Source organism: Dipodomys spectabilis, unplaced genomic scaffold (genome assembly GCF_019054845.1).
Source record: "Dipodomys spectabilis isolate Male_0828 unplaced genomic scaffold, ASM1905484v1 ptg000009l, whole genome shotgun sequence".
Classification (NCBI taxonomy): Eukaryota; Metazoa; Chordata; class Mammalia; order Rodentia; family Heteromyidae; genus Dipodomys; species Dipodomys spectabilis.
Genome location: NW_024870686.1, coordinates 8900977 through 8973065, shown reverse-complemented (window position 1 = coordinate 8973065; position 72089 = coordinate 8900977). Strand labels below are relative to the sequence as shown.

The 72089-nt window shown below is 38.4% G+C and overlaps 2 protein-coding genes across 2 annotated transcripts; both read left to right on the top strand.

Annotated features, from left to right (window-relative positions):
* Positions 1–3587: 3587 nt before the first annotated feature.
* LOC122126066 (eukaryotic translation initiation factor 1A, X-chromosomal) lies at positions 3588–4202 on the top strand. Its single transcript, XM_042700615.1, has one exon. The coding sequence runs from the start codon at positions 3588–3590 to the stop codon at positions 4020–4022; it is 435 nt and encodes a 144-aa protein (XP_042556549.1). The 3' UTR covers positions 4023–4202.
* A 30711-nt stretch (positions 4203–34913) lies between these two features.
* Lonrf1 (LON peptidase N-terminal domain and ring finger 1) lies at positions 34914–68972 on the top strand. The gene is made up of 12 exons (XM_042700593.1): positions 34914–35685; positions 46656–46774; positions 48868–48990; positions 51221–51370; positions 51964–52201; positions 52304–52400; positions 54598–54712; positions 58819–58940; positions 61127–61285; positions 61391–61553; positions 65836–65988; positions 67432–68972. The coding sequence occupies exons 1-12, from the start codon at positions 34959–34961 to the stop codon at positions 67588–67590; spliced, it is 2325 nt and encodes a 774-aa protein (XP_042556527.1). The 5' UTR covers positions 34914–34958; the 3' UTR covers positions 67591–68972.
* The last annotated feature ends 3117 nt before the right edge of the window (positions 68973–72089 follow it).

The window sequence follows — 72089 nt, the reverse complement described above, 5'->3', positions numbered from 1 at the left end:
CCCCAGTTCCCTCTATCAGTTCCAACTGCCCACTGCTTAGTTTTTGCATAAATCGCTAGCTGATCCATCTTTAGTTTGCTGGGTATCAGGGACTTTTTCCTTTGTATATCACCTATGTTTCTTTGGAGGACTAGCAGTTTTTAAGAGCTCTCTTGTTGGCTCCTATCTCTGGGTACCATTCCCCCTCCCCCAAATAGCTGATTCTTAACTTGATTGCTTATTCTAAAATCTGGCCTCATCCTGACCCTGAGGATCTAATTGACTCTTTAATCGTTTATTTTTCCACTCTGGCTCATTTCACTGCCATCTAAACTCTGGTTCAAGAAGATTAAATCTGACAACTGAAAAGAAAGCTTAAAAACTCATTAATTGGCTTTCTCTTTGCAACTGTGTGGCCTTTTGTCTGCCTCTTCTAAAATTAATATTGCTTCTCATGAATTTAATGTGCTATATATATACATGTGTTTATGTTTGATGTTCATAAATCTTACAGCACTTACTATTTTTACATGACACTGGGAGATAAATCTTGAGATCTTTCTAATAACTGGTAAATTATTAGCTGACAACTGAGCTCTGCGTAGAATTCTGATTCTTTAATTTGCTAATAGCCTATCATAAGAACATAGGATTTGAACTTGAGCATAACAGGATTAATTCATCTGGGAACTCTGCTATGAATAGTTCCCGCAAACAGCATCCAGCAAGAACACGAAACTGTCCTTAATCAGCTTTAAAAATAACAATATCCCAGAGTGCTAGCAGCAACTTGTGCCCCTATTACTCATACATTTGTCCAGGTTTTTTATGAGTCTATTTGTGTTTCCTAAGAGAACCACTTCAACTGTGCTCTATTTGTGAAAAAAAAACACACACACACACACAGAGAGAAATAGGTACAGAGAGTGATAGAACAAGAGGAAATTATATTCTTTCTGCTAACAAAATGAAATAAAGGTATGTTTTGAGGTGGAAAAGCAGATGTAAATCTAATTTTGAAACATCTGTTATTTGCTTGGTATCTTTTGTGTGGCATGATGCAAAGGAAACAGACTTCAAACTCAGACATATCTACGTATAAGTTGCAGCTCTGTATTGTCTTCAAGCCCACTCTAAACTTCAGCTTCTTCATGTATAAAAAAATCATTCTAAAGGCTTATTGTTAGAATTGAAAGTAATAGGAGATCATGTGGTACTTAGTAGATGATAAGTCTATGGAGGAAGTAACAATAGTAATGATAGTTTAGTCTATACCATTTGGAAATATTCTTTTAATTATAAAAAAGACATATGAGTTGTGGGTTGGTGGCTTATTATTAATCCTAGCTATTCAGGAGGATGATACCTGAGAATTACAGTTTGAAGCCATCCCGGGAAGAAAAGTCTGTGAAACTTATCTCCAGTTAACCAGCAAAAGGCCAGACATGGAGGTTTGGCTCAAGTGGTAGAGTACTAGCTTTGAGTGGAAATGCTGAGAGTATGAGACTCTGAGTTCAAGCCCTGGTACTGGCATGTGCACACACACACACACACACACACACACACACACACCAAACTTGTCAGGAAGGAGGGAACTAAAGTAACACATGTTTCGTTTAGTCTTGGTAATATATAAGCAGCTCTATGCCAAGGCTCATAGTCTCCACCTGAGGTATCTAATGGTATAGCCATGTTGTCACTTATATTTAAAATAGCAAATTAAAAATTCAATTCCTCACTTGCATTTAACCACAGAGTCAATGCTCAAAAGCCACATGTGGTCAAGGGCTACATTGAATATAGCATATAGAGAATATTTTCATCATTGCTAAATTTGTGTTGAAAAATGTTTGGACTAGTCCCAGAGCCTCTGTGGGCTTTGCTGATACTGTCACAAAGCACCTACCTAAGGTTAGGAGATCCTCAACAGGGCTTGGAGATAAACATTTCCTATGCCTGATCCCTTCCCCTACCATGTCAATCAGTCTCTCTGCTCTTGTACCCTTATTTCACAAAGCAGTAAGGTATAGATCCATTTTTATGTCTTACTTCATGATATCTGTTCATTAAGTGCAGTTCTGATCTTCACCCATCTGATGCAGATGCAATGAGGCACATCTATAACCCCAGGTATTTTGAAGATGGAGAAAGATTATTGTTGGAAACCAGCCTGGGTAGAAGAGAGGGTCACAGTACATGCCTGTAACCCAGCTATGTTGGGAGACATAGGTAGAAGGATCATAGTCCAAAGTTAACAGCAAACAAGAAATGCAAGACCTTACCTGAAAAGTAACATAGATGCTAAAAGAGCTAGAGGCATGGCTCCAGTAGTACAGCAAACAAGGCCCTAAGTTCAACCTCAGTGCCTAAAAGAAAAAAATGATAAATAGGAAGGAAGGAAAGGAAAACTATTTTAACTGTTGGAAGAATAATATAAAACTTTCTGCAGGAATAATTGAGGTTTCAAATAAAAATGTCCGAAAGTCTCTTGCTATAGAATTTCAGGAGGAAAATCCCTGGTACCAGATTTCTGTAGTGTAGATTTTCTGTACTGTGTCATTTCAAAATGTGTATGTTAACCTAACCTCTTAGGTAACAGAATTAAAAAGTGCCCCTGTGAGGGCACACAGAAGGCCCATCATGAGGGTCAGGCTCTCACCAGATACCCAAGTCTGCCAGAGCCTTGATCTGGGACTTCTCAGTCTCTGAAAGTGTGAATAATAATTTCTATTGCTTGTAAACCACTCAGGCAGAGCAGTAAGGCACTTGCCCATAGGCATGAGGCCCTGAGTCTACTAGGTAGTTGAGTATTTCCCAGTTCCTTGTGACTCTGTTCTGGTTGTACCCAACTGGGTAGATTAGAACATGAACTATCTCTTAGAAGGATCATATTTTTAGAGATCAACAGATATGGCAATAGTGTATTAGCCTGGAAGTTTTAATTTTTTCAGAACATACTGTATGTCACATAAAACTAGTGTATCCCACACCATAGTGTGACCTATATAACAAAACTTCAAGTTCTGCTGTGAGGTTGACCATTTAGTCGTGTTTGATTCAAATGTGTCAAGGTGTTAACTGACTGGGAGCAGTACAGAGGTCAGAACTGCTTGCTCGGATCCTGTCAGGAAATTATTTTGCCTCACTGAAGTTGCTAAGCTTTCCATGTTCCTATTGCTGTAAGAGAGAAGATCTAATTTTGAGTGTGAGAGAGAAATGCAAGGTCGGTCACATAATAAAGAAAGGAGACATTTCCATTGTGTTGCAGACATTTAACTGGAATCCTTTGAGAGATGCAGACTCTTTAAATATAGCAGGCAAAGGCTGTAGCTAAAACAAGCACTTGGAGCGTGCATAACAAAAGAGATTTTTTTTTCTACATTCAAGGTGTTAAATGACAACCTTGTATAAAGTAGCCTAAGTCTAGAATCACACAGATAACACATTTAAAAAGAAATCAACATCCCGCGCACGTTGCTTGGCCTTCGGAGCCTTGTTCGTCCAGCGCGGCCCTTCGTATCGCCTCGCTTGTCGGTCGGAGGAGTCACTACCCCCACTGCAGCCTCCCTCCAAGAAATCCCAGACACCACCACCCCGCAGTCACCACCATGCCAAAGAATAAAGGTAAAGGAGGTAAAAATAGACGTAGAGGTAAGAATGAAAATGAATCTGAGAAAAGAGAGCTGGTCTTCAAGGAAGATGGACAAGAATACGCTCAGGTGATCAAAATGTTGGGAAATGGACGATTAGAAGCAATGTGTTTTGATGGTGTAAAGAGGTTATGTCATATTAGAGGGAAATTGAGAAAAAAGGTTTGGATAAATACCTCAGACATCATATTGGTTGGTCTCCGTGACTATCAGGATAACAAAGCCGATGTAATTTTAAAATACAATGCAGATGAAGCAAGAAGTCTGAAGGCATATGGCGAGCTACCGGAACATGCTAAAATCAATGAAACTGATACCTTTGGACCTGGGGATGATGATGAAATTCAGTTTGATGACATTGGGGACGATGATGAAGATATTGATGATATCTAGTTTGACTCAGCATCTTACATTCCAGTTTTTCTGATTTGTCCTGCAGTTTGAAATCCGGCAGTAACTCTTAAAGAAGATTCAAAACTTAATAGCATGATTGTAATTTGTTAAGGCAGATAGCCTTGTTACTAAGGTTCTTTAAAAACTGTTAACATTATGTTAAGACCACACTTAATTTAAAAGTTAAAAAAAAAAGCATTACTGCTTTTACTACTTTGATTACATCCAGTAAGTAAATTGATGTCTTGAATAAAAAAAAAAAAAAAAAAGAAATCAACATGATTTGGTGGTTTATCTAATGTGAAAATTCTTATCAGACTCAAATGAAAATTCTATAGTTGGGAGGAAAAGGTTATAATCCTATTGTATATTAAAGATGGAAAGCAATTAAATTAGTAAAATGTTATAATTAAATGTATAGGATCTATATATAATTAATATAATAGGATGTATATATACAATTAAATATATAGGATCTATAATGTGAATTTTTTGTTTTTCCAAATTACTTATTTCCTTAGAATCTTGTTAAAATTCATCTCTTATACAAAGATAGATGAAAATATTTTATTTCCGCCATTCTATCCATCAAGACATATATGGATTGGCTAGATCCCACTGATACTTGGATTTGGGATTGTAAACTAAATTGCAATATGAGAAAGACATTGTACTGTTACTGGTGGCTGGAGCGGCCTAGGTTGCCTGGAATCTGGATCAAAAAATTGATCCAAGCTGGGTGCTAGTGGCTCATAGTTATAGTGGCTAAGTTCAAAACCAGCTGGAGCAGAAAAATCTGGAAGACTCATCTCCAACTAACCAATAAAAAGATTGGAAGTGGAGGTGTGGCTCAAGTGGTAGACCACCAGCTGTGAGGGAAAAATCCCAAAGAAAGTAAAAGGGCCAGTGTTCAAGCCTCAGTACTGGTACAAAAATATAAAAATGGATCCAAGAGACAAAGAAGGAGTCACAACTCAGTAAAGCTCATTGAAAGCACAGTATAGTAGAAAGTACAGTAAGGAAGATGGCAGTAGTTAAGATTCCAGTTGATAAGTTTGGTTCATTTTTTATTCTCTAGGGATGGTTTTCTGGACATATACTATGAAGATTAATTAATTAGGGATTGATTGATCTATCTGGGTATGTAATTCAAGCTATACTGTATATGTGCTGAATGCTTATCCCGAGGTTTTTAATTAAATGCATGAGATGAATTGCATATTAATATATTGCATATTAATTGCATATATTAATTAACATCGATAGGCTGTTAAATGAGGAAAATACCTGTAAGACTAGCTGAGAACACAGGGAATGTTGCCCATCCCATGAAGACTGATAAGAACCAGATTTCTCCTTTTCACTTTTTACTTTTTAGCGTAATGTGATTGATCAAAAACTTCTGTGACAACCATAAAATATAAGAGGTGTTTCTGGGCAGTTCAGAAGTGGTTCAGTTCACATCTGTCTTGTTTGTCCTAGTTTCCAATCACATCTTCCCTGTTTGTCTCAGTATCTGATACTGGGACATGTTTTATTTACTCTGATTTGCTTTAACAAGACCTTCACTTCAGCTAACAGAACACATCAGTTATTGGATGGACACAGATTGGAACAAGAATTTCCACAAGTTACTGGTAGAGAGAAAAATGGATGGACTTACCCAGAAAGATTCTCACCCACATAAAAACATCTTAGTTTCCCATAAAGGAGGTAGATACTATCATAAAGCAAGCCTGTTTTATGGAAAGCCACATCGTCAGGCAGTGAACTCTCAATAAGCCATGTCTGCAAAAAATTCCTTCATTGTGATCCATTATTGAGGAGCCTTGTTTTTATATTTTTGCTTCACCTCAACATCATAGTAAGCATCAGCACTGATTTCTTGCTACTGCTGCAGCTGCTTCCTCCTCCTCCTCCTCCTCCTCCTCCTCCTCCTCCTCCTCCTCCTCCTCTTCCTCCTCCCTCCCTCCCTCCCTCCCTCCCTCCCTGCCCTCCTCCTCCTCCTCCTCCTCCTCCTCCTCCTCCTCCTCCTCCTCCTCCTCCTCCTCCTCCTCCTCCTCCTCCTCCTCCTCCTCTTCTTTGTTGGTCATGGGGCTTGAACTCAGGGCCTGAGAGCTATCCCTGAGTGGTTTTACCACTCTTGAACCATGGCTCCACTTGTGGTTTTTAAGTAGTTAATTGGAGATAAGAGTCTTACAGCCTTCCTGCCCAGGCCAGCTTCTAACCGCAATCCTCATCTTCCTAGTTACTCTTCATAGTTAATTGCCATTCCTCCAACCCCTTGTCAAATCACATTTTCAAAATTTATTCTCTTTGTCCTATTCAGTCTATGTGTTCAAGTCCAATTTGCTTCATAGGATCTTTCTTCCCTTGTGATTGCTCCTGTGTTGTGTAAAATTCATATTAAATAAATGTTTTTTTCTCCTGTTAATCTGTCTTATATCAATTTAGTTCTCAGGACCAGCTGAAAAACCTGTAGGTAGAAATAAAATGTTGCCTTCCCTATAGTTCTCAGCATAAAATATCTGTGAATTTACAAGTTTGACATGCCATATATATTTTTAAGTACATATAAAAGATATATCACTATTTGGATTTTTTAAAAAGTTCAAACAGGAACTACTTACATTCATCTCATATAAATATACACTGGGAAAAGTTCAAATAAAATAAAGAACATGACTACCTGCCGTGATCTCTGATATCTAATCTGTTTGAGTTCCTCTTTGTTCTTTTTAAAATTTTTTTCTATTATTATAAAGATGCTGTGCATAGGGGTTACAGTTACACGAGTAAGGCAATGTCGAGCATTGTTACTCCCTCCCAAGTTCTCCTACTCCTCTTTGTTCTTGAACAGAGAGTGGTTTATCTTTCAGCTGCCTCAGTTTCTTCTAAAAATGAGAAAAATCAAAATTACCAAGCCAGTTAGTGGCTAATAGCCTTCCATGCTGGAGTGATGTCTTATAAAGGCTTGGTGAATAATAGCTTGTCTGAAAATCTTATTCAGTAAGTTGACGTGTTTCTAGGAAATATTTTTAACATTGCATTAGTTATTCCAATCATTTAGCTCTCTTTTCCCTTCCCCACCCAGATCAAACACAATTAAACAAACACAATGTGAGCTTTCATTGTGTTGGCAAGGATAATTATAAATGTGTGTGTGTATGTTTATTTAAGTAATTTTAAACTAACCTAAGTGAGCTGAGTAAAGTAAGTGTGTGCTATGATTCCCAGGAATATTAAGAAGCTAAATATTGGAATTAGCTCTGGCAGTGAGTTAAGAAAGAACTGGCTCACATCTCTTGCATAAGATTTATCTAAGAGAGTATATTGGTGCTTACACATTTACAGTTATCTATAACATCGGGGGAAAAGCAAAGTACCCTGTTGATATTTGCTTAGGCCTTCTCAATTGCCACAGGAACTTTTCTAATGCTTGATAAGAAATGTACTCATTATCTTGCCCATGTAATTGTAACCCCTCTGTACAGTATTTTCACAATAAAAAAAATCTAACAAAAATAGTAGCCTTCTGATTCTAAAATGAATAAAGAAAGGAAAGGGGGAAAACCTGATTTTTTCCCCAGTATTTACCATCAGAACACATTTAGAAGTAAAGCAAAAGAATGATATGATGAGATTTGTAGTAAATAAATTAGGAGTTAAGTATTTACATTTTTCTTATATAAACAATAGCTAGACTTAGCAGTTTTCTGATAAAACTTGACTTTCCAAGTCCGTATTCAACTCATAGGTATTATAGATTTGTCCTACACCTTATAAAATAGTTCCTCTAACTTTAAAGCAGAATCATTATTCTAATCATTTTACATTGTTAAAGTGGTTTCAATTGAATATGATTTTCAGATATATTGACAAAAACATAAATGAAAGTCAGATATTACATAGACAGCCTTTTCTCTTACATAAGATTATAGCATGCTTTGTTCTCATTATAATGTGAATGTGTGTATTACAGAGGTTTTGGTTTTGTTTTTTTTTTTTTTTTGGTTGGTCGTGGGGCTTGAACTGGGGAGAAGGGCGGGGAGCTCTATCACTTGAGCTACATCACCACTTCTGGTTTTCTGGTGGTTAATTGGAGATAAGAGTCTCACGGACTTTCCTGCTTGGGCTGGCTTTGAACCATGATCCTCAGATTTCAGCCTCCTGAGTACCTAGGATTACAGGTGTGAGCCATCAGCGCCCGGCCTGTATTAATAGTTTTATGAATATGTTTTTTCATGAACTATAATTTTAGGGTCCTACAAGCAGCATGTGTACATATACAAATATTCTCACTTGCTAGAGGATTTAAGAAAATAATTTCTCTGACTTTATTTTCTCTATTAGAAAATGAACAGTAGCATCTCCCTTTTAGGGTGTTATGAGAATGCAGGCCTATTTATTCATTTTTATTCCTCTATCTTTAGATAGAGTCTTGCTTTATAGCTCAGACTGACATGGGGCTAATAATCTTCCTGTCTCTGCCTTCAGTGTGCTGGAATTATTCACTGCCAAGCCCAGCCCAAGGATTTAGATCTAAATAACCAATTTTGTTAAGTGTTTACTATATAACTAGTATGATCTCAGCACCTTAATCTGGAAAATAAACCCTATTTATTTAATCATTATAGCCACTCTACTAGGTGGATACTACTATTATTCCTTCTTTCTGAATGAGAACACTTCAGAATAAATCATTTATCCTATAAGTTATACAAGAAGATATGACATGAAGTTGCTGGGAATTTAACTCCAAAATCTTAATGAATATGTGATAATAAATACATAACCCTAGCAAACCATGTGCCCATATGAAGCTGGGCTAGAAGTCATTACATCTACCTCTCCTCTTTCTAGAAAGAAAATTATGCAGTAAGGTAACATATGCTCCATGAATTCTAGATACCTACTGATCCAGAATGTAGCTATAGATACCATTAACCACTTGCTTTGCAATTTTAGCAGCTTGAGGTAGTGGGAATTAAAAGCAGACTTAGTGATCTATTAAAAACTAGAATAATTAAGATAAACCTGAAACTTCTAGATCAAGAAAGCACAAGCTTTATGGTAGTTTTTCGGGGAAAAGAAAGTCTGTAAATGTATTTGACTGATATTAAACAAGCCATGGAGTCCTGGCTGTTTTAAGGTAAGGATTGGTCAGAGCCATAAAGCTGTACTAGAAACATTCTGTAAAGGCATTCACAACACATATAAACTTCCAGCCGCAGTACCAGGCATTGATCAAATATCTGGTGATTTGTAACATTCTGATTTGCATGTAAACTGTTGAAAACCTAAGGTTGGAATGAGGAATAGACCTTTCCTTCAGATCTTAGATGAGGGAGAGATTTAGAGAAAGCTGTACTAAGTTCAGGATAATTCCTAAAGTCAAAACCCAGAAGGTGCTCTACATACCTCAGATATGAAATATGATTGAAGGTTATCAAGGCAGCCAGTCCAGCTACATCCTGTTACCAAAGTGTAGTATGCAGCAGCAATGGACAAAGTCACTTATACATAGCGCCAACATAGAAATTTGCTTAAGTATGGTGAATCACATACAATCAAAGCTATTACAGCTCAGATAAATTAATAAATTAATTAGTGTTATCATTAAGTAATTGTACAAAGTAGTTGCCATTTAACAAAGAAGTCAATGAATACAATGTATTTTTATAAATGTCACTCCTTTCAACATTCTTACCCACCTTGCCCTCACTCTTCTTAATTTGGTAGGATATACATTGGATTCTTGTCAGCATGTCCCTCTTCTCTTTATTCATCTATTCCTTTCCCTTTGACCCCAGCCCACTCCTTTCAAGTGCTCACTTCTTCATGTTTTATTGTGCTGAATTTTGATTTTGGCTTTCTAAGGAATTACACGACTTGAGTTCTCCCTTAAATCTACGAATATTTCAGTTAATATATTTGCATACACTTGCATACCACCCTAACGTGTTTGTAAGCTAAATCTAGCTTCTATATATAAGGGGAAACATGGATCCTTTGTTTTTCTGGGCATGACTTACTTCACTTAGCATAATTTTTCCAAGTCTTTCATTTCTTTACAAATGGTACATTATCATTCTTTATAATAGATGAGTGAAATTCCATTGGGGTATATATACCACATTTTCTTGATTCATTTGTTCATATAAGGGGCATAATTTTATTATCTTTAAGTAGTTGTACAAAGGGATTACCATTCAACCTATCAGTATATTAGTATAATGTGTCTTGATGGATTTCACCCCTTTCATTATTTCTCCCCATTCTCAACTCAAACCCTCCCCTCAATTTTCCTAGTTTCATAGGATAAGCATTGAATCATATGACTGCATTCTCTGCAGCTCTTCTTGAAGATGAAAAAAAGATGCTACTCTGCCACCATTAGTTTTTTAGATCTAAATATCTTGAAGCAGTATCAAAGCAGAGATTTACTACTTAGGGTAGAGTATTTTTACATTTATTTTAGTATTTACCTTCAAAATTCCAAACATATCCACTGATAATTAATACTCCTTAATAAGTAGCCACAGTAACTAAGAATTTTACCAAATGGAACACAGCAACACTATTTCAACATGAGAATCCTCTTTTAGAGTGAGACTAACATCTCATTACATACTACTATGATTACCCTGAGCCCCAAACTTGGTTCTTGTCAAGATTTCTGTGCATGTCTATCAGGAAATAAATCATGTCCATAAATAATTAAAATGACAGTATTATGTATATATGAATTATATATATATATATATATATATATATATATATATATACTGAACTTTTTCACTGAGAAACCTCATTAAATGTTCTGAAATTTTTTAAAGATCAGGATTAAATATTCTATGGGTAAAGCTTACTCGAAGAAATGAAAAAGTCATGTCTTCATATTTCATGTGATTAATGTTTAAATCTTGCTGTTTTTATGATGGCTTCAATCTATCATCATCTCATATTCTAATGTGTTCCAGGCCTTCAGGGTGAAGTCTGTTGCTAAAGAAATCAAATATAAGTCCATATTTCAAAAGTTTTCGTGATCTTTTATGTTTCACATTCTTCCCAGAGTTTTTCTGAGTTTGAGATCTTTATCATTTTAACCACATAATTTAGTCAACAAAGATCTTTAAGAAGTAGAAATGTCAACTTTGGATTACACCCTAAGCATTTTCAATCTTATCAGAAATGTCATTTTACCTTTATCTTCTTGTTTTTGCGTGCTTGTGTTATTTTATCATCCAACAGGTGTGCTATTTGCCTTTTTAAATTTTGTTTTATGAAATTCTTGACACATGTCCAACTTGTGAAACTTTGGGTAGGGTTAGGTAATTTAACTAACAAAACAACTGAGTTACACAAAGTAACATTATACTAAATAGACTGGAAGCACAAGAAGGCAGATCCATTTTCCAGTGGATTCTTTATATTCAGTAGGCCGCAAGGGCACAGCAGACAACCTGATAGATGGAATCATGGTCAGTATTTTATGGGTCAATGTAGCTGGGTTAACAAATACCTAGATAGCTGATAAAGTATTAGGTGTATACAGGAAGGTGTTTCTAGAAGGGACCAGCATTGGATCAGTAGGCTTGATGAAAGAACTAAGATAAACAGGACAGATAAAGTGAAAAAACCAGAACACATAAGACAGGTGGAAAATGAACCAGCCCGAACTCCTTTTAAGTGCCCTTTTCATGGTTATCACAGCAGTTCTGTGGTTATCTTCATCCTACAAATAGAGACAGGGGAGATAGATAACTGGTTCCCAAGGCAATATTTCCCAGCCTGCTTAACAGTGTATGGATATTACTTATATCTCACTTATCTGATTAAAAAAACAGGACAGCATTCAACACATGAGCAGTGTAACTTACATTACATAACCTAGACCTGCTAGTCAAGCACTAATTAACTTAGTCACTCCTAATAGATGTCCTCCCTAGAGAATAAGAGAGGAAACCAAATGGCTCTTGAGCTGTTTAGTTCAAACCTGCCACCCCATTGACAGCATACTTTGGCTCTGAACAGATTTTGCTGCTTTATTATACCCTCCTTGCCTCTCAGATCCATTTCTTGATGGCAACTCCAACTAGGCCCTAAACAGGCCCCTGGCCCACTGGTAACAGATTGAATAAATAAGTTCTACCTTGCCAGGCACAGTGCACACACCTATAATCCTAGATACTCAGGAGGCTGAGATCTGAGGATCACGGCTCAAAGCCAGCCCAGGCAGGAAAGTCCCTCACACTCTTATCTCCAATTAACCACCAGAAAACTGGATGTGGTGCTGTGGCTCAAGTGGTAGAGTGCTTGCCTTAAGTTGAAGAGCTCAGGGACAGCACCCAGGCTCAGAGTTCAAACCCCAGGACAGACAAGAAGAAGGAGAAAGAAGGAGAAGAGGAGGAGGAGGAGGAGAAGGAGGAGGAGGAGGCAGCTCTACCTTCAACAATGCAGATGATAGGAGTACAACAGAACAAAAGGGAGAAAGGAGTGAATTCTCTCTGTAAGCTGAAGCATCATTGTCTCCCACCCTTGGACATACTATCTCCTCCAGAGATAGTATTCTGGATTTCAGAATTTGCACCCTTCCTCTCAGGCCTACAGCTTAAGACTAGGAGTCACAACCGTTATCTCCCCTACTTCCCAGACCTTCAGACTGAGACTGAATCTCCACTCCACAAGCTCTCCCACTTCCTCTGGCTTGCAGATGCCCAACTGTGGGACTTCTCAGCTTACACAAGCACATGAGGCAATTCCCATAATAAATCTCCTCTTGTATATCTCTATGTAGTTTATGTAGTTTCTTTGCAGTATCCTGACATAAGAAGGGCATTATTATCAACTGGTATATTAAATATTTGTAAAGGCCACTTCTCATCTTGTTTCTAGATGAAAAGTAATGTAAATAGAAGTTCCTCAGTGAATCTTCTCCCTATAAGAGTTTGCACACCACTTTGGACACAAGCACCTTTGAAGGTATAAAGTTAGAGAATGTTAAAACTAGAGCTCCTCCAAGCCCATTGCTGTTACAATTATTGAAATGAAAAAGGCAAGATTTGTTCAGTTGTTCACATAATTTTTTTCTGTCTCCTCTATAAGACATTGCAATTTAATATTCTTTTTCAGTTACTCTTCTACACTAGCCAATAATTTTGTTGTATACAATTACAGAATTGGCTTGTCCTGGCTGAGAGTTTGTGCTTTGCCTATGATAGATCTTTTCTAGCATACAATAGCAATACATCTCAGTTTGTAAAACACATTACTGAAACAGACCTCAAGTCCTCAGAAAGGTTAGGATATGCACCTACCAAAACAAAGTAACTGCTTTTATATAACAAAGACTCACTAACTTACATTGCCTTTACAAATGATGTGATTTAGTCATGATTAAGATAATCTTCAAATACATTTTGCCAAATGAATAGAAACTTTAAAATTATTCTTTCATGTTTATGAAAAATATAATTTATTTTGAACAAGCACTTTTTTTTTCTTGAATTCAGGGCCTGGGCACTACCCTTGAGCATCTTTTACTCAAGGCTAGCACTCTACCACTTGAGCCACAGTACTACTTCTGGCTTTTTTTAATTTATGTAATACTAAGAAACTGAACCCAGGGCTTCATGCATGCTAGGCAAGCATTCTACCAATAAGCCACATTCCCTGCCACTTTTTGTTGTATGGCTTTAGCAACAGTGGCTATTTCTTTTTGGGGGGGGAGGGTCCGGTCGTGGGGCCTGAACTCTGGGCCTGGGCACTGTCCCTCAGCTCTTCAGCTCAAGGCTAGCGCTCTAGCGCTTGAGTTACTGCGCCACTTCCGGGTTTTTTCTTTTTGCTTATGTGGTGCTGAGGAATCGAACCCAGGGCCTCTGGCATGCAAGGCATGCGCTCTACCACTGAGCCACCTTCCCAGCCCCATCAGTGGCTATTTCTTCAGAAACAAGACTTGAGGAGATTTGTCAATGTAAGTATCAAGCAAAAGTTATGTTTGAACTTATGGGTCTTTTCCTTGACGCGTAGCATCATGAAGGCACATCAAGGCTGAGAAAATACCAGAATGACTTTCCATGTGCATAATACACAATATCAAGTCAGCCATTGCCTCTATTTTTTCTGGAAATAAGTGTGGATTCATAAAAATAGAGAATTAGAAAGAGATAGACAGTCCTTTAATATGTTAATACTAGCCACTCTAAGACCTTAAGTCCTTAAGTGTAGTTGGCTATTGAATTCTAGGTTTGACAGCATTGATTGGTGGGTTCTGTACTTCCTGTGCAAGAACGCCCATTACCAGAGAGATGCCGGGCCTGTTCCACATGCCTCTTCCATGAACTTTTTGTTCATGTTCACAACAAATCATCTGCAGCTCTCGGGAATTGAACTATTAGCTTCTGAAACCACCAGAAAATCCCCTCCGATCAGTGTGTTTTTGTGGTTGAAAGCAAAACAATAAGTGCACCAAGATCTTTTAATAAATGATGGATTCCTCTAGATTTCTTTTTTGATTAGGATTGAGTTTCTATACTTTAGTCAAACTTGGAGCAGTCCAGTATTGAGAAAGTTTTTAGGTATTGGTACTCCGTGCGCACGTGCGTGCGTGCGTGCGTGTGTGTGTGTGTGTGTGTGTGTGTGTGCTGGTTCTTGGGCTTGAACTAAGGGCCTGGACACAGCTCAAGGGTAGTGCTCTGCCACTTGAGCCACAGATCTACTTGCAGCTTTTTTGGTGCTTAATTGGAGATGAGAGTCTCATAAGCTTTCCTGCCCAAGCTGGCTTAGAACTCTAGTCCTCAGATCTCAGCCTCCTGAGTAGCTAGGATTACAGGTGTGGGCCACTGTCATCCAGCTATATGTTGGTATGTTTTAAACATATAAGGAAGTGGACTATTGTGGAGGACACTTTCATATAAATAAATATTATACCTCCTACCTCAGAGTCACTATCGTTACCCTTTTGCTATCTTTGCTTTTATGTGTTATATATACACATACACCACACATACACATGCTTTTTCAGTTTAGATTGATAGTTCCATAATTATTCTTTCGTAAGTGGTTCCTGAATGGTGCTTTTAATTTTTTATTCTATTATTTCCTCAACACATGCCAACTATCATTCTTCTAAAAAAAAAATCTTTCATTTAGTAACTTATGGTTACTCAAAAATACAGAGGAAGTGCTTTTATTTTCATTACGAAATTTCAAAGAGCTTGTCATATAACTTTGAATGGTAGCTCCATGTTTCCTCTTTCCCATTCTGTCTTTCTCCCACCTTTCTTTCCTCCATTTTCTTTCCCTCCCTTCTAATCTTTCTTTCCTTCTCTTTAACTTTCTCTTTTTCGAATGACTAGACCCAGGTAATAAACTATAATCATTATGTTTTCAGTTTCAAGTAGGCCTAAATTTGTGTAGTTTGGAGGCCCTTCAAACTGGTTGTTTTTGTTGTTGTTGTTGTGGTGGTGGTGGTGGTGGTGGTTCTTCTACTTTCTATTTTTAAATAATTTCAAACTTTCGACAAAGTTACAAGAATAATACAAAAGGCTTCCTTGTTTCCTTTGTTATTCTCTTTGTTATTTTTTATTTCCTTTTTGCTGAGATACTTGAATACATTGTGGTCATGATGTCTATTAATACTAAACACCTTAGCATGCATTTTTAAACACCAAAACACTCTCTCATAAAACCATGGAACACACAACAAATCTGAAGACAGTGACAATGCTGTTATCATTTCCAGTTGTTTCATTCATTTCATCACTCAGAAAGGAATTTCTAATTTAGTTCTTGGTGGCAAGATGGTAACAAGGAATGCTCCAATATAAAGGCTAAAAATGAAGTATGTGTTTCCTACCAAATGTTAGAACTCTAGCAACTTTCTCTAGGATTTTTTCCCATCAAATATTCTTGGGTTAAAGTCTTGATGAAAAAGATTACTGATAGAAATTAGCCAGTTCATTACTTTTGCTTTTGTCTGGCAAATGCATTGCTTTTCTATATATATCTTTAACCACCATAAGATAAACTTTAAAAAAAAGAGTTAAAAGAAAGCCCTTGAGCACACACAGGGCCTTGCTGCCTTTCAAACTGCTTTTACTATACTTACTGATCTTCAGAGTTAAAAACTTAATGAGAGCTTATATGGAAACTTTTCAACTATTGTACATGTGCTCCAGACCTTGGTCTGTGCAGAGCCTAGCTGTTTTCACAAGACTGGAAATGTTGGTATTAGAAATCTTCAAAAAAGCTTTTAGTTTTCCCAGTCCTACAAAAACATAAATATTAGGAATACTCCTCCCTATGTCTCCTAATGGCAGTTTTATTATTCTGTTTTGCAATTCTCACATACTATTTTTGTGACACTCATTTTTAATTTTTAATTTTATTTTTATAGTACTGGTGATCAAACAAACGTGAGGCTTTGAATGTTTTAGGCAAGAGCTTTGACACTGAGCTACCCACCAACAGTCCTAAAAGCAAAAGTTTGTAGAAGTCAAGATCTAATTTGAACTATTATACTGTTTAACTACTTACCAACATATTCTTGTGAAATCAGATTCTAACTAATAGACATTCCTTGACTGTATATGAAACATGGTGATTGGCTTCAATGAAAGCAATCATTTTACTTATGAGGAAAATAGTTACTGGCCACAGACCTAGAGCTATTCCACTTAAAGCCCCTCACATGATATTAAACAATTGCTATGAAATAAGCATTCACTTGGCATTTAATATTTAAAGATTTGTTATTTTATGTCTAAAAATGTTTTGCCTTCTAGTTTTGGTTGCTACAACTGGAATATACTAGAACTTTGGACTATTTCTCCTTTCTTTGTAGTGTTCCCTTCTTCATGCCCTTTCCCAAAGATCCTAAACATAATGACATCATCTCAGTTCTCAATGTATAATAAGACACTGCTTTGCCAACTTCTTTCTTTGCTCTCATGAAATGTGTCCTTTAGCAGCATGTGTCCAAGAGAGTCTAAGTCTTTCTCTCCATTGATAATTAGGACCCTAACCTCCAGTTCCAATAGAGATGGAGAGATCCATTTGCTTGATGTCTGTACTACTTTAATAGTCTTGCTTTTAGCCTTCTGGCTCACAGATCCTTATACATTTTATAGCCTTTTCCCTATCTCAACATAGTCAGCTAGTTATTTCTAGATATAGGTGGTATAAAGAATTCAAATTATTTTCCTTTATAAACACTTTAAATATGCCTTTTGAACACATGCAAAAACATAGTCATAATACTTTACACATTGAGTAAATATTTCCTCATATGTGTTAGCATTTATATTACTCAGCAATATAATTTTTTTGCATTCCAGGAATAAGAAAAATAGTTGGAGACTCTATTTAAAAAGCTTTGTTAGGGCTGGGAATCTGGCCTAGTGGTAGAGTGCTTGCCTAGAATGTATGAAGCCCTAGGTTTAATTCGTCAGTACCACATACAAAGAAAAAGCTGGAAGTGGTGCTGTGGCTCAAGAGCTCTAGCTTTGAGCTGAAGAGCTCAGGGATAGTGCCCAGGCCTGGAGTTCAAGCCCTACGACAGACAGAAAAAAAAAAAAAAAAAAAAAGCATTTTCCACGTTTTACCAAAGCTTTGTTAAACTAGTGTTGTGACTCCCACTTGTAATCCCAGAAAGCAGAGAGGTTCAAGTGTTCAATTATGGCTCAAGTGGAAGAGTTCTAGCTAGGAAGAAAGCAGCAGAAATTAGGAGGATCATGGTTCTGGTTCAAAGCCAGCTAGGGTGAAAGATCATAAAATGATCCTCATCTCAACCAGTAAAATAAATAGGAGATACTGAGTCCAGGCCAACCCAGGCAAAAATGCAAGACCCTATTGGGAATATAACTGAAAGCAAAAAAAGCTGAGGCATAGATCTTGTGGTAGATCCTAGCAAATGTAAGGAAGGCCCTAAGTTCTTTATACACTGTTTGCTTGTGTTTTTTTTTAAATCAACTGCAAAGGCTAATTAAGAAAACATTCTATGCAAACCCTAACAAATCAAATCATTGCTAAACGACAATTCAAATCTCAAAAAAATGTATTTATGTTGATAGTAGTCCCTTAGATCCCAAGCTTTTTTACAGTCCTTGCTAAGAGCTCAGAAGAGGGTGATGTATAAGCAGCATGACCCCGGAGACTACAGAGAAGATCCATCTTCTCCCATCTGCACAGCAAGGCCCTGGGCATGCTGCCCTGCACGTACTCTAGCTTTCACTTCTTCTCCACTTCCCGGATGAACTAATAATTATTTTTACTTATTTGTGAAAGTCTATCTCCAAAAAGAATTTGAGGCAGCTGGCAAAACTGATTAATGGCCATTGGAAAGACACAGTCCAGGGCCAAAGACAGGTTTTATCTGGAAGAAAGCTTTTCCATACTAAACAAAACAGTTGATCAATGCCAGGAGTGAGCTAAGAATTTGCGCAGCAGACTCACTAATGCTTATTATGTACTTTTTAAGTCCTACAAATATGAATACACTGAAAAAGCAACATAATACAGCAGGTAACATTAATCTAGACCATTTGAGATTGTAAAAATGTTGTTGACAGCTTCAAAGATAATGGATACCATTCTAACAAAATACACAAAGTTTGTCCTTGAATAAGAGCCACCTTCGCCCAAATAGAAATTTAGTTCAATTACAAAGAAAGTTTTCCTATAAAAGAAATGTGAGATTGACTGATAAGCTTCCCCTCCGTCCCCCCCCCCCCACCGCCCCCAGCCATCAGCTTAAAGAATTATTGTGCTAGGAAGATTTTCTTTTTTTTGTCGGTCGTGGGGCTTGAACTCAGGGCTTGGGCGCTATCCCTCAGCTCTTCAGCTCAAGGCTAGCACTCTACCACTTGAGCCACAGTGCCACTTCTGGTTTTCTAGTGGTTTACTGGAGATAAGAGTCTCACGGAGTTTCCTATCTGGCCTGGCTTTGAACCATGATCCTTAGATCTCAGCCTCCTGAGTAGCTAGGATTAAAGGTGTGAGCCTCTGGCACGGGGCAGGAAGATGCTTTTTAAACATGTTTATAAACAGGCAAGGAGATCCCAGAACAACACCTACATCTTTGAGATAAGAGTGTATTTCTTAACATGGAATCTTAAGAGGACCTTGAGCTATTTCAAAAATTTCAAAGCAAAGTATTTTAAACTATATCCAATTCTGTCCAGTCTAGTTCAGGCTCCACAATTTAGTTGCGCTCTCTCTCTCTCTTCCCACCTTCCTTCTTACCTTCCTTTTTCTCTTTCTTTTCTCTTTCCTCCTTCCTTTCTCCCTTTCTTTCTCTTTCTTTTCCTTTTTTTCCTCCCTCTCTCTCTCCTCTCCCCTTCCTCTCCTTCCCCTTCTTTTCCCTTCCCTTTCTTCAGACCCATAAACATGCAAAAATAATAATGATAAATTTTTTTAAAAGACAGAAAAGCGATAATCACCCAAAGTGAATTTTACGAGAAAGTGCACGCCCAAGGGTATATATAATTGAGGGCTAGATGCCTAGTCTAAGGGTCAATGATTTTTAAAGGATTTCTTAGAACCTCAACCAAGGTGCTGCACAGATAGACAAGGGTCAACATTTGACACCATGGGGAGGCCAGCAAGTAAACAATTACTCTTTAAGCTCAACCAGAATACTTCACTTTCATAAGTTTCTTAGGTTGGCATTTTGCATGTTTTGCTTAAAGAAAAATGTATAATCTAGTCTGTTCTGACATGTTCTTTCGATGTTTGCACTGATTGAATTTGGAAGTACAATTATTAATATTAGCACAGATAATAGAAAGCTATGCAATCACATCAGAAATGTCAGAACCAACTACTGTTGTGACAATGCAAGCATCATACCAGAGCTCCTGAGGATACTCGCTCTGCATTCATCCCTCTTCATGTTGCCGAGAGAGTCGCAGAGACAAAATGTGTGATGTAGTAGTTCTGGGTGGGGCCCGCTGCTGTACAAGGCAGTGGGACTTGACATAAATATAAACAAACGTGACTTAAAATTACTATGAAGAAAGACAAAAAGGCCGGGTTTTTTTTAACATTCAGAATTAATTTGCTTCACCTAGGGATTCCCTCCCGCTTACTATCTTTTTAGCCATATTAAACTTAAAATTCACGTTTCATCTAATCATCAGTAACGGCAAATCTGTTTTGAGTTTGTGGATCTCAGATTATGGACAATGGTTGTTCAGAGTCTAAAGGATGGCAAGCTAGATTGTTCAGATCTATATTCCTAGCATTTGGAAGGCAGAGGCAGAAAGATCTCAAGTTTGAGGCTAGCGTGAGCTATATAATGAATCTGAGATTAGTCTGTAATGAAGCGTAGGACCTTGTTTCTCAACAAAACAGTACAACAATAAAAAGAATCAAAAGGTCATGAAAACCCAATAACCCTGCAAAGGTTCTGTTTTGGACACTTCACTACATGACTACAAAAAGCTAAACAACATCTTATTGAAAGGGTACTTAGAGCTCCTGGACAGTACCTCAGCCTAACAAGTTGACAGCAGATGCAAAAGAGACATTGTTTCAAAACATAGTGTCTCTGTTCCTCTCTAGCCCCTTCTGTTAACCTTCTCAGGACCCTGGGGCAAGGATTTTCAGAGGAGGGTTGATTAGAAATTAACAACCGATCAGAATATATGGGATCTGACCAAAACTTAATTATAATAGGAGCAGCCAATCAGAGCACAGGGAATAAAAACTTCTAAACTCTAATAACAACAGATACTGGAGGGGATGTGGACAGAAGGGAACCCCACTGCATTGTTGATGGGAGTGTAAACTTGTTCAATCACTTTGGAAAGCAGTATGGAGGTTCCTCAAAATACTCCACACAGAGCTCTCCTATGACCCAGCAGTCCCACTTTTGGGCATTTACCCAAATGATCACAAACAAGGCCACACTAAAGCTACCAGCACAACTATGTTTATTGCAGCATTATTTACCATAGTTAAGATATGGAACCAACCCAGATGCCCCTCAGAAGATGAATGGATCAAAAAAATGTGGAATTCTATGCCTCCATCAGAAAGAATGACATTGCCCCATTTGTTAGGAAATGGAAAGACTTGGAAAAAATTATATTAAGTGAAGTAAGCCAGACCCAAAGAAACTTAGGTCCCATGGTTTCCCTTATTTGCAATAACTAGTATATGTCTGAGTCAAGCAGAAAAGGTCAAATAAGTTGATGTTAGGGAAATGAATCCTAAGATATGTATTCAAATGTTTTTTTTCTTTCAGGTGATTGTTTCTAACATATTTAGAAGATTATTTTTTGTTGCTTTGTATGTCCCTCCCCCATGGTATAACCTCTGCTTTCACTGTATTTGAGGTTGGTATAATTTGTGGAGGGGAAGGGAAAAAAAAAAACAAATCATTTAAATAGGGATACAGGTGGACCCATTGCAAGAATGAGATGTACAAGTCGTTATGTGGAAAAACGAACTTTACAACTTTGGTGGGGAGAGGGGAGTAGGATTGGGTGGGGGGGCAGGTGGAGGATGGGAAGGGGAAACAAAGGAGGAGGCTACAATGCTTGATAAGAAATGCACTCATTATCTTGCCCATGTAATTGTAACCCCTCTGTACAGTATTTTCACAATAAAAAAATTTTTTTAAAAACTCCTAAACTCAGAACTACCAACACAGATCTCTCTCTCTCTCTCTCTCTTTCTCTCTCTCTCTCTCTCTCTCTCTCTCTCTCTCTCTCTCTCTCTCTCTCCCATATATATACTCAGACAGAGCAGCAGCCAGCAGTAGAAGCTGGTAGTGGAGTTCTAACACTGGCAGGCATTGTCTGCATTTGCAATACTAAGCAGGTGTTGCAACATGAAACAGATGTTGTCTGCTAGAGGACTGCAAATCTATGGTTTCTATCAGCTCCTCAGCCAGAGGGGTATGATGAAGAGCTGTGTGGGGTCTGCCCACTTCAAATTGCAGAGCAGAAGAAACCCCAAATGACTTTAAAAGTCAGATTGATTTAAAAATGATTAACATCACTAAAATTACTTAAATCATTAAAATGATCTATCTATAATTAAAAATTATTCAGATATTATTTGAAAATTACTAAGCTAAAAATGCAACCGTCACAACAGGAAAGAATCTTTACCAACTATACATCTACCCAGGACCTACTAGTCAGTATGTATAAAGGGCTCAAGAAATTAAATCCCAGCCCCAAGTCAGTAACTTAATTAAAAAATAGGCAAAAGTGCTAAAGACTTCTCAGAAGAATAATCAAGAATGGCAAATAAACAGACAAGGAAACACTCAATATCCCTGGTCATAATGGAAAAGTAAATCAAAACAACATTGAGATTACATCTCAACCCATCACATTGTCTGAGGTCTCCCTTACCTGTATATTTTACCTTTAATATACTTCACTGCTTTGCTAAGTAGACCTTGTCCCTGGGATCAATTCTTTGATCTCAACTCCAGATAAGGACTGGATATTTTGGGTACTCTCAGCTTCTGTCACTATTCTTAACATGCGTACATGCATACATGCATACACACATGCATAAAAATGTTGGGTTCTTTTCAATCAAAGAATTTTTAGGGTTTACGAATCATTTACATAGCCTCTGTGCATTTATAATTTATTTTATAGTTATATCTGTAAGTTCTAATATCTATATATACATATAAATCGTTTGATCATTTTTATTTCTAGTTCCACTGATTGGGACTAGAGATTATGATCTGTATGATTTCTATTGCAAAGCACATTTTTATAAGGTTCAGTGTATTTCTTGTTTTTACTAATAATAAACAGAGACTTCCTCTACTTTTCAACTTGCCATACCATGTATGAGTGACCATGCTTCTCCTAGTGTAGGTTACAACTAAGTTCTTGCCTCAGATCTTTAGCTGCGATAAGTTGTTGTCCATTCAAATTTCTGATACACTCAAACAAAACAAAAACAATTTGTTTTCTACTTTCAATTGCTGATTCTCTGTAACTGTGAACAAATGAGTAAACAGAAGACATTTCCAGCAGTCTTCCTTCCCTATTCTTATATAGCTCCTGACACATGACAACAGCAGGAGACTGAGAAGTGATCATTAAGCCTGCTTCCTCTTCTTCCTTGACACACAGTCGCTCCCCATCCTTGCAGGATTGTAATGAGAGGAAAGTGAGGAGAAGTAATGTAGCACTCTGACCAACAAGAACTTCGATCTATGCTCTTTTACTACATCTGTTTACTAGGTGTTGATGCTCAGAACAATTTTGGAAGCCATCTATTTAAGAAGCCAGAGCCTCTGGTAGCCTGGATTCCAGAATGACAGAAAAGGAGGGCCAGCCTACATCTTTATTACCATCCTCGGATCTAATTTGAGCTATTTTGTGAAGGAGAAAAAAATTTCTATTTATTTAAATGTTGAGGTTTATTATTTCCACAGCAAACATACTTAAACCAATATATTAACACAAGAAGTTCCTTCTTCTACATCTTTCGCAGTCATTTTCGGAAGGTGTTTCGCTGCAGGTTGGCAAAGGGAGACACTGGAGATGGAATGAAACCTTTAGGTAGGATGGGAATATTTAGGCTACTCCCATAACTCTACACTAAAACAAGGGAGACAAAGTTCTGCGTTCGTGTTTTTACATTGTTTTCAGTTTTACCAGATGCACAGTCAAGACATACACTTTTATTGTAATCGAGATAATTTCTGCTTCAGGAAGTGGAGATGAGGTAATGAGGCAAAGATTGCCTTGGCACATTTTATCATTGTAACTTTACTTTGAAGTTGGCAATGGGATCTCTTTCCTCATATTGTGTTGTGTTTTCTACCAGTCCCAAGTTCTAGGAGAATGCAAGTATTTTCATTATTTAACAATAGAACAAACATCTCCCAGAGTATGTGGCCTAATGCGTTCCATGTCCCTGAACCTCCTCTTTGATCTCCAGGGGTCAGGCCTTGAAGAAATAAATGGGTCAAATAAAATGAAAAGAGGGACAATATTAGCCTTTAACTATAAACAGCAAAGCCAGGTACAGTGGATAGCACCTGTAATCCTAGCTACTCAGGAGGCTGAGATCTAGGGACTACAATTCAAAACCAGTCAGGGCAGGAAAGTTTATTGAATTGAAGTCTCTTATCTTCAATTAACTGGCAAAAATCCAGAAATGGAGCTGTGGCTCAAGTGGTAAAGCACTAGCCTTGAGCAAAAAGTATCAGGGACAGCATCCAGGCCCTCAGTTCAAGCCCCAGGACCAACACACACACCAAACACACACACACACACACACACACACACACACACACACAAACACACACCAATGCCCCCCCCAAAACAGCCAATAGTGGTCCCCAAAAAACAGCCAATAGTGGAAATTATCTTTTCAATGAATGAAATATTGTTTAGAATGTTTATGCTATCTAATATCTAATAATAGCAGTAACAATACATTACATATGAGTAATAATGGACACTTTACAAACAGCATTGTCACAAATTATCTCACTGGTTGAAAAACCAATGATGTATTAAGAAAAATACAAAGGAAGATGCAAAAAAAAGAAAAAAAGAAAAAAAATTAAAGTAAAGCAGGAAAAAAAGAGAAACTTAGATTAATGGGAAAAAACATTCTGTTTTACGTTAAATGGATTCTTGAAAAAATATGAAGTCTCTTGTCATTTTTAGTCAAGTCATATAATTAGATACATCTAGATATATATTAAATGTATGCATTTATCTAAATATATATTATATATATTTAAATTCTTTTTAGCCTTTAGGTGTTTCAAGTGCTTTTAGACAAGCATGCTTATTTTGCTACTGTTTTATTTTAGCATGTACTCCAGAACACAACCATTTAATGATATAAACAAGTAGTGGGAAGTGTTTTACTAAGAAACCACTCAAGAGCTGGCTTGCATTGGGCAGAATCATTTAGGTTTGCTTCCTGTGCAATAATTCCAAAGCTACAATACTGTATTATTAATTGGCTTGAATCTTGTCAGGCATAACTGTGTAGTATGTTCACGAAGTTCAGAGTATTCTGTTAGGACATATATTCACCCCACTCTCCAAAGTTTCAATGTAATAAAAAAGGATTAAAAGCAAATTAAAGGCCACAGAACAGACGTATATAGATGATTATGTATTTATATAATACATAAATAATATTATAAAGAATTGTGCAATGGTGAGGGAAACTAATCTGGTCTTACCAGGGGCAGGTTTAATGGAAGACAGTGACTTTAAAACCTAGATGTTTAATGTCAATATAAACATTTTCTCTGCAGTAACACAAACGGCATAAAAGTAACTCAAGCCTACATAATTTACAAGTGAATCTTTCAGGCCTAATTAAGTTCTGCAATTAAGTTCAGCCATAATAAATCATTATGTCCAAAGATTTCCAACCGATGGAATCCTTCAAGAAAACTTATGAAGATTAGTAGGTCTTTAGCCAGATCATTTTTTTTTGGACTTCAAAAGATTTCTAGACATGATTTTAAAGCCAAAGCTTAATGAATAAATGGGAATCAAAGACAGGCTTCAAACAAAGCAAAATTGCAGCAAAAGTAACATTACAGATCCACAGGATGTATGCTCATAAGATGAGTAGTTTGTTACTATAGATATCTGCAGGAGGAAGCTATTGTGAAGGGCTGAACTCTGCAGCCCTTTCCTATTCCCATCAGTTAGCATACCATCCTTTGGCTCCTGCTCTGCATGTGGATGTTATGTAACATAAACATGTTTATGTAAGGAGACTGGAGCTAGATGGTGACCAATGCCTTTAGAAGGTGCATTTTTAGACTTCTGTGCTAAATACTGTGTCAATAAATTTGTACAATCATTTATAAGGAACGGAAAGCAGCATGCAAACACATTACGGCTATGGACTTATTTCATGTTCTTTAACTGTAGTTACTTCCTATCACAAAGCTCTATCTGTATTACAATTAATCCTTATTGTATATACTTGTAGGACACCTGGTTGATTTTTGTCTGAAACAAAATTATCTATACTTGTATTAAAGGCCTCACTTACTTCTTCATTAGCATTGTACTTAAAAATTATTGTCCCAAGAAGCCTCTTCTTCTTCTTCTTCTTTTTTTTTTTTTGGTTGGTTGGTTGTGGGGCCTGGGTGCTGTCCCTCAGCTGTTTAGCTCAAGGCTAGCGCTCTACCACTTGAACCACAGCGCCACTTGCAGTTTTCTGGTTGTTTATTGGAGATAAGTCTCACTGACTTTCCTTCTTGGAGCTGGCTTTGAACGGTGATCCTCAGATCTCATCCTCCTGAGTAGTTAGGAACTCAGGTGTGAGCCACTGGCACCTAGCAAGAATTCTCTTTTTTCTAATTCCTTTTCCCCAGAAATGATCCCATATTTGGATTGTTATTAGAAACCTTGGTTCTAGATTTGAATCCAGATACTCCTTCTGCTGAGCTTTGTAACTTGGTATAAGTTATAGTTTCCTCATTTGTAAAATGTAGGTAACAGTACCTATCTCAAAAAGTGTTGAATTAGTAATCCATTGCAACTGGCTGCTAACAATGGCCTCTCATTTATAGTTTTACTATAAGGATAGTTATGATCAAAAGAAAATATCCAAAGCAGACTGCTGCACTGGGTGTTTTTTTGTTAGTAAGTTTTCTAGTATATGTACTTTCTCACTATTAACCGTCTTGACACTGATGAAAACAATGCTTTCTAAAAGTATATATTATTATATATTATATATTACCTATGATGCATCTATTCAAATAGTAAAAATGTCACAGAGTTGCTGAAGATATGCCAGGTAAAATTGTACTCTGTGGATGGGGCACTGGTAGCTCACACCTATCATCCTAGCTACTCAGGAGGCTGAGATCTGAGTATCATGGTTCAAAGCCAGCAGGGCAGGAATATATAAAAAAAAGACAAAACCATGTGAGAAGAAGACAGTATTAAGGATTCTCTATACTTAACTGACACGGGGGAATTTACCAGATTGCCATTTAGGAATTTCCCAGAGGAACTGGCTTATTTGCTATTGGTCACTAGGGCTAGTAATTCCATTTCAATTACTAGTTTATTTTTACTGATCTCTTGACTATAGTTATTATTGTTTCGCTCCTTGAACCCACGCTAGAGGGCTTCCTTTCACAGTGACCCAAGTGACTACAGCTTTCATTTGTAGCAGATGAGCACCCAGGAAAACATGTTTCTGTGTAGAGTCCCAGAGTCCCTATCTCATTGTTTATTCAACACATTATTTTTTCAGTATTGGTATTTGAACCCAGGATTTTCCAGTTGCAAAGCAGGTGCTCTATCATGTAAGCCATGCCCCAGCACTTCTTTGCTTTTGTTATTTTTCAAATAGGGTCTCACTTTCTAGGCTTAAGATGGACCAGAACTGTAGTCCTCTCTATCACATCTTCCTTTGGAGTAGGATTACAGGTGTGAGTCACCACCCCAGGCTTCCTTTCAAGTTGTTATGTTGTTTTTTTAAATTTTGTTAGTACTCGAAATAGGGGCTTGAACTCGGGATTGTCTCTTATATTATTCTACTCAAGGCTATATTTGAGTATATATATGAGCTTTACTTATACTGGGATCCATTTCTGGTTAACTGAAAATTGGAGTCTCATGGACTTTTCTGCCTGACCTGTCTTCTAATCGTGATCTCAGTCTGCTGAGTAGCTAAGCTTATAGGTGTAAACTACTGATGCCTGCTTCAAATTCTTTTCTTTCTTTCTTCTTTTAAAAAATTTTAATGCACTACTGTTGTGTGTTCTAGATACTGAATATACAATAGTGAGTAAAGTGAATAAAATCCCTTATATCTTTTGGGGAAGACAAATAATAAATAAGACCAATAAAATATATCATATTTCAGGGAGAGATGTGAAAGATTAAATAAATGCAAAAACAAAGGAAGCCAGTCACTGAAGAGGACATGACATTTGTGCCAAAGACAATAAAAAGGGAGGAGGGTAGCCTTGACTGTTACTAGAAGGTCGGTGCAGATAATTATTCTCTAACCTTAAGCCTAGCAAGAGAAGAATTCAGGCAAGATCAAAAGTAGTGAGAGTGATACGAAAATTCCTTAGAAAAGGAATACACTTCCAATAGACTGATGCAATTATCAATTTGAAGTGGCAATGATGATTATTTTCTTCTGAGACACAAGTTAATACTGAAGTGTAAGTGGCTTGGAACAATAAATCCCTTCCCAGGACCAGCTCACAGAGTAGAATTACTGTCCCAAGGGGAGTGGGAAGTTCACTGAATTACGTCTGACCTCTAGGCCATGGTTAACTTAGACTCTGCGGGTAAACTGAATATCTGTAATTTTAGGACCTACCACTTGACCCACTTTAGGCTGGAATGAAGCCCATTACTAATCTTTAGGTAGGTGGAGTACTCACAAAACCCACTATGATCTTAAACCACAAAAGCTGGTTGAAAAGTTTAATTAAGAATACATTCTCTCTAAGACTTTCTGATCTCAGCCTTCATTTTACATTCCCTTTGTATTTCACCCTCACCTATGGCTAGCTGCTTCCTATTGTAATATCTGAGTTGCTATTCCCTGGCATAACGTTCTTCCTATTGTCTGGCCTCAGTCTCTCCTGCTGTTGGAAATTTACACTCTCCCTTGAGCCCCCTTTTCCCTGGGGAAAGAATATCCATGGGAATTAAAATGTGAAATCAGAAAACAGAACAAAATTATTGATAAAGGGCAAAACCTCCCGGTAAAGAAAAACCCCAGACAAAGGCTGACCAGGGGTCAGCCTTTGCCCCTTCTGCATCCTTGCTAAAAAGCAAAAGAACATCTCTCCCTCATTCAAGTTTACCAAGCTGGCACCTTTGCAGAAGGCTACTGACCACCTTGAGGCTTATCACCAGCTGCATTGAGTTGCTATATTAGTCAGGAGCTTATAATAAAAATAATTTCTGTAACGAGTGTCAATAACATTGATAGCATTGGTCATGCTGACCTAGTCAGGATTATGTTTTGCTTATGCTCCTGTGACTCAAGGCTATGTTTTTGCTATTTTGCTTCTGTAACCTTGCTTGCTTGCCTCAGTAATAAGATCTTAAGCCCACCAATTGAAGACCACCACCGAGTGGTCCCATTGTGGGTGGCCTATTGCAAATTACTGTGTATGATATTTAGGAGGAGGCAACAATGCTTGATAAGAAATGTACTCATTACCTTGCTCATGTAACTGTAATCCCTCTGTACATATTGTCACAATTAAAAAAAGAACAAATGAATTTAAAAGCCATATAACCATAACCAAACCTGCCTTGCATGGCTCGTCTATGTAACTCTATGTAATCTACCCCTTTAAAACCCATCCTACCCTGAACTCAGGGCCATTCTCCTACCTTCCTGGTGGTAGGAAGCAGTCCCCACAAGGTGGTAATAAAGTTCCTAGCTCCTTTAACTGGGTGTCTTGGAGTCTCTTTTGGATCGGGGATGCAATACTATCATTGAGGATGTCTATGAAACAGCATCCAGGAAAGGGGGTCATAACAAACACAGACTTGAAGGACCCGTGTGTCTGGAGAGGAGTGAAGAATGGAGAGCTGAGAGTTTGGGATTGTAGTACTCAATTATTCTCAACAAGAGCCCAGGCAAGATGTAAAGCATATGCTTACGAAGAGAGTTAGGATTATATTCTCTAGAGAGTGTGAGTCTTCTCAAAAAGGAGATCTACCCTCAACCTTTGGAAGTCTGAGGCTTTATATTGGTTGTAAGGGGTAATTTTCTTTGAATTACTCCCTCTTCTTCATGTCTTCAGGCATGTCCTTTCCCTGTGATTTGTTTGTTGGGCTTGAACTCCAGGCCTCTTGCTCTTGCTTAGCTCATTTCTTCCTTCCTTCCCTCCTTTCTTCCTTCCTTCCTCCTCAAAGATGGAACTCTATCACTTGAGCCATGTCTCTACTTTTCTGCTAGTTAATTGGAGATCAGAGTCTCTTGGATTTGACTGCCCAGGCTGGCTTTGAACCTGGATCCTCAGATCTCAGTCTTCTGTGTAGCTAAGATCACAGATGAGTTTTTGGTCCATAAGAGCATTCCAATGTTTTCAAATCTTCACATTGGTGTCAAAATTCCCAAAAGTTTTTTTTTTCTTAAATAATAATGCTGGGGATTGGGGGGAGGGGGCCAGACAAATGGAGAGAGGATCGTCAGGCAAATATTGTCATAGTAGTAACTGCTATTAATAGTACCTCTATTCAGATTTCTAATGCTTTGTTTTTAAAATTAGTATGACATTTTTTTCTGAGTATGACTTCATACCTATTTCCACTTGCAAAATTATCTTTTGCTTAAATAATACAAAAATCAATTACCTTAATTTCAAGCCAAGACAAACAAGAAAGTTTGGACCAAGGTGATAATGGAGGAAGGCGCCATCATCTGGCAGGCCAGATGGAAACAATGAAGGGGAGACTGTATGAAGACTGTGACAAAGTAGCTCATAAACAACAAATCTATTTCTCACAGTTCTTGATGCTGTGAGTCTGTAGTCAAGGTGCCAGCATGTTCAGGCTCTGATAAGCACTGCCAACTTCTTGTGATAGCCTCATATGACAAAAGTACTAATCCCATTCATGGGCCTCTACTCTAATGACCCAAATGCGTCTCCAAAAAGTCCACCTCTTAATACTCTTGCACAGAAGATTAGTTTTCAACCTATGAATTTTGGTTGAGTTCACCGTTGAGGAGGAATGGGGAAAATCAATTGTCCTGGTATGTTATGAATGGAATCTGTCACGAAAAGTCACAGAGAATATTAGATGATATTTTGAATTTATGGATGGGTTCACTCAACAAGTAACTATTACCTTCTCAATGCCGAAGTACTAGGCACGCTAGTAAACAGGTTAGACAGAAATCCCAAATTTCAAAGATCTTACATTCTAGTGGGCAGCGACCAATGTATGTGCATGTGTATGTGTGTGCTTCAGATGGTAATAAGTGCTAAAGAAGGGGGCAAAGGAGAATAGGGAGTGCAGAAAAAATCCACATATTCTTAGACTTTGTTTACTGATGTAGGAGGTTTCTTTCTATTTTACAGCTTGACTCTGGGAAATGAATTCTTTTTGCCAATTTGACTATGAAGAGAATATGGATTGTATACTTAATATGGAATGAATGAAACATTCTGTCTGGTGTCCTTCGGAAGGCTCCTGAGCAATTTGAGTGTTCTTTACAGGGACAATAGATTATTTTAGCAATAAGTGGTGAGTTAGGTTTGGGCAGTAGCTATTGCAAACAACTGGATTTAGACATCTACTTGGGATTAATTCTATTTAACCTACTCAAGTTGTCCTCATTAGGGCTTTTCTCTTAGCACACTATTAGAGCAATCATATACTGTATTTTTAGTGTCTTATATAAACTTCCCTACAAATGCCCATGTTATATAATCAGCCTACCTCCCTTTCCCCCCCCCTACCCAGGGACTTTCCTCCAATTTCTAATTTTCATGGCAGTGATGAAGAGATATGTGTGAGGTAGGGGATTCCTAGCTAGTGTACATATATATGGACCAGGGATTGACTCCACCTCCTACAAACAGGGCTGAATGTGCACACAAAGTGTGTTTCTTGACACGGTCCTCTTCCATTCTTAGCCTCTACTGTCTACTGTTAACATTTAGACCAGGTGTGGCATTGCAGCTCCTGAGCCTTGGAAACTCTGCTGTCCTCTTACTGTGTTCAAACAAATTGTTATGGCTGATTTCAGTTCCCTGTTTTTACAGGTGGCAAAGGAGACCTAGGGAAAATAGCTGACTTCCCTAGGCACAGAGGTAGGAATATGATCAGCACCAGATTCTTCTCAGATCTGTTTACTCCTAGATTGATGAAATGAGAATGTGGTCTCCAAAACTCCTTCCATCTGTACATCAGGAACACAAGTGCTGATTAGATGACAATTTATGAATTACTGATTTCAATGCATGGAACACAGTGGTATCATCAACCTGATAGAATCAGGAAGAAAACACATTTTGCTTGGCTCTTCATTTATCTATCTATACCTAGTATATATCATCTATTTATCTATTATTTATTTGTGCTAGGGATTAAATACATGTACCTTACAATCATGCTCTAGGACTGAGCAATACCTCTAGTCTCTGCTTTGGTGCTTAAAGCTTAGATTTCATCTCTCTTTTAATGTTACAAATGTGAAAGAAGTGATAAATTCACCCAACAAAAACAAGAGGTTCAAATACACAACTTCAGCTGACTTATGTACAAGAAAAGCACTGTTATGTTATTCTGAAACAGGAGTTTACCTAACTATATCAGGAAAAGTCTCATGGTGAGGCCGTGGGCGGGAGGGATAAGCAGAGAATGATGGTGATAAGCATTTTCCAAATTAGGAAACAGATACGCTTTTCTTCTTACTCTCTTACATAACTGATCTATTTTAGAAGACAACACTAAGAAACTGAAATGAAATACAAATCTCATTATTTTACTACTTTGTTAGCAAAGAATGACACAAGCAAGTAATGCTGAAGGGGAGAAAAGAGAGAGTTCTTGAAACCATTCAATTTCTCCCAAGCCAGGGGCTGGCTGGCTTTGTTATAGGTCTCCTGTCTTTCTTCTCACAGCCTGCTAGATGAGTCAGAGACCAAAGTCTAAATTTCAGAAAATGAATGAAGATACTAATTTCTCTCTCCTTTGACTTTTAAAAGCAATTGTATCAAAGAACACATCCCTTTTTGGAGGCTCAGGATGACAGAAGAGTGACCTGTCACAGGGCCAGTGACTGCATTGCTTGGACTTCCTGATCCAGAGGGAAGCTGTGCAGCATACAAAGGCCACAGTGGCAGTACAGCCTCTTACATAAATAAGTTACATAAATGGGAACAAGTTATGTAAATGTATAAACCAGCAAACACGAATTATCACCATTCACAAATGCCAAGGAGAACAGGGCAAGATTCCTCCTACAGTCCCATCCCTCCCCCTCACATTATCATAATTGTGACATTTTATTTCATGTCACAATCAGATGTGGTTATTTGTCCTATTTATTAGGGAAAGCCAATCCAAAGGACAAATTATCCTTCCCATTATTTTCTAATACATTTGGGGGGAAATGCCGCAATCACCTGATTTAAACTATATTTGCAAATAAACTTTTGAATGTTCATCAACTATTATACCCCTGTATAATCATGAGCACACTTCTGAACTATTTTCTCCTGGACATTGTGTAAGCTGTACAGAACAAAATGCATTATAAAAGTGAATGTGCATGTGTAATGTGGATAATTGTTATAGTGGCTATGACTTTTCAAGTCTCAAGTGAGTATGTGGGTTTCTGATTAAAATCACTTCTGGTGGTTGAAATGTAGGCTAGATGAGGTTTCAGGTTTTGCTCATGAATCCATCCCAATGCTCTCCATTCCACTTCTTGGATCTGTCTGCAATTTGCTTCAGGGACTTGTGAAAGAACGAATCTATCTCTGCACCTTATGAGAACAGGAGCCTAAGTTTGTTCCCTCTCCCCCACAGCCCTCTATCTCTTCTGAAGTTATTTTTTTTTTTCATTTTGTAGTAGAAACACATGTAACTCAAAATGAGTATTGCCTTTTCTGTATGAACAGGGATATCAATTGGTAGCCAATTTCAGATGGAGCACGCAGGATGACATTCCACTTAATGACTTTGACAATATTTTATTACATTGCCACTGACATAGTATCATACTAGTATAAGGTTATAGGATCTTAAAACCTCTAAACAATCTTGGCTGTGTGATTTTGTACAAATAACTTTCCCTTGCTGGTTCCATTTGAAAAAGAACCAGCAGTTCTAAATCATTTCTTACATGAACAATCCAGTACCCTATAATCAAATCGACATTTTAAGTGAGAACTTTAACTCGCTAGAGTCAAATTTAAAGAAAAGATTTCATATATATATATATAAAGCAGACCATTCCCTCCCTCCCTCGCCCTCCCTCCCCCCACTGCCTTCAGCCAAACCACAAACCACAGACCCTTTTGGGGGTCCTGTAGTGTCCTGTCCTGTGAAAACCGTTCTGGTCTGGATGCCGGGCAGTGCTGGCAGTGGTGGGGAGGACCTGAGGAACTTGGGAGGCTCTTCTCTGGACAAGTTTTTGTCAGGCACCAGTAAAACCTCCCGTGCCCGCCGGGGGGGGGAGAGTCACCTGGGACACGTGGGCTTTTGTGCGTGTCTGCGGGCGGGGAGGGAGTCGTGGGGGTGTCTGTAAAGTTGGTCTACGGCGGATCCGAGGCACCGAGGCACCCGACAGGGCACGCCGGGTCCCTCTGCGGCTAGGTGCCCATCCAGAGCTCACCTGATCGCGGAGACACTGCACCCGGAGGATCCCACCCTCCGGAGCAGGGGACCCGGCCCCACCCAGGTGCACTGGCACGGCGGGGGGGCAATGAGGCCCTCAGCCCTACAAGGCCCGCCACACCCCAGGATCCCCGTCTGGTAGAGGTCTGAGGGGGTGTGAGGCCACGGAGGGAGGGCGGTGCCCAGCGAACGGGAGACCGGGCAGATGGGGTTCTGGGCTCCCAGGGCTTTGTTCAGTGACAAGCCTTGCCCTCCTTTCCAGAGAAGCCAATTAGATCCCCGCTGGGGGATCATCTGACCCCCGCGTCTCTTGCCAGGAGGGGCTCGGAAGGGGCGGGGCCCGGCGGTCCACTTCCCTGGAACTGGGCCGCGGGCGGCGTCGGAGGAGTCCCGGGGCGCGGTTGCGGGCTCAGGCCCCGCCCCTCGCCGCCGAGCCCCGCCCCTCGCCAGGCCCCGCCCCCGGGGCTTCCCGGGCGCGCGCCGCCCCGCCATGTCTGCGCGCCACGCCCCCCTGCTCGCCGGCCGCGTGCAGAGCCGCGCGCCCCGGAGGCTCCGGGACTGTGGCGGCGGCGGCGGCGACGGCAGGCGGCAGCGGAGCAGTGCTCCGCGGACCATGTCTTCTTCGGCCGTGGCGGCGAGGGGTTCCCCGGGAAGGAGTCAGCAGATGGCCCCCGGGCCACGGAGCCGGGGCCGGTTGTGGGAAGTGGGCGGCGGCGGCGGCGGCGACGACCGGCTGGAGCGCGCGGCCGCCGAGCCGGGGCGCTGGGAGCTGCTGCTCCGCCGCGGCGAGCTGCTGGCGCTGGAGGGCCACCTGAAGGGAGCGCTGGAGGCGTACGCGGCGGCGCTGCGCCGCGGGGCCCCGGCCAGGCCCGAGTGCCTCGGCGCCCTGGTGGACTGCCTGGTCTTCCACTACCGGCTCCGCCACGGGCTGGGCTGGAGCGCCGCCCCGGCCGCGGGCGCCGGCGGGCTGCTCAGCTGCCTGGGCTGCCGCGGCTTCCTCAGCGAGCCGGTGACCGTGCCCTGTGGCCACAGCTACTGCCGCCGCTGCCTGCGGAGAGAGCTGCGCGCCCGCTGCCGCCTGTGCCGGGACCGGCTGCCGCCCGCCGCCGCCCCGAGCGCTCCGGATGCCGCGAGCACCCCCGGCCCGCGGCCGCCGCCTCTGGCCGCCGCCGCCATCGCCGCGTCCGACTTCCGAACCAGCGTCGTCCTCAACCACCTGGCCGAGAAGTGGTTCCCGGGCCAGCGCGAGCGGGCGCGGGCGGCCGGCCGCCTCGGGGAGCTGCTGCACCAGGGACGTTACCGGGAGGCCCTGGCCGCCGCCTGCGAGGCGCTACGAGCAGGTGACGCGGGGCGCGGCGCGGGCCCGAACCACGACCCCACCCTCCGTGTCCCCGACGGCCCGGTCACCCGGCGCCGCTCGGCTTCCCCGGGGCCACGCGGGTGTCGGGGACCTCCGTGAGATCGGGTTCTTGGGATGCGGTGTGCGGGGTGGGGTGAGGGTGTGGGGGGGAGATGCGGGAAGGGGCGGCGCCGTGGGGTTCTGCGGTCACAATGGGGATCGCCCCGGGAGCGGGCTGTGACGCGGCGCGGGGAGGGGCGCACGGACTCGGGGTTCCCTCGGCCGCGGTTGACGGGCGCGTGCGCGCGCACCGGGCGCGCAGCGAGTGACCCGGTGCGAGGCCGGCGGGCGCGGGACGGGTGGGGAGCGGGTCAGTCCGCGCGCGTTCTGTAACTGACCTCCCCCCACCCCCCCCCTCTCCGATCCGGCCGGGTTCGCCGCGGAGGACCACAGCCCGGGCAGGGGAAGACTCCCCCCAACCCACTTGGGCGGACCGCGTCTACCTTCATCTCGCCCGAAAGTCACCCGGGCAATTGGAAGCCGCGGGAGGGCAGAATTGCATAAGCTGGGGTGGGGGGGCGTTGTGTAACGGGTGACGTCCGGTGGGCGTGGCGGGAGATCGGCGCGGGCACCCGGCACCGGAGGGAGGCCCCGTCGGCCACCCTGCTTCCCGGAGGTGTGGGAACTGGCCGGAGGGTGGGGGGCAGATGCTACCTGGCAGATGACTTCAGTATTGGTTCCTTTTCAGAAGTTTCAGCCTGCCAGTTTGGAACAATAACTTTATACAAGACTTGGGAGCTCACTTTTGAATGCGCCGTAGGTTTGTCGGGATGTAAAGGTATCTGGTCCAGAGTGTTTGCTACGCTGTTGTTGTGCCTAAGGATTCATGATCATCAAGTCTTACCAGCAGCATTTTTTTTCCTGCTTATGTGGTGCTGAGGAATTGAACCCAGGGCCTCATGCATGCAAGGCAAGCACTCTACCACTGAGCCACCTTCCCAGCCCGATCATCAAGTCTTAAGAGAAGCTTTTGTAGGTCTTTCGTCTGTTTCTTCCTCTTCGAGAAGAGGCAGCTTTGGCCTGCTATAACCCCAGGTTAACAATTTTCCTAAGTTGGATGGGATTGTCAAAGAAGAGTGATGTCAAACTTAGGCAAATAAAGAGTTGTGCTTTAAATCAGGGGACTTTTGCCACCACCACCCCCGCCCCCAGGACCTTATCTAGTGCAACTTTTTGAGGCTTTTTGGTTGCCCCACTTCATGGGGGCTGTGCTAAGGTCCAGACATGTAGTGGCCCTATTGGGGATGCTGCTAAGCATTCCACAGTGCACCGGACAAGTCAGTTGCTTATCAGAATTATCAGGCCCCAAATGTCCATAGCGTTATTGTTGATAACCCTTAACATTTTATTAATAAGCCTTGTGTTAAGGGTATTTAAAGTTGTGTTTTTGCTGTGAAATAGTTCTTGTGAGACTACTGCTGAAGAATGCCTAAACTGAATACTAAGTTTAGGTAATACGTTTGTCAGCTACTGAAATTCATAGTGTCATCTTGTGGGTCTTTCACTCACATTCATTTAATAATAAGTTCCAAGCAGAAATCTGGTATATTTTCAATTTAATACTTTTTGAGAAATAATGATAAAAATGAATTCGGAAGGAAAACTAGTTGGGACTAGAGCTGTGGCACAAATAACTCTAGCTCTCTAAAAGTGAAGAAGATGGACTTGTCTGTAGCAACCATCCTGTGACTGCCATGTCTCCTCCTAGTGAGGAAACTGGAGCTAGACAGCAGTGCCTTCTTCACAGTCACTTAGCTGTCACCTTTTACAGACAACTGTGTTTCCTTCTGTATGTTGATCCATTGTCTACTGTTCATCCTGCCTTCGTAGCTTATAACAAAATAAAACTTAATGACAGAATAAAAACTTACTCTATTTGGCAGTTACTTTTACTATGCAGTTACTCGATCTTAGATGATTCACAATAATTTGGGTCCTAGGCCATGGGAGAGCAGTGAGCAAGCACATTTGAGTAGTTAAGGCCTAACAATATTCAATGAAAATATTTTAAGATTGTAGGAGGGATTTTATTAACAAAGTCTGAGAGATTAACTCTATTCTGTTCTATTTGCATAGATTACACATGGAGATTCTGCCCACTAACCTACTTAATCCTGCTCTTGCAGAACTAGAAGTCAAGTCTTTTCACTTCGTTGCCTTATTTTTTTCCTGATTTGTAATTCTTTTAAAAATGAATTCCAGGGGCATGAGAAGGTGGCTCAGTGGTAGAGAGCTTGCCTTGCATGCATGAGGCCCTGGGTTCAATTCCTCAGCACCACATATGCAGAAAAAGCTGGAAATGGCACTGTGGCTCAAGTGGTAGAGCACTAGCTTTGAGCTGAAGAGCTGAGGGACAGCCCAGGCCCAGAGTTCAAGCCCCACAACCGATTCCCCCCCCCCCTCCAAATTCCAAACTTGGCACAGGTGGCTCATGCCTGTAATCCTAAATACTCAGGAGGCTGAGATCTGAGGATTGAGGTTCAAAGCCAGCTCAGGCAGGAAAGTCTATGAGACTCATCTCCAATAAACCACTCAGAAAACCAGAAGTGGCACTGTGGCTCAAGTGGTAGAGCACTTGCCTTGAGCTGAAGAGCTGAGGGAAAGCATTCAGGCCCAGAGTTCAAGCCCTGTGACTGACAAAAAAAAAAAAAATCCATACTTGGAGTAGGTCTCCAAGTATAGATAGCACTACTGAGGGTAACTATTTTTTACCTTTGCATTCTTCTTTTGAAGTAAAAATATCTTAGCACTGAACAGTGCTGGTAAAGGGCAGATTTTGTGTTTCATAATTTATGGGCATAACTAGGGATGGGGGTAATGCTAAATGATGGAGTATTTGCCTAGCATACATACACAAAGCCGTAGGTTCGATTGTCTGTGCTGCAGAAACAAACCAACCCTACAGTTATTGGCAAAAGAGTCATAAATTTATTTGTACAATTATTAGCTCGTTTGCAGTAGATATTTGAAGTGTGTTTATATAATTGTACAATTGTAGTTATTGAAGATGTCATTGATAATGAAAAGATCTCACTGTTAATTTCTTCCTACATTTCTTGTGGGGAAGAAAAAAACCAATATTATTAAATAGAAAAAAAAATCTAGTCTACAGTTAGCCCACATAGATCCAAACTTATCCCTGCTAATAGAAAAGGAAAGCTAGAAAACCTTTGCCAAAATGAGGAGTTTCCCATTGGATTACGTAAGTTTCTGTTGCATTAAAATATATTTAGATAACATTTAATCCATTGATCCTTTGGCATTAACTCTCATGTTTCATAAAGTTATGAAATACTTTTTGGTATCCAAGGATATTATGTAAAAGTTTTTTCTGCATTGAATCTTTATCCTGTAGTCTGTTGAAATAATCCCACTATGTAATACTGGCTTTTTGTTCTTAATGAAGTTTTACACTGCTTACCTTGCATATTCACCTTATTCTGCCAAAGAACACAACGGAACAGTATAATTTACAGTTAGAATTGTTTGGAAAAGAATGTCCTAGAGAGAATGTTTTTGTCTTCAACATTAGTAATCAACTGTTCCCCAGTGCTTTTGCATTCTTTGAGTCATTTCATCCCCTCAGAGAATCCTGCTGGGTACTGTTAAGTTGAAGGAAACTAAGGCAACTAGAGATACAGATGCCGAGTGCAGTGAAAGCTCTGGGAGCCTCGAGCAGAATCTGGGTATGAATCCCAGTATAGTCCTCCACTATTTTTGACCTTGGGCATGTTACCTAACTGCTGCTGTGGATTCCTTATCGGAAAAGTGAGCATAGTCTCTGCTTTTATGTTGCTTGTGAGAATTAAATGAGGCAGAAAAGTAAAATGATTCTAAAGGCGCCTCCTTCAGAATAAGTTCACAGAAAATACTAAAATATTTTAAAATGTGGTCTACCTGGAAAATGACTTAGCTGAAATTGCCTTCTAACCTTACGAGTTAAGTCCTCTATTTCTACTGATTTCTCTAACGGTTACATCTTCATTCTAGTTCACACACGTTAGTGGTAACATGTTGGCCTAGGTTAATAAAGTGTAAGTACTGCAGTTACAGTTACACAAAGACGAAGGTGTAACACAATCGTCCACATCTGTAATCCCAGCTACTGGCTGGCCACTTGCTGGGAGAATAAGAGGGTCTTAGTTTGAGGTCAGCCTAGCAAAGAGACCTCATCTCAATCAGTAATCAGATACGTGTGTCTGTGATCTCAGCTATGAGTGAGGCACTGGTTAGGAGGGTTAAATCAGACCAGGCTCCCCAAAATAAAGCAATAAAGGTCTGGGAGCTTGGGTCAGTTGGTAGAGTGCTTAGCAAGTGCAAGGCCCTGAATTCAAACCTCAGTAATTAAAAAAAAATTTTTTTAAAAGGACAATCATAAGAACCATAGGTAAATGGAATATTGAATACCTTTAAGGAGAATATGATGGGTTTTAATATCTTTAGCAACTGAACTAGGTTAAGATAACATTTGGATTTAATTAATAACCGATCTATGTCCGTACTGTGCAAAGGACTTCAAACATTGGCCATTGATGCATTGTAGCTGACAAAATGTTTTCACTTCTATCATCCTAATTGATCCTTACAAAAGTTTGTGTGGAACAGAAAGGCAAGAATCAGTATTCCTAATTCACAGATTGAGAAGTGGTTGACTTTCTAAATAATCGAGTTAAAGCTAAAAGAAAATAGGTACGTGGTTATCACTTCTGGGATAGATTTTTTAAAATATCACACATTCTTACTATATAGTTAACAAATACATGAATACCTATAAAACAGCCAGGGCAAGTTCTAGAACTACAGAAGTGAGCAAAATAAGATCTCTTGACAGTTTTTTTTTTATTATTTTCTTTTATAACAATTTGATACTTTAAAATCTCCAAAGCTTAATTAACTTTTAACTGAGTGTATGTAGCATATTACTGATTCATTTCCTTAACTTATAAGGCACTTAAATGATCCTTGCAGTACCTCAAGTTTACTAAAAAGACTAGCTTTAGTAGCACATGCTTACTGATGTATGGAAAACACTGGGCCATATAACTGGTCTTATGAAGTGCCGGGTTTTAAATAATTTCCAGCATTTTTTTTCCATCAGGTAATGCCAAATACACCAAAACTTAGAGTTTTAGTTATTTGTATATTAATCTTTTGTTTATTGAGAAATATTCAAGTAAACATTTAGATAATTAGATAAATTTGTCTATTTTTCAAAATTAGAGTTATGTTTTATTATAAAAGATGAATGATCTCAGAGAACTCTAAAATGTAAGACAAAAGCTTCTATTCAGTTTTTGGCTTTTTTTTTTTTTTTGCTTTTGCTTTCCCTCTGAATCCTTGTAGTGTGTGGTATGTCTTTCGGTTTCTACTAATCCTAAAAGATATTCCTCATCTAGGTTAAAATTTATGCAGGTAAATGATGGGGTAGTCCATGCTCTGCCTTGCACACTGCTATGTTGTTATAAACAACTGCTCTTACTGACTGGGCCTTTATGTGCCAGGATGTGTGTTCACTCTTGTTTCCATAGCTGTAAGATATATTTTATAGATGAAGAGACTGAGATGCAGAGTTAAATAAACTGCTCCAAGCAGGATGTGTGTGTTCTGAACCCAAATATTTTAACTCAGAGTTTCAAATCTTCATCACTATGCCAAACTATCATTCTTTTACATTATTAATGAATCATTAATAGTATCAATAACATGAAATAAACATCTTTCACCTTAACTGATGATCCAAGTTCTGTACTGAACTGAAGTGAGAGGAACCAAGCAATGATACTGTGGTTGGCTATGCAGAATTTTGCTATTTTGATTTATAAGTTACAAGCACACTCAGAAGAAAACCAGTAATCATAGGTATTTTATGTGTATGCACAATCTAAATCCTAATAGTCATGTCATCGATAGGGATGCATTCTTCAAAACATCAAAAGACTTTCATGATTGTGGTATAGCCTACAAGACATGGCTGTATTATAGTATGTTGGGATTAGCATCAGACATGGTTTCTCAATGACATCGTGCAATGCACTACTATCTAGATTTTTTCCATGACTGTATAATGTTGAAACAAATGCATGTTAAGACAGTTTTTTAATTTTTTTCTACTAAACAAAAATAGTTGAAGTGTACTATCAAGTTTTTATAAAAGGAAAAAAAGCAAAATATCTTGAAAACTATATAACTTCATTTTTTCAATTCTACAGAAAATAGAAAAACATAGGTAAAAAGATATATGGATAAATATTATTCTTTTTAACAGAAATTAGAATTGCAGAATAAGGTCTTTTTAAGTAGCTTATGCATACAGGAAAATATTCTGTAGCCTTTAAAAGTCATGTGAACTTAGGCACTGGTGGCTCATGCATGTAATCCTACCTACTCTGGAAGCTGATATCTGAGGATCAAGATTTGAAGCCAGCCAGGGCAGGAAGGTCCATTAGAAGTGAAGCTGTGGCTCAAGTGATAGTCTTGAGTGAAAATGCTCAAGGACTGAACCACACACACAAATCACATGAATTTAATTTTTAATTACTTGGAGAATAAAACAAGTTATAAGTAGTAGATATAGCTATATTTTATAAAATTTCACATAATGTAATCTATATATCCCTGAAAAAAAGGTACAGGTTGTATACTGCTAAATGGATTTTATGAAAGGCCATTGGTTTGGATAACTTCCTGAACTGTGTGCCCTGGCAACCAAACCAACTCAGAATAGAGTAACTTGTGCTAAGTACCAAATAATAACACTGGATTAAGTGGTTAGCTTTCCAAAAATGATTCTTTTCAATCTGACTCAGCATCCTAAAGAAATACCCTGTTTTAACCCTGACAGGAAAGTAACTGTGTAACAGTGTGCTTTTCATCCCCTATCTTTCCTCTGCCATTTTTTTAAATCTGTGAAGCCAAACTGCTTATTCTTCAGAACACTTAATGCCTTTTGTAGAATTACATGTTGCTTGCCAAGAATTGCAAATAAAAGCCAATTGAATCTTTAATTTTTTTTTTCACAGTAACAACACTGGGGTGTGTGTGTGTGTGTGTGTGTGTGTGTGTGTATGTGTGTTTGTAAAAAGAAGTGCATTTTTTTTGTTGTTGTTTTTTTCCAGAAACTATGTAGCCTAGGCTGGCTGACTTATGATTCTCTTTAGCCTCCTGTGGGGATTGTAGGTATGTGCCATTATACCTGGTTTCACTTTTATGAGTAAATATTTTAGAATTTTGTAGTCTTGACACAATTTCTTAAAGATGAGCTAAAGTATCAACTTTTAAGACTCATATTACTCAAGACATGGTCTTCTAATTGACTGGCCCAAAGATGGAAAACCATCACTAGAAATCTAGTTCCAGCCCATAAAATCTCCTGCATATCAAGACTACTTTCTTTTCTTGCCCAATGAGTTAGAGAATAGAACTGGCCTAAGAGAAGATGTAATGGAAGCATGAATGATGAGCTTATAGAGTTCAGCTTTTAATGTTTTCCATGCTTCAGAGAACATTTTTAGAGCCAGTATCTGCAGGCACAAGCATAAGAATAGAAGATTTAAAAAACTACTCTGAAATGCTCAGTGTCTACTGTGAAGAAATAGTCACAACTTAAGCAGGCATTGCCTTCTCTATACAAGCCTGTTCTGAGTACTGAGTATTCATGAATTTAGTTTCTTGAACAGCCTTGTGAGATAGACAAGTATGAGCACATTGTAGAGGTAAACATAAAAATGCTGAAGTTTGGGCTGGGAAGGTGGCTCAGTGGTAGAGCGCTTGCCTTGCATGCCTGAGGCCCTGGGTTCGATTCCTCAGCACCACATAAGCAAAAAGAAAAAAAAAGCCGGAAGTGGCGCTGTGGCTCAAATGGTAGAGTGCTAGCTTTGAGCTGAAGAGCTGAGGGACAGCGCCCAGGCCCAGAGTTCAGGCCCACGATCGGACCCCCCCCCCCAAAAAAAAAAAAAGCTGAAGTTTGAATTTTGAATCCACCTTGAATTTTGAATACACCACTTAACTAGTTAATCCTGGGCAAGTTGCTTGGACTGTCAGTGCTTAATTTCCTTATCCATGAAAATGTGAACAATGCTGGTTGTACATAGGAAAGCTGTAAATCATTTAGAACAGTATCTTGATATTTCTTAAATTTGCTAAGAACTCCTCCCCTCCCCCCCGTTTTATAAGTAAGGAAACACCTAGATGATTTATTGTCTTTCTCACCTTCAGTTAGTGGAGGACCTAGAAATTGAAACCAGGTAGTTTGATTTTTAAGGCTCAGGCAATCCACCCTTAAGATGTGTCAAGAGGGAGGCAAAGGAAAATATTTTGGGGAGATGGGTGAGCTGAATCTTGTGTGATAGAAGAGCCCCTGCACTGGGCAAGGAACCATGAGGGCTGTGAGCAAGGAAGGAGACATGGTATCAGTGTTACTGAGACTTGAAGTGGGAGGTTCATAATGATAAGGAAGTAAGACTACAGAGAGACAGACATGAAGGAACTTTCTGTTCTTCAGATATCTATCTGGTGGATGGTGACCACGTAAGTAGACTGGAGGCAGGAGAAAGCAAGCTATTGTAGTACACCAAAGAGATTCTGGGAGTTGGTTAGAAAGATGAAGTCAATTTGAAAAATACCATAGTAGGTGAAACACAAAGTTAATTATTTGGGAAGTCAGCTGTGTCGAATAGTGGAATACTTTTGTTTTTATGGGGGAGGGGAGGGATGGAAAACATGCTGAATTTATGAAAGTATAAGCAGGCAGTTAGAAATTTGAGGACTCTGAGAAATTAAGACAAGGATAAAAAGGAGAAAATGATGGAAAGGGTGACTGTACATAGGTGCACTGCATGCATGAATCAACATGCTCAGTTGAAACCTCTGTACGTTAAAGATAATTTTTAAAAAGACTGAAAATAAAGATTGGGCTTTCCATCCTGACAGGAAACTAGACCTATCATTGGTCCTGGTAGAAAGGAAACAAGACTACAGATAATGATTTGGAATGAGACTATAAAGTTGTTTTCCTCTATACAGTTGACACAACTATGCCATCTTTGTATTTGTCAGCAAATTCCAAGTGTGTGAGGTACCAGGCACTTGCTAGGCACTGTAGGTACCTATCATAGTGAACAGTGAACCTGTTGTGTTGGGGTGTGAAATGATTTGTTCACTCCATTGTCCTCAAGTTCAGATTGAGAACAGATAGTGAATGTTTGCTCATTCATACGTGAGCTAATGATGCTGCCAATGTGGATTGCTGGTTTTAGTTTACTTTCTTGAAAGTTCACAGGAAGGGCAACCACTATGATTACTCAAAACACCTCAATTGATGTATTAGCACTTTTTTAGAATAAGGATTCAAAGTAAATAAATTGGATAGGCCTAATCTCTTCAAAAAGTGATGAAGTGTGAACCTTTTTCCCCTAGTAGAATTGCTCAGAGTAATTATTCCATTTACATTTGAAATTTTCAACAAGCATACCTACAAAGAGTTGAGCAAGAAATCTGGTTCTCTGTTTCTTTCTTCTTAGAGAAACCTCTTTCCTTTCTTCAGTAATGCACAGACTTTTAGGATGCTCTTTGGGAGGGTTTCAGTAGTTTGAATGGTTCTGTGTAAAGAGGAGACACTTTGGTCAGAGTGGAAAAGAACATTTTTTTGATTGACACATAGTTATACATATTTTAGGGTAACACTGAAACTGTGATACATGTATACATTTGTAATGATTGAATCAGGATAATTAGCATCTATTTCATAGTTTATCAGATGTTTTTCAAAGATAACTCCCAGGTCGTCTTCAATACTGCTCTAAAGAACCTGTGTAAAGATTAAGTAGGAAAGGGGCCTGGGAAGGTGGCTCAGTGGTAGAGCGCTTGCCTTGAGCTGAAGAGCTGAGGGACAGCGCCCAGGCCCAGAGTTCAGGCCCCATGACCAGACCCCCCCACCCCCCCCAAAAAAAAAGATTTGCATCCTTGTGGTAACTGATGATTAAAGATCAGTAGACTAAGCATATTAAATTCCTCATGCCATTGAACAGTAATTTGGTTTCTCAAGTACAGGTGTAGAGGATGGCAAAATAAATAATAAAGCATTTTTTCCAAGACATTTAAGGGACAAACACTAAAAATTAGATCTCTTGAAGCTGATTCTCAGTTAGGTACCAGTGACCCATACTTGTAATCCTCACTACTCAAGAGACTGAGAGCTGAGGATCGCACTTTGAAGCCATCTAGGTCAGAAAGTCTGAGACCCTTCCAATTAACCACTAAAAAGCTGGAAGTGGCTCAAGTGGTAGAGTGCCAGCCTGGAGTGAAAAGCCAAGGGATAGTGTCCTGAGTTCAAGTCCCAGTACTGGTACCTCCTCCCTCCCAGAAAAGAAAGCTGATTCTGATCAACCCTTTTCCTGAAGGATCATGTCTCATAAGAGTGAATCCTCATCAGACCCTGTGACTGTGGGACTGTATTCACAGTAGGGCTCATTTTTGTAAAGGAAGATTTAGACATTAAGGTATAAAAAGCAGCTCTTCTAAACATGTAAGACATATAATCAAAAAAGTTATAGTCTACTCTTTCTGTAAAAAAATACTTTCTTAGAAGTAGTTACACATGTATTTTTCAGTATTTGCTGCTGTTTGGCAGTATACTGAGGGTTTTTTAAATCAAGACCTTGGCACTTACGAGGTAAGTATTCCATACTTGAGCCATGGGTCTAGCCATCGGTAGTCTCTAAAATATTCCTAGGCTTTGACAACACTTCAAAGCATGATATGACATGAAAATGAGCTGTGCCTATAGTTGGTTTATAAACTCTAGTTTGGTAGTTATTGACTGGAAGCACAAGTCATTTCTTAAAGTAATATAGTATTTTGTGGATTATATAATCTTTCTAAAATAACTGTATCCTTCTAAAATATTTATTTCAGAGCCCAATGACCTGACTCTAAAAATTTACAGAGCAGAATCCTATGCTGGCCTCCAGGAGTTTAAGGCAGCCATAGAAGACTTAAATGGGGTTCTCTTTCAACTTCCAAATTGGCCTGAGGTAAAATTACTATTGTACATTTGCATAAATTTTAAAGTGTCAACGAGGGGCACTTCTGTTATGCTTATTAATTTTAGCAAAATTGTTGTTGCCTACGAATAATAATAATCTAGAAATCTAGGTTCAAAATTTGGAGTAAATTATATTATCTGAAAAAGTATTCAATTATATAAAAACCTTTGTTTCATATCTAAAGAACATTCATGCAACAGGAAAAACAATGGTTTTTTTTGTTTTTTGGTTTTTTTTTGTCGGTCGTGGGGCTTGAACTCTGGGCTTGGGTGCTGTCCCTGTGCTTTTCAGCTCAAGGCGAGTGCTCTACCGCTTGAGTCACAGTGCCACTTCCGGTTTTTTAAAGATAAGAGTCTCATGGACTTTCCAGCCTGGGCTGGCTTTGAACTGTGATCCTCAGATCTCAGCCTCCTGAGTAGCTAGGATTACAGGTGTGAGCCACTGGTACCCGGCTTAGGAAAAACAATGTTACACCAATTTTTCCAAGGAAGTACAGCTAGCATGTGAGTCTTTTAATTCTTGCATGGGGAGCAACAATTGCTTTCTCCTTTTTTTCGTTTCTCCCTCATTTAACCTGTTATATTAAAATAAGTACATGCAAAAACTTAAAAAAATAAGAATATAGCTTGTTATGAGGATGGATAGACTCAAATTGAAGATTTTGTTAAATGGAAAGAGCTTAGGTCCTTGAGTCTGGGAAAATTGAATTCAATGACAATGGAGTGATTAGACAATGAATTTATATAGAGAAGCAGACAAATGAGGTCATCTTACACATAGGGTTTTTAAAAGACTTGAGGAATGTATATAACAGGTAACCAGTTACATAGATACACAGGTAATTAATTCTTTAATTATGAAATTGGTCTATCTCCTATACATTTAAGCTGGAGGTAATTTTTTATATGACCTTTTTTCTCTTCCATTCAAAACTGACTTTGAAGACAGTGTAGTAAGAATGCTTTAAAAAGTATACACAGGAAAATGACAACTACTCCCTGATGACATGATTGGTTAGTACAAAGCAAATATATATTATAAATAAAAGTGCATTGGTTGTATGAATAGCTGTAAGACTGCTTAAAAGAAAGGAACCCTCTGGACTTGACTGAAGTAAAAATGGAAACATGATTTTCTTTTTTTTGTTGTGAAAATACTGTACAGAGGGGTTACAATTACATGGGCAAGATAATGAGTACATTTCTTATCAAGCATTGTCGCCTCCTCCTTTGTTTCCCCTTCCCATCCCTTCTCATCCTCTCTCCCTCCCCCCCCCCACCTCCTCACCGCCTACCCCCTCCCCCCCCCCCCCCACCAAAGTTGTAAAGTTCATTTTTGACATAAGGACTTGTACATCTCATTTTTGCAATGGGTCCACCTGTATCTCTATTGGAAACATGATTTTCTTCAGTCACTTTAATATCTAAAATTGACTAGCACAGTGCTTAAGCCCTTTTAATGTTATTTAATACTGATAATTGTATGGCTTGTAAAACCACCTTATTTTAATTACATAAGCAAGACACTTTTAAAGCTTACCAGTTAACACTTTGGATAGACCATCCTGCAAATGGAACTTTTTGATTTATCAATGGTAACTTGTGTCAGAAAACTTGACCTTAATTTTGAAGGAGGAAAAACACAAAATAGGATTTGTGAGAAGGGACACGTCTCTGAATACTTCTTAAGAAGTATTAGAGGCAAAAATATGTTTTTTAGTATCATGGAGAACATTTGCCATATTGCCCTGATTCTAAGATGAATTTTTGTTCACATATAATTTTTTTTTTTAAATCTTAATGCATCTTAAAGAAAGGAAATTTTATGTAGCATTTCCTCTTTCTCCTCAAATAGTACTTTGTAAACAAATAATCTTTGAATCAATAATTTCTCAAAATTGAGGGAACACGTATTACTGTTTTTGACAACTTCTGGCATCAATTTTGCATTAGTACTTTGGCTTTTTCAAAGTCATATAATTTCAGAACCATGTTTCCAAACAAACTTTGTTCTTTCCCTTGATTGTGATTTTCGTTAAAAGCAATTCTGTAAGTAAAGGTTTTTATGTGTTTTTGTTGAAGGTCTACTTCAGGAAAGGGAAAATACTCCAGGATGCTGGCTTTTTAGGTGATGCCTTACAACTCTTTCTTCAGTGCTTAGCCCTTGATGAAGATTTTGCACCTGCAAAGCTACAAGTAGAAAAGGTAATCGGTTTACCAATAGTTCAAGGCAGGACTAAGACAACATTTTTTTTTAAAATGAAACTTGGAATAAGAATGTAAGAAGTGAATAAGCTTTAATTAAAGAGCAAGTAGTTTTTAGTTTGATTCATGTGCTTACTGCATTCTTAATGAAACCAGAACATTTCATTCAGACATACTAATGCACTATCTTTGCTTAGTTAATTTAGATAAACCCTGATATAGGTTGAATCTCAAAAATCTGAAATACTCAAAAAATCCCAGACTATTTGAGTGTGACATCTTTCCATAAGTGGAAAATTTCATACCTGACTCATGTGAATGCATCTATCTATCTATCTATCTATCTATCTATCTATCTATCTATCTATCTATCTATCTATCTATCTGGTATATGTGAAACACAAAGGAGTTTTTATTTAGACTTGGATGCTATCTCCATGATATCTCATTATATGTATGTATATACTGCAAAAATTTTCAAAACACTTCTGGTCCCAAGTATTTTTTCTCCAGGTATTTAGAAAAATGTTGGTATGTGTTTTATTTAATCAGACTCAGACTGATGATCACTAATTAAACATGGTGGTCACAATGTTCATACTCTGGGCTCTCTATTGATCTGCTTTTTGCTTTTTACTTCATGACTAAATTTTGCTTACTTTCCATAGTAGTCAATGTTATTACCCCATCCAGCTTCTATTGCCTTATTTTTCTCAGTACTCTAGATATCCTATCAGTAGTTTTATTCTGTGAGGTGCTAGTAGTTGTTAATTAAAAAGGCAGAGATGAAGGGAATGAGAGGGAAGAGAGGAGAGTTGCCTGATGAAATTACTTCAGAGGAAATACTGTGTTACATCAGATTTATTTAGAATTTTTCATATGCCATCATGAAAAAATAACATGTAGTTCTAGTTACATTTACTCACTGAACATCTGGAAAGAGTAGGGAATATACTTTTATATGCTGAATGGATGGATCAACTTTGTGTATTTGAGAAGTATAGTTGAGAAATAACCTCCATATTTCAATTTTAAGAGATGCTCTACTATATATACACATACATAAAGTATATTTGGAAAAGAAGAAAATCAGCCAGGCACTGTGGCTCACACCTGTAATCCTAGCTACTTAGGAGTCTGAGATCTGAGGATCACAATTCAAAGCCAGCCAAGACAGAAAAGTCTGTGAGACTCTTACCTCCAATAAAGCCAGAAGTTGGCAGTGTGGCTCAGGTGATAGAGTGCTAGCCTTGAGCAAAAAGAAGCTCAGAGACAGTGCCTAGGCTCAGAATTCAAGCTCCAGTACAGGAAAACACACACAGACACAGACACACACACACCAGCCTCCCCTTCATTTTCATTAACCTTTTCTGTTACTATGAGAGTTTTAAATTTATTCATTATTGTAAGCACCCAGAAAATTTGACTCTCCTGCGTTTTAAGGGCTCCCAGTTTAACTCCTGTTTGTTGGAGAGTAGCTACCATTTGTTGCTTAAAACCAGGTACGAGGCAATAGGTACTGCCCACACAGGTTACTTGTTCAATGAGAAGTTTAGTGTAAATATAATACAAGGAATTTTAGAATTTTGTAAAGTTCAAGTTCTTAAGTTTCATGTAAATATTCCCAAACTCCAAGCACAACCTGAAAGTATACACTGATATATGAATTATTTTGACAGTAAGGGCTTACTAATATTCAGAAGTAAATACTCCTCTTAAGCTTTCTTTCTTCATAATCCTGTGTTAAAAACTAGCTTTTACTTTGTATACTTGGTCTCAGGTACTCTATGCTTCCTTTCATTCTTTTTTTTTTTTGTCGGTCATGGGACTTGAACTCAGGGCCTAGGTACTGTCCTTCAGCTCTTCAGCTTAAGGCTAGCACTCTACTGCTGAGCCACAGTGCTACTTCCAGCTTTTTCTGCTTATGTAGTACTGAGGAATCGAACCCAGGGCCTCATGCATGCTAGCCAAGCACTGAGCCACCTTCCCAGCCCTCTGTGTTTCCTATCAAAGTTTGGAATCCCTCTTTTTCTAGAAGTGATAGGTTTCTGTTGAAGCAAACTTCAATGGGTATAAGGCTTTTTACTATACTATATTAACCTGTTTATTTCTTGTTTATTAAAAAATGCCTGCTTTAGACTTCCTGAAAATTCTTAATTATTAAGTAAAATTATATCACTATTCTTAACCTGATATTATTTGTGTCCTATTGTTTTTATATTTCTAACAGATTTTATGTGATTTATTATTGCCTGAAAACTTAAAAGAAGGCCTGAAAGAATCTTCCTGGAGTTCTTTATCATGGATTAAAAATAGACCTTCTAATTTTTCTTCAGTAATTCAAGCATCTCACTCTCCTAGTGACATTAGCTTAAAACAGGTAAGCTCTTTTGTTTTTCTATAAATGAAGATGTTTATTCTCCTAGTTTCAAGCAATAGAAGCTATTTAAGCTCTTCTTGTCTAGTTGTCTTAATAGGATTTTGTCTGTAGTGGAACTTTCTCTCTTGGGTTGGAGGGGGGTTTGACTAGGATTTGACCTCAGGGTCTCACACTCTCAGCTTTTTCCTGCATAGCTGGCTCTTTACTACTTGGCCATACTTCCACTTCTATAACGAACTTCATATGTATTTACCCATTAATTACAATTTTAGATCACTTAGCTGCCATAAAAATTTCATTCTCTTAGAATATGTAAATTATTTTATTTATTATAGTTCATTCTGTGTATACATGGCTGTACTTTCATAACTGCTTTAAACATCATCTATAGCATAAGTCAGCCTGATATCTAGGGTTATATAAATGCTAGTAAAAATAATTTACTTGTCAGGGTTATGGAATTAAATGTGAGTGTTCTTATATAAACATTCAACTGAATACAAGGAATTGAAGTTTAATTTCAGTTTGATTCTTAGTGAAAAGAATGAAGGATAGTAAAGAAATAATTATATTTTCTCATTGTGTTTGTATAGAATGAAGAACCAGAGGATCCTTCAGAGACTGTCAAAGGAAGCTTAAATCGTACTCAGTCCGTACAGGCTATAAATTTAACAGAAATGCCTGTTAGAGGGGATGGTTTGAAAAGGGTGTCCTCAGAACCTTTACTTTCTGCCCAGGAAAAAGGTGTGCTACTGAAAAGGAAGTTGTCCCTCTTAGAACAGGATGTGATAATAAATGAAGATGGAAAAAATAAGCTCAAAAAACAAGGAGGTAAAAATTTTCACTTAAATTTCCTTTAATTAAACTTAACTATTTGAAATGGCCTTTAAACTCTTTCCTAAAAAAGCTAACTCATTCTGTTTATTTGAATAGAAGCTCCCAATGAAGTCTGTATGTTTGCATTAGCTTATAGTGACATCCCTGAAGAATTAATAGATGCCTCAGATTTTGAGTGCTCTCTCTGCATGAGGTAAGTGTATACCCTTTCCTAGAAGAATTGTATATTAATGTAAATATAGTACAGTGTTGATGAAGGTAATGATAGACAATATAAAGTAACAATACTGGAATAAATATCAGAAGATAAGAGCTTTAGTTCTAGGCTTAACCATTAATGCCTTGGGCAAATAATTGAGTCTCTGAGCCTCCATTTTCCTTGTTTAAAAAGTGGTGTCCGTATTTGCATAGTATCTTGGGGAATTAAGAACATACAATGGCTTAAGTATAAAAAGAATCCAGGAAGTTGTAAGGACCTATGAAATGAATAGATGCTATTATTGAAACTTGGATAGATGCAGGATTTTAGACTTAGATAATAATTCTAATTACAAATTTTACATACACATGAATGACTCTATCTTGTTTGCATTTTAAATTAACTATGAAATCTTTTTAAAGTAACTTTAGAAAAGTATTCTGTTATGCAGAATTACCTTTGATGCTTTTACTGGAATTTTGATCGGAGCCTCAATTCTTGTATCTCTGCAAGAGTTATGAAAGTTAGATAAGAAAAATAGTGAAAGCAGTGCCAATGTTTATTAAGAAAAGTAGGATTACATTACACATGTGTGAGAGAGTACAGGTTAAGGAATACCCAACTTCTCAGAGGCCCAGCCTTTATATTGGTATAAGAGAAAACTTGGGATTTCTTCCTCTTCTCTGCTTCTTAGTGCATTTCTTCTCCTTTAATTGACATTTCCCTTATTAGATAACAAATTATTCTGTGTATGCCATTACCCACCACCCCTAAGAAAAGCCCATAAGGCTTTTGGATAGAGGATGGGTGGATATCTGCAATTACAAAGTTAAAATGACATGCTAATGACCCAGAGGTAACTTTTAGTCACTCCAGCCGATTTGAGCTAAAGCCTGGTAGTGGCAGCCTTTCCATTCTGTTTTATAACTAAGCAGGGTGAAATATGGAAATTTTGTATAGCTGCTTCTTGTATGTAGCCTTCAAGATCAATATGTGTTAGGCATGTACCAATCACTACCTGTACTTCCAGTGTACTTCCTTGGTTTATCCTCTATGTCTACTACCACTACAAAGCAATTCTAAAAGAGTAAATATTCTAAACTCTAAAAGAGCATTTACATGAAGTGGTAGAATTAAAGCTTCATGAAGAGTCTGGAGGTTTGGTTCTAACGGTCACACTAGGCTAGAAGAAACTCACTATATTCCTGAGCAATTCTTTTAATTCTGAGCCTGGGTTTCTTAATCTGTGAAATGAGATTAGACCAAACAAATTCTAAAGTACCTATAAATCTAATAATATTTCTAAGGAAAGCAGAAATACTATGTTTCAGGAAATAATTAACAAGTAAACCAGTTTTTCCGCATTGTGATTCACATCTAATATTAAGCCTAAGAGCTCTTTAGAATTCATTGGTAATATTTATTTTGTTTTTGCCAGTCCTGGGGCTTGAATTCAGGGCCTGGGCACTGTCCCTGAGCTTCATTTGCTAAAGGCTAACACTCTACCACTTGAACCACAACGCACTTCCAGCTTTTTCTGTTTATGTGGTACTGAGGAATCGAACCCAGGGTTTCATGCATGCTAGGCAAGCATTCTACCACGAGGCTACATTCCCAGACCCTTTATTTTGCTTTTAAGACATTATCTTACTGTGTACCCCAGACTAGCCTTCAATTCATGGCCCTTCTGCTTCTACCTCCCAAATGCTGAGATTATAGATGTGTGATACCACACCTGCCTGGATTCCTATTATAAATAAATTTATTTAGTAAAACTTTTGTACTACTAAGAGCCATTTTTAAGTTGATAAAATGGCAATCTAGAGGCTAAACAAAAGCTAGCAGTTATTAGAGACACTTTTCTTTGTTTATTTTTGCACTAAGCCTTTGAAATCTGTGGTTTTTTTGTTATTTTTTTTTACATTGGTTATGTGTCTCAGTTTGGATTGGCCATCCTATCCAGTGGTGTTTGTATTAGTGAGGCTCTAGGCCTGAGCAAGGTACCTTTGTTGATAGAGAACTTCACATTGGTTCAGCAGAGAATAGTTAGTTGTATCACTGCCACTTCTCTCCTTTTTCATCCACCACTGTTCCTCTTCTAAGTAGAGATTTTATGTAACAGTTCCATTGTTAATTGAAGCTTTTCCAGTGTATAGTTTAATGTGAAAACTAACATGTATTTTGATTTCAGGTTGTTTTTTGAGCCAGTAACAACCCCTTGTGGACATTCATTCTGTAAGAATTGTCTTGAGCGATGTTTAGATCATGCACCATATTGTCCACTTTGTAAAGAAAGCTTAAAAGAGGTAAATATTTGTATTAAGTATCTGCTTATTTGGTTCAAGTTCATTCAAGCATGGTGTGGTTTCTGTCCAGCTATCGATTTAATGATTATCATGTTTAAAATGAGTTACATACATTCAGTAATACTGGAGAAAAGTGGTGGGTTCTAGATACTAAACACCTTCTACTTTGCAGGGAAGGAGGGAGGGAGGGAGAGAGAAAGAGAGAGAGAGACAGACAGACAAAGAGAGAGAGAGTCAGTTACTTGTTCAGGGATAGGTTCAGGTTTAATGATGACCCTGTTTGGACAACCATACTGTACTGCCATTGGCCCTCAATACCAAGCAAGATGTGAGACCTGTTCCAGCTTCCTTAACATCTCAACAAACTGTCTCGTCAAACCCCCTGCTCTAATAAAAATGCTTTATTTTGTATGGAACCAACTAGCCACATGTGACTTTAAGCACATAATTTGCGGCTTAGTGTGACTGAGGAAATGTGATTTAATTTTGTTAACTTTAATTTAGGAGCCACCATTTACTACTCTGTTCAGTGTAGCTCTAGAAAGTGGTAGGCTAGAAAGAAGAAAGGGGTCACAGCTTCCCATATTCCTTATCTTTTTTTTTTTTTTTGGGGGTCCGGTCGTGGAGCCTGAACTCTGGGCCTGGGCGCTGTCCCTCAGCTCTTCAGCTCAAGGCTAGCGCTCTACCACTTGAGCTACAGCGCCACTTCCGGCTTTTTTCTTTTTGCTTATGTGGTGCTGAGGAATCGAACCCAGGGCCTCAGGCATGCAAGGCAAGCGCTCTACCATTGAGCCACCTTCCCAGCCCCATATTCCTTATCTTGAAGTCAGTGATCAGTACTAATAGGGAATCTGAGGACAGTACCCCTTCAGTCATACCTGGAGATGATCCACATGTAGCTCCAGCCTTGTGATACTGAGTGGCAGCTTCAACATAGTTTTGTCTGTGGCAATTGACAGCATTGTTTAAAGAAAGAAGGGCTTGGCCGGGTGCCGATTGTTCACTCCTATACTCTTAGCTACTCAGGAGGCTGAGAGCTGAGGATCAAGGTTCAAGGCCAGCCCGGGCAGGAAAGTCTATGAGATGCTTACCTCCAATAAGCCACCAGAAAACCGGAAGTGGTGCTGTGGCTGAGCTGAGGGACAGCGCCCAGGCCCATGACCAACAGAAAACAAAACAAAACAAAAAAAGGGCTTTTCGAATGTAAATAAAAAAACATTTTGAATATTCCGTTATTTCCTATAGAGAAAACACAGCTCTATAACTAACATAATAACATTTAATATTGTTATATTTGATATATGATATGCCAACCTGATGTGTAAAACAAAATCATTTTCAAAATGTTTTCAATGTCAGGAAACCTAACATAACACTACTCTTAAGGAGATTGTCAATGACATTTTTCACCGAGTATTATAAACATTATTTTTCCACCTTTTTTAGATAACTCTATAGTGTACTTATGATTTTGTTCCAGATTAACTATTAACTACATTCTTTCATTTAGAGATACTTTTTCTTAAAAAACAGTTGAAGAAAAGCATACTAAGTATTATTTGAAAATAGAACATAGAATATATTGCATTTAGTTAGTGGGTTTAAGAATGCTTATCCCATTTTTAACATGGAAGAGATCCTATATAATACCATTTGTAAAATCAGAATCAACTATATGCAATATATGTTGCACATATAAGTATTGTATGTATATGTATTAATATATAATATATAAATACATATTAGTTTATATTTTATCTATATACTTACATATATTAATATTGTATATATTATATATCATACAACTTTAAAATAATGTTCGATGTACTCAACAGTTTTGCATTGTTTCTACTTTTTTATTTAAATGTATTTTAAAGATGATTTTTTAGAACAGAATAATAATAATTCTCTGTTACTGAGTGTATAAGTTTTCTTTTCTTTATTGTCGGTTGTGGGGTTTTAACTCTGGGCCTCTGCACTGTCCCTTAAGCTCTTCAGCTCAAGGCTAGTGCTCTACCACTTTTTTTTTTCTTTTTGTCGGTCCTAGGGCTTGAACTCTGGGCCTGGGCGCTGTCCCTGCGCTCTTCAGCACAAGGCTAGCGCTCTACCACCTGAGCCACAGTGCCACTTCCGGATTTTGGTGGTTTATTGGAGACAAGAGTCATGGACTTACTTGCCTGGGCTGGCTTTGAACTGTGATCCTCAGATCTCAGCCTCCTGATTAGCTAGGATTATAGGCTTGAGCCACTGGCACCCAGCTTAGTGCTCTACCACTTTGAGCCACAGCACTACTTCCAGTTTTCTGGTAGTTAATTGTAGATAAGATGGACTTTTCTGCCTGGGCTGGCTTTGGACCATGATCCTCAGAGCTCAGCCTCCTGAGTAGTTAGGATTACGGGTGTAAGCCACCAATGCCTGGATCTTCTTCTCTTATTTTTTTTTTTTTATAAAAAATATTTAAAGCTTTTGTGCACAACACTTTAGTGTTTGTAACCATTCCCTAATTTTTTTACTATTTCCTTAATTAACTTTCTGGAAGATAAATTACTAGATCAAAGGTTGTATATATCTGAGGCTCTTAAAGTAACTTCCCAGATTGCTTTGCCTCCTACAGATGTTACGCAGATTTAGACTCCTATCAGTAATGTAAAAATTTAGGTCATGCTTCGTCGATTTTAATTACATGGGTATTACATTTTATTTTAAAAAGGTAAGAGGACTGCTTTTTATAATGTCCGTAAGTTGGCTAATCTTACGATAAACTGTTGTATACATATTATCTGCTCAAGGTTGTATTTTATAGACCAGTAGTTCTTAAAATATGTTCTCCTGGCCATCTGAGCATCAGTGTTGCCTAAGAACTTGTCAGATCTCTCTCCAGATCCACTAAATGAGAAGCTCAGGGAGTGGAGTTCAGTAATTCATATTTTAGCAAGCCTTGAATCATTCAGGTTTGAAAAACACTTGGATAACCACTTTTCCTAACGTTCGCATTCCCTAAACCCTTCATTGTATATTGACAAAACACTTATTTTTTTGTTGGCTTCTACAGATTAAAGGATGGCTTCTCTGTGTTCTATGATTTTTATTTTCCCAAGACTTTCCTTATTATTGTATTTAACAAATGTGTATTAGGCGTCTAGGTACATACTCTGACCTAGTCATGACTATAAGCAGATTTTAGTTTAATTACATATAATATATCCATATAGTACTACACAAGGGATAGTGTCTTTTCTGTGATAAAATGGTAAAATATGGAGTAACTAAAAAAAAAGGGCTCTATGAAAAAAGTAAAATTGGAGCCAGACCTTGGAGGATAGATATGTGTTGCCTAGGCATGAGTATCAGCTGAAATAGAGAATGACACAAAAATGCACATGTATAGCAATTTTATCAGAGTACTTAGGGGGAGTAGCACTAACTGGTCATCTTATGTAGAGTCCTGATGGATCATACAAGAGAAGCAATAGCAGTATTTTCATAAAGCCTAAGTGATAGTAGCATTGGAAGGAAAACCTAAAAGGAAAATTACCTTTAAAAACAAAACAAAACAAAAAACTGAGTATGGTGACATATAGCTGCTAAGGCTTAGCCAGCTGAGCCAGGAGGATCCCAAGTTCCAAACAAACAAAAATTTATAGACTTTGCCTTTGAAAAATAGGAGCCAAACAACACATTGCCTTGATTTTCTTAAATAAAGCAAATGCATTATTTTCTTCATCCTTATTCTTTTGTCTCTCTGTTACAATGATAATCTTAATCCCTTGAGCTATCAAGTGGAAATTGTCCTTCGTTGTGGGAGATGACAGGTGCAGGACTGACTGTTACCACTGAAGGATTTGTGGTAATAGCAAAAAAGAAGTATCACATATAAGGCCCTGCTCAAGTTGTAAACATGTGTCTTTACTGTTCTGAAACAGAACCTCAGACAGGTTTACGTCTATATCATCATCTATTGTAATAACCCCCTTCATTAATTAAATTTATTTAGAATCAACTGTTCAAGTATGTCATAAAGGCTTAAGTATATCAGTTAAACTGTTTTACCTGTTTTATACTATAGGAAAACTTCTACTGGAATGTAAAATAATATTGTCTTTTAGTATCTAGCAGATAGGAGGTACTGTGTCACACAACTGTTGGAAGAATTAATAGTGAAGTATCTGCCTGATGAACTGTCTGAGAGAAAAAAAATATATGATGAAGAAACTGCTGAACTCTCACAGTAAGTTTCTTCTCATAAAAAACTAATCAAATTATGAAATATTACCATTGAAAATAGTGAAGAGAAACTTTCTCACTAAGCTGAACCTGTCACCTCAATAATCTAGTGAATTTTAAATACTACTGGTTAGCTTTTCCTGTCCTCAACAGACATGTCCTTAAACATGTTCGTATTACCAAAGTTCAGTAGGTAGTTTCCAGGTGATCTCTGGGGAGTTACTGACTTAGCTCCCTGGGCCAAAACTGTATTTAAAGCAGAGGATGAATTTTCTGCAGTGACCTTAGGGAATAGAATAAGAGTAGAGAGGTGGAACAGAAAGTATGGATGATGACAACAGCTCTTCTGTGTGTCATGGCAGAGCAGAAAGAAGGTTGAGAGCAAACCACCTATTTTATTTTAGCAAGTGATTTTTAGCCAACTGGAGATTTGGAAGGGAGCTGAAGACTGAAATTGTGAAGAATGACCTCAGTTAAGATCCTGCCTGGTAGCAAAACTGAGTTAGTGTAACACAAACAGACAGACATGACTGGATTTAGTAGAAATAACACTTACAGGGACCAATGCTGATCATGGTGGGTCTGTTTTCCTGACTTCGCTTGTCCTGAACTCTTTCTTTGTGCTTTCCTACTCTTCTTTAAATGTCCTTCTCTCTTTCAACAATCACATGGATCTTGGAATTTCTTTCACAGGTTTACGTTTCTTAACACTTTTACTGAAAATGCTGAAGAATAACAATCTTACTTGTTTCTGTTTAGTGACTTTTTGCTCCTATTATTAAAAAAATTTGAACATCTTGTATTTCTCTAAGAAAGAAATTGTAGATTAATCTTCCATGTGTAATCATGAAATGTCTTCAGAAGACTAGTGGCCTTCCAGAGAAAAAAGATTTTTATTTTCCTTTAATGGAATTGCTGGTGATTTGTCTTCCCACAGAATTGATCATTCTGTGGTTTTATTATAGAAAATCTTCTGGCGTGAGGTCCAGATCCTTTGTGACCCACGCTGAAAAAGCTAGATGTAAGAAAGCTGAAGGTATATTTAAGAATCTGAAATAAAATAATATAACCAGGTATAGTAATGCTCTAGAAATGGCAAAAGTGAGGAGAAGTGAAGTCCTATCACATAGGGAGCCTAGAATGATGGAAAGAAATGAGAGAACGCTGCTGCTTCTTAATGGGGGCATTTTTAAGCATGTATCTTAAACATGTTTGTATTAATATTTGCTAAGTAATTAATAGTTGTTTGCAGAAAAACTGGAAAATGAGAATGCTTTCATATATAACCCAAGTGGCATTTTGGCACATATCCTTTCTCCAGGTTTGGATGAATACATTTTAAAACAAAAATGCCATCCTACTGATAGTATTATTTCATTACCTTCTCTTCCCTTTACTACCCAGTTTTTCTAAATCAGTGTCATGCATGTCTTTCAGAGGAAAGCAAACATATTCCATTGTAGGTCATATTCCTCTTTTTGTTTCAAAGTTTTGGCTACTAAAATTATTGCTACATTGCGATGTACGGTTCTTGGACATTAATTTCTAAAAAGAAGCCAATTGGTTCCAAGTACATGAATATTTCCTACCCCCAACATAAGAGTCGTGATATATAGAGCCAATTACATGTACTTTCTTCAGACTGTCCCCACATACCCTTGCCAGAACTGGGCCCTGCCTTTATCATTCTCTTACCATCTCCCCATCTGGCAGTGAGAAGTATCGCATCATTTTAGTTATCTGGAAAAAAATGTTTCTTAATGCCTGAGAATTTTTGTCCATTGCAGGAACTCATGTTTGTCCTTACTGTTATTTAAGAGTAAGATATCACTATTATGAGGATGAGGTATTAATTCTGTCTTATTTTTTTAATATAAACTTCCTTATATAACTAATTGATGCTAATAAAAAGATTAAATGAAAAAATATTAATTACATAATAATTTCTTTTTTTATAATTTATTATGGTAACTTGGTACCTGAAAATGCAAGCCTTTTAAATGAGGATCACAAGCAAATTTTAGTATTAGTATTGCATCAGTGTGAACTTAATGAAGAAGATTCTTGTTCATGAAGAAGAGTCATTTTATGAGAATTGATTTTTCTTTTTACATTAACATCACAACTATGAACTTTTCTTATTTTTGTTGGATGCTTTGATCTATAGCAGTGAAATTTCTTTTCCTTCAGCTTGACCAAGAATGTTCCAATATTTGTTTGTACTATGGCCTACCCCACTGTGCCTTGCCCTCTTCATGTATTTGAGCCGAGATACAGGTTGATGATTCGAAGAAGTATACAGACTGGAACCAAGCAATTTGGGATGTGTGTCAGTGATACACAAAATGGGTATGTTTTTTGTATACTTAAATAACATTTATATAAGAACTTGCTTTAAATAGGGAAAGTTGCATGCTTGTACTTTGATACTAATCAGACTTGTTTTTCTTTTAGTTTTGCAGATTATGGATGCATGTTACAAATTAGAAATGTTCATTTCCTTCCTGATGGAAGGTCAGTGGTTGATACAGTTGGAGGAAAGCGTTTTAGAGTTTTAAAAAGAGGAATGAAAGATGGATATTGCACTGCAGACATTGAGTATCTGGAAGATGTTAAGGTATTGGAAGTGTTCACCTATTCTGGCTGTGGTTTTCCAGGGGCTGGTCCATGGATATGGGCTGGTATCTCCTAGGTTTATGAACCAATTCTTCCTATCAGAGACTCTTATCGTTACCACTTAGGAAACTTCACTCCAGTTACCTTCCACCTTATTTTTGAATCAGCTTAACTTGAGAGACTAGACCCTATAGCCATTCATTTTTAGAAGGTACCAGCCTAGACTACATTAGGATAGTAGTCACTTAATGCAACTGACTTAGATGAACTTCTAGTTCACCTAATATTGCTCATCTCTGCCTTATGTTATTTATTTATAATCAAAGCTGGTTTAATTAGTAGACTGTAATCTGAAGTACAGGTAACACAAAATACTTTAAGAATTGTTCTGTATATTAAGATTGTTTCTATGCCAAAATTAATTTTAGTGGATGCTGTGTTAAAATTATAGAGTATCGTAGATCAAGCCTGTCAGTGTGCATATGTGTTGATAATATCTTTGCTGAGCAGGGTTTTGGTGAGAATTGAAAAGGGTTGGTTAGGTGTGGCCCTTTTGATGTTTCCATCACCTACTTACCAACTAGTTAGTTGAAGTTCAGAAAGAAGATTGTGATATTTAAATTTCAAATCGAAGGCAATTTTTTTGTGAAAGTCATTATAAAAACATCACTCTTTAATTATCACTTGTTTATTGATATATTTAGGTTCTTTGTTTCACTTAACATTTGTTGAACATTGGTATTAGGTATTCTCACAAACATTAGCTCATTGAATTCACACAGTGCCAAATCAGCAGATGAGGAAAATACAATCTAGAGGTATTAATTTGCCTAAGATTTTGTGTAGTATAATAAAGATGGTTTTGAGCCAACTCTCAAACTTGTAGGTTCTGTGCTATATCCCTATATTAGGTTGCCACTATATTTAGTGGTATGATATTACCTGTCCTGTCTTATAAAGATGACACTGGAATAATTTACTCTGCAATAGGATAAAAGTATGAATTGAAATTTTTAGTTGATTGGTACAATCTTTGCATTGGTACAATCTAAGCATTCTTGGTTAGAGGAATAATTGCTAAAGGAAATGTTGCATTGTAGAACTAAGAACCCTATTCTAATTTAGGTAAGTTTTCATTGTCATGAATTGGATGTGGTGGCAAAATCCCTTGAGTATGTAGCTAAATGTATATAAATATCCCAGACAATAGAGTAGCAGATTGAAAGCAGTTCTCTTTGTTTTAAAAGCAGTTCTCTTTGTAGTTTTAGGAATATCTAGTATTTTTTTTTTCTTATAATTGAATCATCTACAATGATTTTCTTTTCTGGAAAAGCTTCTCGTGTTTTTTATATGAAAGCCTTTTTTATCATTATTGCCGTTTTATATTCGGTGATTGCTAATGGAATTTCAAATTCTGTTTTATTGTTGGAGTAAAGTTTTAAATCTTAAAAAATGTGATTTTAGCCTGGTGCCAGTGGCTCACACCTGTAATACTAGCTCCTCGGGAGGCTAAGATCTAAGGATCAAGGTTCAAAGCCAGCCCAGGCAGGAAAGTCCTTTATCTCCAATTAACCACCAGAAAACCAGAAGTGGTATTGTGGCTCAAGTGGTAGAGCGCTCGCCTTGAACTGAAGAGCTCAAGGATAGCACCTAGGCCCAGAGTTGAAGCCCCACTACTAACAACAACAAAAAAATTGCTTTTAAAATTTCTGTTTCTCTGCTGGCTCTGTTTCTTCCTGAGACTTAAAATTCTTATCATGTCTTTTTTTTTTTTAATTGTGAAAATACCGTATAGAGGGGTTACAATTACATGGGCAAGATAATGAGTACATTTCTTATCAAGTATTGTTGCCTCCTCCTTTGTTTCCCCTTCCCATCCCTTCCCATCTCCCACACTACCCCCCCCAAAGTTGTAAAGTTCGTTTTTCATCATAACGACTTATAAATCTCATTATTGCAATGGGTCCACCTGTATCCCTATTTAAACGATTTGTTTTTCCCTATTTAAATGATTTGTTTTTTCCCTTCCCCTCCACAAATTATACCAACATCAAATACAGTGAAAGCAGGGGTTATACCGTGGGAGAGGGACACACAAAGCCACAAAGAAATCATCTTATACATAAAAACAATCACATGAAAGAAAAAAACATTTGAATACTTATCTTGGGGTTCATTTCACCAAACATCAACTTATCTGACCTTTTCCTTTTCTGCTTGACTCAGACATATACTAGTTATTGCAAATAAGGGAAACCATGGGACCTAGGTTTCTTTGGGCCTGGCTTACTTCACTTAATATAATTTTTCCAAATCTTTCCATTTCCTAACAAATGGGGCAATGTCATTCTTTCTGATGGAGGCATAGTATTCCATTGTGTATATATATATACCACATTTTCTTGATCCATTCATCTACTGAGGAGCAGCTGGGTTGGTTCCATATCTTAGCTATGGTAAATAATGCTGCAATAAACATAGTTGTGCTGGTAGCTTTAGTATGGTCTTGTTTGTGATCATTTGAGTAAATGCCCAAAAGTGGGATTGCTGGGTCATAGGGGAGCTCTATGTGGAGTCTTTTGAGGAACCTCCATACTACTTTCCAAAGTGGTTGGACAAGTTTACACTCCACCAACAATGCAGTAAGGTTCCCTTCTGAATCATGAATTTTATAAGGATGTATAAAAACAGATTTAACAAGTTACAAGTTTGAAGTGTGTTGTTCATATCAAATCCCATGTATTTTAGCTGGTGATTAAATCTTGCATAGACATTCCATGACCAGAAGTCTTCAGTTGTTTTATAGCTTTCCACTGTCTTTTAAAATTTTTTTCTTTTGATAAAATACATATAGCAAAATTTACTGTTTTAAAAAATTTCAAATGTACAGTTCAGTGGGTGGGGGTTGTTTGTGTTTGTTTTTGGTATCCATGGCTTGAACTCAGAGGGCCTTGAACTCTTATTCTGCTTTTTGTACTCAAAGCTGGCACTCACCCTTTGAACCACACCTCTTTTCTTTCTTTCTTTTTTTTATTATTGATTCATTTATTAATTTTGCTGATGAATTAGAGACAAGAGGCTCATAGACCTTTCTGCCCAGGCTAGGTTTGAATTGAGATCCTCAGATTGCTACTCTTCCTGAGTAGGATCACCTGTATGTGCCACTGGTGTCAGGCACCTTGGGTTATTAAATAATGTAAAATGAAAATGCTTTGAAATTTTTTTTCACTTTTTCTAAATGTAAAATATGTGTTCTTTTGTCTCTTTGTGATATAGTCTTAACCTTTAACTTTATAAGATCTATTCAGTTACTTTGCTGTTTTTGTATTAGTCATCCTTGAAGTATGCAAGGCTGAGTCAGCCTGCTATTTGCTCAGATGAGTTAATGTGATGTGCACTACCTGGGACATAGCAAATGGTACATAAGTGTTTTGTGTTGAAAGAATCGATATTTAGATGGATGACTTAGCTATTCCACATGTGTTCTGTGAGACTCCTATATCTTGGAAGAGAAGACAAATGTATTTAACTTCTCCTGTAGGAGAAGTTGAACATCAAGTAATATATTCTCCATCTTATGATTTACTGTCTTTTATCCCAAGTTATTTGCTGGTTTTTGTGTTTTGGCCCAATTCCCTTGTAAAAATAGTAATTTATGTGTATCCTTCTCCTGTATCTAGTTTCTGTATATGGTTTGCACTCTCCCCTTCATTTTCTCCTTTTATTTGTGGCAGCTGTCTTTTTCTGGTTAGTGTGTGTGTGTGTATGTATGCTCGTGTGCACATGTGCACGCGTGCGTGAGCGCACACACACATACACTTTAAAAAACCGAAGGAACCCAAATTTGTGTAAACCTTTGAACCAGAACTCACTCTCCTCCCTTGGAAACTGTCAATCGGTTCTGTGATATACGATATTGCTAAGTGAGCAGGGTTTGGTAGAAGTCAGACATTGCTTTTTTTCAGATGGTTCCATTAGCACTTCGTAAGGTAGAAATATATGATTTTACAGCCTGAGAACAGTATTCTGATAATCCAGCCCTGAAATAGGTATTCCCTTGTTTTTTTCTTTCCTTTTTAAAAGAGCTTTTGAGACTTTTTTAAAAATGTAGCCAAGATATTCTTGAACTCTTTATTCTTTTACCTCAGCCTTTTGAATGCTGGGATTGCAGGTATATTCCATCACATCTAGCTCCTCTGTTTTTTGATAACTTTTGCATTTCTACAGGGTTGGTGAAATACGCAAATTAAATACTGACATCTTATTAATTGTTGTTTTTCTAGGTTGAGAATGGAGATGAGATAAAGACCCTGCGAGAGCTTCATGATTTGGTGTACTTTCAAGCCTGTAGCTGGTTTCAGAATTTAAGAGACAGATTTCGAAGCCAAATCCTTCAGCACTTTGGATCAATGCCTGAGAGAGAGGAAAACCTTCAGGTAGGATGACTATATTGCTTTTAAAAGTTTCACTTTTGTGTAAGCTTGGATTAAGAACTTCTACATTTTCTTCTTTCATTTTCCTTTGTATAATATTTCCTTTGACCCTGTTTTTAAACCATAGCGATATTCTCTGAGCAGCAGTACACACTACAGTTTACATACATAAGGCAGAGGATGGAAGTAGCTTCCATCTGCGGTGCTTATGAAAGGGAGACAAGAAAGGGGAAAGTTCTTCCCTGAGGCTTTTCTGAAGAAGAGATAAAGGATTAAAAATGAGATGTTGCTATCTGTAAAACTGATTGAGGCAACTAAAAACAAAAACATTGACCACACATACAGGAATGAAGGGTCTACTGTAGATTGTAGAGTTTATATAGCAGTTGGAGACCTGGAAGAGTGGAGGTCAGGGGCACCGCACCACAAAGCACATGTGGAGCATATGGTGTCCAAGAATTCTCCAGAAAGCAGCTGCCCACACTTTGGATCAGTATCTAGAGAATGACCACCTCTTTTCCAGTCTCTGTACCACACCAAGAATGCATCTCTTTGACTAAGCCTAACCTGGAGACACAGGGAGGAAGAGATTCTGGGAAATGTAGTTTTTGATGTCTGGAATGCTAAGGACTGGTAGGGATGATTACTTGAAAATGGACACTATACGGATGTAGAAATTAAATTTGGATCTAGAGGGAGCTTATTGAATTCAGTACTGTTCTCTATTGTCATTCTGAGGCTTCATGTTCAGGTCCAGTAAAAATAATTCACTGAACAGTAAAGGCAGCTTATAAATCCTTTTATGTAAATTCGTATCTTTGCATTGGCATTAGTCAGCCCTTGCAACACCAGACAAAAGTATTTACTGGAGATGTGTTTATGTTTCCAACTAAACTGAAAGCCATGACTTTTTTCTTTTCTCTTTTTTTTTTGTAGGATCTCACAGAATTTTTTTGATATTAAAAAAAATTTAGGTGTCCACAACTTTAAAGTTAAATAATAAAGGAAACTGTTCAGTCAGGGACAATTTTGCTCCCAAGGGACATTTGACACTATCTGGAGATACTTCTATCACAGCTGGGGTGATGCCATTGGCATCTAATGAATAGAGATGCTGCTAAATGTACTACTATGAACAGAACAGCCTCTCAACACAAAGGATTGTCTGCTTCAAATGTCAGTGGCCTGAGGCGGAGAAACCATGCCCTAAGGCAGTGCAATAGAGAGGAACAAGTACTGACTGTGGAGTCACAGACACGTAGCTTATATTTGTCAGCTTCAGCTTCCCTATTTATGTCTGGTGTAATAATAGCCTGCCTTACATGATTGTTAAGGGAATTTGAGACAGCACTTGGCATGTAGTACAGTGCTCAGTATAAGTAGCTCTTTAGTGGTTTGTTATTGTTACATAAATAGTAGGTTTTTGTTTTTTGTTTTAACTTGTAGGCAACCCCTAATGGACCTGCTTGGTGTTGGTGGCTTCTTGCTGTTCTTCCCGTAGACCCTCGATATCAGCTGTCAGTGTTGTCAATGAAGTCTTTGGAGGAGCGGTTGACGAAGATACAGCATATACTGACCTATTTTTCTAGAGACCAATCGAAGTAACTGTGCTTGGATCTTAAAGTTACTCTGATCTGGCTGTGTTGATGGCCAGATTATCCGCTGCCTTTGCACATCCAGTGCTGGTTTAAGAAATGTAATGAAATGGTTTTTTGTTTCCTTCAACCTCCTGAATCTTGGATCTGCAAATGAATACCTTCAACTAGGATTTAGACCACTAATAACTTGCACAGTAAAACACACACTGAATGTGTGTCAAACCTCTACATTGTGATGAAGTTGCACTATGTATCATACTCTTAAAATGAACTAAATGCTTTGTGTATGTATGTAGTGTGTGTGTGTGTATGTGTGGTTGTGTGTGTGTGTATGCGTGTGCACGTGTGCGTTCACATGTGTGAGTAGTATGTGTGCTTTTTCTCTGGCTTTAAAATTTTAAAAGAAAAAAAAAAAGCCATAGAGAGCAGAACTTGCTGAGGGCCATTTATTGCCCATGTTTACAACAGTAGCGATACAAGTTTTTGCAAATTGAATTTGCCTCAGATTTATCTGTCCTAATGCTTTTATTTGCACAAGTATGTAAAATATGGTACCGAGTGTCATTTTTTTGTTGGAAATACTGCTCTTGCTGAACTGTCTTGACCATTGACTATGACACAGTTTCTTGTTTATGTAAATACTTGCATCCCAGTGCTCCGCAGACATTGGATGCAAAAACCTAGAGCCAGTTTTCAGGAACAATTGCAAACCTGACATGGTACTGTGCATCTATTCATATAACACTTAAAACTGTGAAAATATGGTTTACATTAATTGTACATAAAGGTAAGTGGAGAACTTGATTCAGTAGCAGTTAGCTTGTACATTTGTAGGGGCTTCTCGCATTAACTGCCCATCTATGTAATTTATAGTTTGACATAATGTGTTTGTTTAAAAAAATTACATAGTATAAACTCACTAAGGATCTGAGGGAAGAAAAGAAGCTTAATGTAGAACTAAGCTCTTACAGTTTGTTTTATTTTATTAATTCTGGTCTTGGTGCAGATGTTAGTTATGCCTTATTCATATCACAATTAGGTCACCATGCTGTGGCATGGTATGTACTCATGCTGCCCTAGATACTTTTGTAATTATTTGTTGCAAACTTGTGACTCTCCCTATTAACTTTCTTTTATGTAAGTACTTTGTAAAAGTTTCTTAAAATTTTTGCTTTTGCTTATTTAATTTTGAATAAAAGCTAAATTCATAATTTTTTTCTTAAATTTTAGATCGGTTTCAAAAAAGACTATTAAATGCTTACTATGAAGGTAACTAGAATAAATGAAGAGTTTACCTATGTATTCCTCAAAATGTATCAGGTAGCAAAAAGAGTTACATGGTGTTGTATCCAGATCTTCAATGTATAATGGATGTGTGTGTACACTTGAATGCAGATTAAGTGCTTTCAGTGTATACATACACACACTGGTGTGTATGCTTACCATTTGATCCTAATTTTGTGGAAACCTTTGATAGTTCTTACCTGCATGTTTTTTGAGTGAATTTTTGGAATTTTTTCCCACTGTGCATTCCATACACTTCATCAAAAAAAATAGCAAAAGGACCAATTTTTTGTTTCTCCTATCACCTTCTAAAGTGCCTAAGTCCTGTTGTGAATTTGGCATTTCAAGCCAAAGTAGTTATTTCCTATTCATTATACACTTGTGTACATGTCCAGTTCTTCTTGCTAAGAGCCAACTCAGGAGAACTCTGAACTCCATAATCTGTTTTCTTTATACTTCACTAGCAACACTTAAGGAGTGACTGAAACAAATACATAAACCATCTCCTGAGTGGCAGAACTGCAGTCTAGCAGTACTAGCAGTTTTAAGTAGGCATAGGCTGACCACTAAACATAGGGAAATAAGGACCAGCTTAAAAAAATAAGTGAAGTTGGGTGCCAGTGGCTCACATCTACAATCTTAGCTACTCAGGAAGCTGAGATTTGAGGATTGAGGTTGAAAGCCAGCACTGGCAGAAAAGCCTATGAGACTCTAGTCTTCAATTAGCTACTAAAGAAAATCCAAAAGTGGAGCTGTGGCTCAAGTGGTAGAGTGCTAACCCTGAACACAAATGCTCAGGGACAGTGCCCATCCCCTAAGTTCAAGCTCAGGATGGGCAAACACACCCACAACCAAAAACGAGATTAAGCTGGCTAAATTGAGCAAGTATCTGACGTCCTTTCCTCCTTTAAAACAACAGGAAAGAAGGTGAAATCTCATTCATCGTGAAAACAGAATGCCTTTGAGGAATAGGTGAAATATGGACATGATTTTGCAGAAATGGAAGACTACAGAAAAGTCTCCACAATCTCTACTTAGAACAGCTAGATCCTTCTGGATTTTTCTAGCTCTACTTGGTCTGGCAATAGGTAGCAAGAACAGGTGTTCTTAGACTACAGTGTGGAATTTAGGCCTTGGACCACAGAATATCCATAAACTTCTTATGGCTACAGAGCCTCAGAAGAATGAGGAGCCCTCGTGCAAGAAGCCACTGATGTGCCTTCTATGGGAGACTGTTCAGTGTTCCCCATGATCAGCACTGTTTGAGGATGTTGTAATCTCCTAATGATCTGAGGGTCAAAAATGCTCCTCAGTCAGTCCTGGTTACTATTAGAAGCTGAATTAATGAATTCATCAGGTCTGTAGTTGAGCAAGCCAAAGGATTGGGAGTAATAAAGAATGAAGGAGGTAGAGGATTAAGAACTCAGCCCAGAATATAACACCAAGGGCTGAAAAACAACGAGAAAAACTGAGTCATGGAAAATAAACATTCACATTTTTAATGTCCAGCTAATAAAAGTTCTTGTGTCATGCAGAAGGGAAGAAATAAATAATACAAGTAATTTTCTCTCAGTCAAGACTAATAAAATATTCTAAGTGTGTTCTTGGGGACCAGAAACATCCATTTTAAAGAGAAAATGTAAGGCAAGCTTCAGTCAAAATGACAGTTCTCTGGTATTAATCAGCAAAGACAGACTGAATAATACGAATTTAAAGATACTATTTCTTCCTAATCTAATATTTAAATGCCAACATTTACAAATTGTTAAACATTTGTGTATGTGTGTCAGTATTAGGGCTTAAACTCATAGCCTGGGCGCTGTCCCTTAGCCTTTTACACCCAAGTGTGGCCCTCTACCACATAGGCTACAATTCTACTTCCTGCTTTTTTTGAATAATGGGAGATAAAAGTCTCATGGATTTTCTTTCCCAGGCTGGCTTTGAACTTCTGCCTTCAGATCTTAGCCTCCTGAGTAACTATTAGCATTACAGGCATGAGCCACTATTTTCTGACATAAATATTTTTTTAAAAGATACTTAAAATAAAGCTTAATAAATGAGTTCATTTGGTGATAGGTCTCTTAATAGCTTTTAGATACTTACCAATATTAAATCATCCTTAAAAGTATTTTTAGGAAGTAGTCATGTCACATAAATAGGATTTTTAAAAGAATATATGCTTAATGGGGTAGACAGCATATTCAGCCCTCAGAAAAAATTCGTGCAAATATAGTATCCTTATTTAGGGGAGGAGACAAACACTGAGTTTTAAATAAATTGTCTACAAGTTACACAACTACTGTGATGGGACTGGCTCTGAACCTGGATGATTTTGTGGCACTTTATTGTCAAATAAAATGGAGGGTGTGAGATTGGTTTTGATACACCAGGCTTTATATGTCATGAATGTACTTTAAGCTGAGGAATTGCAACATATGTATTCTTTTGTTTGTTTGTTTTTTGGTGCTGGTAGGGCCTGAACTCAGGGCTTGGGTGCTTTTTTGCTCAAGGCTAGCACTTTACCATTTGAGCCACAGCTCTACTTCCAGCTTGTTGGTGACTAATTGGAGATGAGAGTCTGGGCTTACCTGCCCAGCCTGATTTCAAACCTCTATCCTCAGATCTTAGCCTCCTGAGTAGCTAGGATTATAGATGTGAGCCATTGGTTTCTGGCCAACATACGAATTTTTTTGTTTTGTGTATCATTTTTCTTTAAAATTTTTATTACATTTTATTGTATAGATGATGTACAGAAGTAAGGTGTTGAGTACATTTCTTATCAAACATTGTTAACCCTTGCCTCTTTTTTCTTTTGTCAGTTATGAGGGCTGAACTCTGGGCCTGGGCACTGTCCCTCAGTTCTTCAGTTCAAGGCTAGTGCCCTACCAGTTGAGCCACAGCACCACTTCCGGCTTTTTTCTGCTTATGTGGTGCTGAGGAATCGAACCCAGGGCCTCATGCATTTGAGGCAAGCGCTCTACCACTGAGCCCCCTTCCCAGCCCCCCTGCCTCTTTTTTCTACTTCCCTTCCCCCCTCTAAGTTGTTAAGTTCATTTCCAACATAGTGTCTTGTGAGTATCACTGTTGCATTGGTTTACCCTTTGTCCTTTGTCACACCAGTTTTTCATTCCCCTTCTCTTCCCCAAATCAGATAAACAATACAAGACACAGGGTACCAAAATCAAAAACAGTAACAACAGGGGATAAACCAAAGGGGTGGGG

Excerpts from the sequence above, each read along its gene's own strand:
- LOC122126066 (XM_042700615.1), top strand. The coding sequence starts at position 3,588 with ATGCCAAAGAATAAAGGTAAAGGAGGTAAAAATAGACGTAGAGGTAAG.
- Lonrf1 (XM_042700593.1), top strand. The coding sequence starts at position 34,959 with ATGTCTTCTTCGGCCGTGGCGGCGAGGGGTTCCCCGGGAAGGAGTCAG. Across the intron at positions 51,371-51,963 it reads GTGACATTAGCTTAAAACAG|AATGAAGAACCAGAGGATCC; the intron begins GTAAGCTCTTTT and ends GTGTTTGTATAG. Across the intron at positions 54,713-58,818 it reads GTAAAGAAAGCTTAAAAGAG|TATCTAGCAGATAGGAGGTA; the intron begins GTAAATATTTGT and ends ATTGTCTTTTAG.